Raw genomic sequence first — 66,387 nt, 5'->3', positions numbered from 1 at the left:
CTCGTGCATGTGAACTAATATCCCCTTAAGGACATATCTTCGGTGGTGTGTATCTCCTTCGTTGGATTCTTCCGGAGTCCGACCGTTGCTTCTAGATGGGATGATATTACTGTATAAGTTAGGCTTATCTAATACCAGCGCTACTTGTCACATGTGTGGATATCATGTGATATGTCATGTGACTAGACCTGGACCTTCGAGGCGTCTAGGACTGTTAGTACTTCGCGTACCAGTTCGTTCCTTTCTGAACAGCCTAGCGCTGATGTCAAATGATGTCTTGGTCACGTGCAGAGGTGAAAACGTGAAAATCTGTGACATGAGCCCTACACTAATCTTCTGATCTTAGCACTAGGTCAGCACTGGCTTAGTACTAACATTAGAATCTTAGTAGTAGCTCAGAAGTAGCATGCTGCTAACATTAGGAGCTTAACATTATTCTCCTGGCCATAGTACTGACATAGTGCCAACATATAAACCTGAGCATTAGCCTTCATGCCTTAGTCCTAGCTTCACATATGATGACAAGAGTGTGTCATAAGATATATTCAGGTCATCTTCAACTAACCTCATTACAGCATGACTGTCACAAACTGTAATACTCCACGTTTTTAAAGCGCTCACTTTATGATCACATGATCATACACGTGCATATCTTAAGCGCTCATATCACGAGCACATGTCACATGATTACATCATGTGCAGAGATCTTGTGCACATGTCACAAGACAGGTACTAACTATTCTGTCTAATAGATAAGGCACCATATCTGAAGACTCAAGATTCGGTTGCTTATCCTCTAATAGGATAAGCTGCTATGACATCATGAGAGATGGAGCTTCACTACCTGAGAAGGTAGTCCTATAGTTAGAGTAGTTATAGTTAGGAGGCATGGCCGCCTGACCCTGTAGTCACATGGCAAGGTCTCATGATAGCATCGTACGACTTCATAGATTAATGCTATTGGCTTATCTCAAGATAGCTCACAGGGAACACTGAGCTTCACCTATCTTCAGAATGCATGCTGAGTCACCGTTCACATGGACCTACTATAGATGTGTCCATAGACCCAGTAGACAGTGTATCAGGGGGTCTGACCCTGCTTATATATATACTGAGGCTGTCTGGGTCTACATTCCCAGACTTACATACAAGTCCAGTATGCCTCTTATAGTCTGCAACATCTGTCACTTTGACTGATTTCACAAAAGCAAGTAAGACTTCAGACTTCACCTTGTATTAGGGTCTTCGTGACAATGACCATCATGTGAATGGTGCACTTGAGAAAGTTATCTGATGTTAACCATCCATGATAAGTTTCAGCAAAACAGATAGGTCATCATTTCATCAGGAATAGAATTTGGATGATGACAGTTTCAGCTGCAGTGCATAAGGGAATTTTGCTAACATTTTCTTTGTCTGCACCATCACATTCTAAAAATTTCTGAGCTTTCTTCCTAGCATGTATTTATGCAGATGCTTGAGACACTGGTCCCCTCAGCAAAATCATTTTGACATGAAAAACTATGTGCAGCGTGCATGCTAAAGATAATGATATGAAGGGCAGGTCACATAGATAAGTTTGACTTAAATTATAGTGCTAAATAGCCACCCAACAAGGTGCATTCATTAAAATGTATGTATCGACTTTCATACAATGCATTTTTTTTTTGATAAAATCAGTTTCTAAAAAAATCAAAAGACATCAAATACAGAATTCTGTGAAAACTGATTTGAGCAATTGTGATATAGAAAAAGTAGATAGATTTACAATGTTCCTCCACTTGCCAAATCAGGCCACTAGGTGAAACAATCAATAATTTGAGGTGAAAGGTGATAAAGGTATTGAAGAAAAAGTTCAAATCTTTTCAGCATCTTTACTGTCAATTTGTGATAAAATGATTCAAAAATTGTCAACATCTTTTCTTGTTAGGATGATGAAAAGATTGAAAAAGATTGAATGTTATATAAGCTATCATTTTTTCAATCATTTTATAATTTTTCAGATAAAGTTATGATAAAAAGTTTCAAATCTTTTTTCATTCTTTTTTACATCAAAGATAATGAACATATTGTGATCATGTCACATTATTATCATTCTACACTAAGCCAATATTAGAATATAAAGGTTAATACTTAGATTCAACTGTTAGTACTATCTCTCAAAGCCTTAGTAACTATCACAGTATTGATCTTTCATCTTAGCACTAGCATAATACAGCATAGTACTAGCATTTGAACCTTAGTACTAGCTTAGTGCTAGCATAATACTAACCTCTAGATCTCAGTACTAGCATTCAGATCTTAGTACTAACTTTGTACTAGCATTTATATCTTAGTATTAGCATACTGCTAACATCAAAATCTTAACATTACTTTACTGATCATAGTACTAGTATAGTGCTAACATATAAATCTGAGTATTAACCTTCATATCTCAGTACTAGCTGAGTATATAAAACAAGAGTATAACATAATCGCAACATTCTTATGATCTTTGATCAAAAAAGAGTGAAAAAAGATTTTAAAACTTTTCATTGTAATTTGTAGAAAAAATTATCGAATGATTGAAGAAATAATTTCCAATATTTCATCGAATCTTCTTTCAATCTTTTCATCATCTTTCACAACAACAAATGTTAAAATGTTTGAATACTTTTATCATAAATTGACAGTGAAGATGCTTAAAAGATTTGAACTTTTTCTTTAATGTTTTTACCATTTTTGACCTTAAATTATTGATTGCTTCACCCAATGTGCATGTCATCTTTGCATCATTCACCCAGAGTGATGTTCTCCTTACTTGTTCTTAGGGGACCTCTTTACATCATTTTCAAAGCATGTCTCCATGTCATGTATCCATCTCCACTGCTCTCATCATGGCATGCTGTATTCTTATTCATCAGTGCATAATTCAGTGTGCATTCCATCTGACCAGCTTCTACAGTGTTTCTCATAATTATTATGCATGTGCTGTATGTTCAGCTCATGCTAATGTCATCCTCATGTCTTGTAGATCATCACTGCACCTGATGGTGCCCAAACTGTGACCTTAGACATTACAGCTGCATTTTATGCATCTCTTATATGGCCTCCACATAAACATTTTATTGTTGTGAATCATAATGATGCTTTCTGCATTACCCATTGCCTCCCATTTGATATTGCTTTCACCATCAATATGCAGGATAAGCTCACAAATGCTGTCATAGGCATTCTGGCTAGCAGGGAGTTCAGCTTACTAGAAAGTGGGATGATGACTTCATCTCATTTCATTTTCCATCTAGCAGTGAATGAGTCAATGGAGTTTTGCTATGCTATTCTTACCTATATGACTTGAACACCATCCTGCATATTACTGCTCCTCTTGATGTCCCATGGCAAACTGAGGGCAAGCTGTGTGATTATGCATTCATTTGCATCTACTTTAGCTTTTCATGAAATTTGCCTGAGCATTCTGTCTCTCTTTCTAATACTGCATGAAGCAATCAATAATTTAAGGTGAAAAATACTGAAGAAAAAGTTTAAATCTTTTAAGCATCTTCACTGTTGATTTGTGATAAAAGTATTTATAATATTTTTAACATTTTTTGTTGTGAAAGATGATGAAAAAAAAAGGAGATTGAATGAAATATTAACCATCATTTCTTCAATCATTTTATGAGATCAAAGATGATGAAGATATTGTGACTATGTCACATCCTTGTTTTCATATACTAAGCTAGTACTAACATATGGAGGTTAATACTTAGATCTGGATATTAGTACTATCTCTCGAAGCCTTAGTACTAGCATAGTATTGATCTCTATGTCTTACCACTAGCTTAGTACTGGCATTTTAGACATTAGTCCTAGCATAGTACTACTCTTTGAAGCCTTGATACTAGCATAGTACTAATGTTTAGACCTTAGTACTAACCTTTCAACTTGGTACTAACATTGAAACTTGAGTACCAGCATAGTGCTAGCATAGTACTAGCACAGTACTAGCACAGTACTAGCATACACTGAATGAAACAATCAATAAATTGAGATGAAATATGATAAAGATAAAGAAGAAAAAGTTCAAATCTTTCTAGCATCTTCACTGCCAATTTGTGATAAAAGTATTTATAATTTTTATAACATCTTTTGTTATGAAAGATGATGAAAGAATTGAAAGGAGATTGGATGAAATATTAATGATCATTTCTTCAATCATTTTATACCCTTTCATATAAAACTATGATGAAAACTTTTATAATCCTTTTTTACTCTTTTTTGATCAAAGATGATTAAAATATGTCCATTTTCATATATTAAGCTAGTACTATGATATAGAGGTTAATACTTAGATCCAAATGTTAGTACTATCTCTTGAAGTCTTCATACTAGCATAGTATTGATCTCTACATCTTAGCATTAGCTTAAGACTGGCATTACTAGCTTAGCACTATGCTAGTACTAAGCTGGTGCAAACCTTCAGACTGTAGTACTAGCTTGATACTAGCATAGTACTAGCATTTGGACCTTAATACTAGCACAGTACTACTCTTTGAAGCCTTAGTACTAATATAGTACTAACCTCTAAATCTTGGTACTAATCTCCAGACCTTAGTACTAGCATTGTACTAGCATTCAGACTTTAGTACTAGCTTGGCACTAGCATAGTACTAGCGTTCAGACCTTAGTACTAACTTAGTACTAGCATAATACTAACATCTGAACTTTAGTACTAGGTTAGTGCTAGCATAGTACTAGCATTCAAATCTTAGTATCAGCATACTACTAACATTAGAATTTTGGTGTTACTCTTCTGACTATAGTACTAGTATAGTGCTAACTATATAAATCTGAGTATTAACCTTCATATCTTATTACTAGCTTAGTATATGAAAATAAGGGTGACATGGTCACAGTATTTTTATCATCTTTAATAAAAAAAAAAGAGTGAAAAAAGATTTTGAAAACTTTTTATCATAGTTTTGTATGAAACATCATAAAATGATCGAAGAAATGATTATTAATATTTAATTCAATCTTCTTTCAATCTTTTCATCATTTTTTACAATAAAAAATGTTAAAAGTATTATAAATACTGTTATCACAAATCAACAGTGAAGATGCTTAAAAGATTTGAACTTTTTCTTCAATATTTTTTACCATCTTTCACCTCAAATTATTTATTGTTTCATTCAGTGTAAGATAAAGCATATCAAGTATCTCATGAAGTTGCAGTTCTTCATTGCAGATGCTGAATGTGGTTGCATTATACAGCATGACACCATAAGCATTCATAAAATCTTGTCACACATTACGTTCATTTTTCACATGATCATGCCTACGTGCTGAACTTTTCTATTGCTTTTGAGAAGCTTATATCTCTATTGCAACACTGATAGTACAGACAGATTTTAACGTTGAGAGATTATCATTTAAGCATAGCAGAACAGGAACTATAAATATCTGTACCAAAGTTTTGCAGTAATAGAAAATGTAACAGAATCTGCACTATGCATCACAGTATAAACAACATTTTTCCATCTTTCATAGAGCATACACTTGGCTTTGCCTTGTTAGTGAGATTATTGAAAAGAACAGTTTGACCTGAATAATCGTTTCATTGCTCTGAATGATCTGTGAACATCTTTAACTATGGAGGAAAGGCTATCATGTGTTCATTAATAAGTAACTTTATTTTGTTTAAACTCAACTGGAGCTGAGTATATGATAAGCAATAAAAACATTTGTTTTTTTGTCCACTCTAGCCTTTCACATGATTAACACAATTGCCATTAGTAGAGATTTTTCACCATTGTCACTGCTCATAGCAAAACTGCCTTTATTCTTCTAACAGATATACACTTATACATGCTTGCTATTCTTTGATTTTTATCTGTGTCTATGAGGTTCTCAATGAAAAAAAGAATTCAGACTTCTCAATAATGTTAACTACCATCTGTCAGCAACTGTGATGCTCTGGTTCCTTCAGCAAAATAGTACCATTGATTATTAGTCTACTTTAACAATTTATGCATTGTCTTAGAAATATATATAGTGCCCTTTCATGATATGTGAAAGACATTGAATGCATTTCTAGTGACTTTCTTTGACACCTCTTTGCGTCATTTAGTATATTGACTGTATATATAGAGATATCCATAGAACTATGAATCTTCATACACTATGAGACAAACTGTTCAATGGCCCATGTATGTAGCACTGAAAAGGTGCTTTATACATAAGTAATGAGCACAAAATGCAGATACAATATGATGAGCATTGCTGTGCAAGATGAGTTTGAGATAATCATGCATTTGTTAAGGGCATGAATGCTCAAGAAGGTCATGTCAGAGATGGTTTATGTGAGTTGCATCTTATTATGTTGATTTCTTCAGATAGATTGTCTGATTCCAATTAAACATTATGTGGTATACAGCAGCTGATTAGATGAGATAGATGAGACTATCCATTGATTGTAAGTTGAGTGGTCCAAATGTGCACAGCAAAAATTTCTCGATCACTGAAAAGTCATCTTACATCTGACTTTATATTATAGCCATGTCAAATAACAAAGAAATGGAATATCACTCAATGTCAGAGTGGTTCACTGCTCATGGCATAATTAATTTGAGGATGTCATTTAGCAATACTCTACATGAAATATGTTAGAAAGGTCATGAGATAGATGTATTCATCCTCTTTGCAATGATGATCACCCATCCAATCATAATAAATGGCAAGGATGAATGAGTGAGCAAGTTGCGAGTGGATGACACAAATATACAGGTGTAAAAGAGACATTCAGATTTGATATCAAAAACTGATGTGTAAACTGAAGTATTTGAAGCACATGTATCAGAGCACCCTCTTGATGAAACATCCTGTGAATGAAGGAATTGCAACAACAAACATTTACTGATATCTATTCTCCATCAGATCATTGACCTTCTGATGTTTCTTAAATAACCAGGTCAACCTGCACTGTCTAAGAGCCTCAAAAAAACAAGCCATTTCAGATGAGTGATAGGCAGCACAAAGTCACTTCACTGAAAGGCCCACATATCAAGGGAGAGAATTCAACTAATTTGCATTGAGTCGAAGGTGATGAGAGTGCCACTTTTCAACTGTTGCAGAAGCTCTTGATGATGGGACAGGGGTTTTGACAATGAAGCAAGGAAGTCATGGAGAGATTGTTTATCTTTTCTCAGTTTGATGGCCACATAATAGATGATGTTGGAGTATGCCTGGTGGTCATGCATAGCATAGTCATTTCTGAACACATTGTGGATGTGCTCACATATTGTGCTATTAAAGTGACCACGAGACAACTTCTGTATGAGCATCTACAAGATAAACTCAAGCTTGTTCTCTAAGGCCATACAGAATGTTGAGATCATTTTATCTGTGGCAAATCCAGTTCTTTGCCAAAGTTGACATTAATAATGAGTTTGACAAATGGAGTGTCTGACAAGCATTATATCAGTAAAGGTGAGACTAACTCATGTGTGATTAAATATACCATCTATGAGTGGATTGATGTCATCCTGTTCACAGGCAAACCAATCATCATCTTCAGCCAAGCTATCTCAGTTATCAGCATCTGGTGAGCAGAATTGTTAAATCATATATTGCTCCAAATTTGGACAGACACACCTGCTGAGACATTATGGCCAGCTTTGGCAATATCTGTGAAATTGTTCATGGCTGTGCAGGTAGTGTCATCAGTGATATCTAATTTGTGATAAGATAGGTGAATACAATCATCAATAATTTATCTACATCAAACTAGTGAGCATTTAACCTTATAAGCATCACACCTGCAGTCATGTGTCTGAGTGGAGTTGACGTGGTCAGATTGGTGCACATAGACATAGCATATTTTGTACTGTCAGCAAGTGTTTAAAGGTGAACATTCTCAGACAATCAGTGCATCAGAATGACACTTGATGCCCATTTTTGGTTATTTGCATGATAAGCCTAAGATGTACTCCAATATTCTTGAACTGATTAAGGTTGATCTTGAAACCATGATACTGATTGGTGTGTAGTACCATAAAGTAGGCATTTCATTGGCTTTCTCAAGGTAGAATTCCTGAAGAGGTGTTCAATGCTGGAGTTCTTCCATCCACTGATGAAAGTTTGCTTCTTAAATGTAATGGTGAATTACAATGCATTATGGTTATTGATTCACTTAGCTAGTTTATAGACTTTTTAGGTATAAAAACTGATTATGTACATATTTAGCTAATTCTGTAGACAGTAAAATTGTCTTCACTCTCTACTCAGGCTCTTCTTCATTGAGCCAACACCAGTACATGAGCTTTACAGCCTCTCACTTTCCTGCTACATCTTTGAATCTCTATCTCATGCTCTAGCATCCTCATCTCTTATCCTTTGCCTGAACCATCTATTACACTGAAGTCTTTACCAGTGAAAAAATGCATAGCCTAACAGCTGAAAAACATGTTGATGTGATGTGATAAATGAGCAGACAGTGCAATATGGTGACATGAGAAAAGAAAGGTGCTAGATGAGCAGACAGTGAGACAGCCAATCAGATATCAAAAATCTGAAGTTAGTGTGCATGCACACACATATTATTCAATTTTTTTTGGCTCATTCCATGCACAGTGACTTGGGTAAGAGGGTCATTTCTGGCAGAAATGATTTCTGAGATCCTGATATTCTTCATAATTAATTGTATAAGTTTATTATAATATTGTCACAGATTTTCATGTTTTTTCATCTGCACATGACTAGGACATTACATAACATCAGCGCTAGGCTGTCCAGAAAGGAACGAACCAGTATGTGAAGTACTGACAGTCCTAGGTGCCCTGAAGGTCCAAGTCTAGTCACGTGACATATCACGTGAGATCCACACATGTGACAAGTAGCGCTGGTATTAGGTAAGCCTAACTTATACAGTAATATCATCCCACCTAGAAGCAATGGTCGGACTCCAGAAGAATCCAAGGACGGAGACACACGCCATCAGAGATATGTCCTTAAGGGGATATTAGTTCACATACACGAGGTAGATAGATACCACACCACCGCAGATGTAGCCATTACAGGCAATACCATTCCCATGATCTTACTAAGTAGTTCAGAGGTTCAGCATGCATGACACACATAGTCTGACAGGTAGTGGTAACCAATCAGACAATGTCTATTAGCTAGTGGTTCTGGGGTATCAGGGTACCAAGGGTCCCTCCGCTCATGTATATAAGCCAGAGCTCTGAGATGCATAAGTCCCCCAGACTTATTCTCATCTCTGCTACGCCTATCCATAAAGTGTCACCAGTGCCCACTTGCAAGACACTGCTTTACCTTGATCATCTTTTGTGTCCATCCTTACATCGACAACAGTCAGTAAGTGTTTGATCATAAGGTCATAGGCTTAGTCAGCACTCTGCGTCCTAAGTTTGTGATAGAAGAATAAGTCTGCTTATCTTACCTGCCTCGAGTGCCCACCCAGCGTACTCGCACGTCCACCTGCATGTTAGCGGTGTCATATCTTCACCTGATGCTCCATCAGTTGCCGACTCTACCAGCGTAAGCCACACCAAGGCATTGCGTAGCATTGACGGTGTCATCCATCATTCTCGAGCAAGAACTCTAGAAGAGTTCTACGAGCAGCGGCCCATATGACCCCTGCCAAGGCCAGGACACATTTCTACTGAAGGTCGGCCCCCTCGTGGCACAAGTTCAGTTTCTATTATTCAGACTCCCTCAGTCAGGCGACTGAGTCTACCTGCAGGACCATCTGGTCCAGATCTCAATCAAGGGACATACATTGAGACCACTACTGGATCTCATTTCATCTATCCTCTCGCCATCTCCATCATCTCGACTCAGCGCGTCGAAGGCACCCTTCGACAGATTTGTATCCTACTCACCAAACGGTACCATCATCAGCTTGACGATCACGACATCTTCGACCTCGAGCATCTCATACTCAAGCTCGAATCCATCTGCACTGACATCGCAGAATTCAAGCTTTCCTTCGTTCACCAACACGTGGTTCGCGACTTCTGCAACTACCTTTAGGAGAGGAAGCATCAGGGTGGAGAAGCTCACTGGATAATCAGAGATATTATCCAGAAATATCGTCTAGGAATACAGGTCACAGGGTGACCTTTGCTGTAGATACAAATAGTTACTTTGTATATGTCTTCATCTGGTGAATCGAACAATCTTGATAACTTCGAGCACCTCAATCCAATCGGTCACACTTTTGACTATCCTTGGGATTCAATTCCACGAGTTCTCCAGGACAGAGCAGGTGAAGCGTTTGCTACATACGAGGATACGTTTCACATCGAATGACGTATATCATATATACGCCCTTCAAATCTATCCAGAATTTGATTGGAGGAATGTCACAGTTCATATCTGCTATATCCCTATTGGAACTGAAGAACCTGAAGATCATCTCACTGAAGCTTACAATAGCTTCGTCGATTGGCTCGAAGAAGTCGAGCATATTTGCGAAATTTATCATAATCACCAGTGGCCCGCAGTCAGGGACAAAACTAGGTTTTTGTGGCAACCCTTCGTCAAGGTCATATACCAAGACCTTTATTTGCTGCAAAACCAGCGCTCAGGACGAGTAATTGCCCGATCAGCCACGATCACAAATAGACATATCATCGAGTTTGAAGAACATCTTCACGAAGTAGAGGAGGAATTGTAATATGGTGACCCCCACCCCAAATGATCCAAGCTTCTCTCGTGCTCCATCTCCGGAGCTTTCCGCATGACTCAATATCATTTTACAACCACCTAATCCTATTGTTCAGCAAGCTCTCGCCAACACCGCATCCCCCACTGCCCAAATACCCAACGATGTCAAAAATTGGGTAGTCGATCTCGTCACCAATGTGGTGGAGCAAATGCGACAACAAACTGTTGTGCATTATGAACTGCTAATTAATCAACAAGCAGAACGCACTCAACAAAGCACCACCGAATTCCACAATTGCACGGTCTTCTTAGATCAACATCGCCAACAATCTGAGTCTCAAATCTCAGACTTGAAGAAAACCTCATCAGCTTTAACTGAGGATAACAAGGCCATTAATGAATCATTGGTGGCATTTGACGATGAAGTCAAGGATCTCCAAACAAGGACCGAAAATTTAAAGAAATCACATGATTGACTTCACGCATGGGCATCTATGCAGGGAAGGAAGGCAGGGCAAGGTGGTAACAATGTCGACGACATGGACGATGGTGATGAGCCATCGTTTGGTTGCAAGGCTAAAGGCGTAAAAATTGACCAGCCAAAAAAATATGGCGACAATAAGGACGGAGTCAATCTCGATGATTGGCTCGAACAAGTAATGCTTTGGTTGAAATATACTGGACATACCAAAGACGAGTCCAAAATTATGTCTACCCTCTTGCTCCTGAAAGGAGGAGCACGCGAATACATGCGACATTGGATTACAGAGATAAACGAACACAATAAGGCACCAGGAACTTGGGCAGAGTTCGTAGCTGAACTTCGCATGGCATATGAATCATTGGACAAGGACGATAAGAAGCGAACGGAGTTAGAAGCCTTCGTCAAGAAGGATCATCGAGACTTCCGAAAGTTCGCAGAAGACTTTTGTCCAAAGGCAACCGGTACAGGCTTCTTAGATCAAGACTTGATCGAAAAGATCAAGAAACATATTCCAGAGAAAACGTGGCTGCTCATGCTGGCAGACACGACCAAGGACAACTGGCTCAAGAAATGGACCGAGTTCCTTACATTCGCACTTCGGATATTCACATCACTACAACGAGAAGGCCACCATGCCAAGGCCAAAACCAAGGACCCAAATGCTATGGAGGTTGATGCAGTCAGGAAGAAGGAGAAGAGTAAATCGGGCAAAGCACGAAGCGTACAAGATGATAAGTTGGTTTGTGCCAACTGCAAGAAGAACAAACCCACATTCTTCAAATCATCAAAACGTTTCAGCAAGTATTGCACCGATTGTTTCAAATTGGACCATGTCAAGAGGCAGATCGAGAAGGAGAAAGAGACAGCTGCAAAGAAGAAGGACGGGAAGAAAAAGAACGATGACAAGAAGAAGTCAAAGTCATCCAAGACGTGACAGGTGGTATCTGATTCCGCTTCATCAGATGCAGAGAGCGAAAGCTCTGACACCAAAGAAGAAGAAAAGAAGTCAAAGAAGAAGAGCTCTTCCTCTAAGACTAAGGAGAAGAGTAAGGAGACAGCTGCGCATATCAGCGACTGCAGCATCCACTCAGAAAGTGAGCCTGATGCATCTGAGTTGGACGAAGATTTTGCCATGATCCTCTCAAGGCTCAGGTGTCTGAGGGCAAATGGATCCATTCCATCAAGGAAGGCAGGAGAAGGCTCTTCACAAAGAGATCAGAAGGGTTTTCAAAGGGGATCTGTAGGCAGCTCGTCAGAGTCTCCAGAACATTATATAAGACCTGTACATTTAGCACCCAGATCAGACATCTCTGTAGATCATCGCAACGCAGAGGATGATAATGTAACAATAAAGAATTCTTCTCCAAATTTATCATCATTCTATTTACCAGTTACATTATGGGTGTATGGCAAAAAATCGAGTGCCGAAGCTTTAGTCGACTCAGGAGCATATTTCATGTATATCAGCAAGCGATTCGTAAAAAAACAATCGAATCGCGACCTCCAAGCTTAATATGACGTACAAAGTGTACAATGCTGATGGATCTCAAAACAAATATGGCAAAATAACTGACTATGTAAAAGCATATTTCAAAGTCAGAGATCATGGTTCCACCCGCCGTCTGCTAGTCACGGACATCGGAAAACTAGACATGATCATTGGAATGTTATATTTATGTCAGCATAATCCAGAAATCAACTGGCAAGCTGGAGAATGGAAATACTCACGATGCTCGAGTACGTGTCACCACCAGAGGCTTCATAAAAAAATAACAAGCCATTGCGAGAGAGGAAGCTGAAGAAATCTCGCAACGAGCACAACAAGTGGCAGAAGAGGAGCCAACTGCATTCAGAATGTTTAATGGACACAACATTGATGCAGTAAATCCTATAATCTCGTGGGTCAAGATGGACGATCCCGAAGCTGAACAAATAGCCCGCATGATACTTTCTATAGCAGATTGCAGCTATGCTGAACCAGAAGAAGATCTGAAAGGAGCGGTACCCCAGTCAGACACTGGCAGCCCAGGAGATCAGGTTATTAATGAAGTAGAATCTTGGGAAAAATTAGTACCAGATTATCTACATTTATTCGGTGATGTCTTCTTCAAGAAAGCATCTGAAAGAATGCTAACTCGAAAGCCTTATGATCATGCAATCGAGTTTGAAGAAGAACATGAATTACCATGACCAAGCAAACTCTATCCTATGAATCCTGAGGAAAGAAATTCCCTAGATTCATGGATCGATGAAAATCTAGCAAAAGGCTACATTCGAAAGTCAAAATCACCTATTGCTGCCCCGGTATTCTTTGTCAAAAAGAAAGATGGCACTCTAAGACTGGTCCAAGACTACCAAAAACTTAATGCTATAACCAAGAAGAATCGCTTCCCTATTTCACGAATAAGCGAGCTTATCGATCAGCTCAGTAACGCGTCAATATTCACCAAGCTGGATCTCAGATGGGGATATAATAATGTTTGCATCCGCAAGGGTGACGAATGGAAAACAGCTTTTGTGATGCATCACGGTTTATATGAGGCCACGGTTATGTTTTTCAGTTTCTGTAACGCACCAGCCACCTTCCAACACATGATGAATGAGATTTTAGATGATCTTATTCATGAAGGCCATGTGATCATCTACCTCGATGATATTCTAATCTTCACCAATAATCTGAAACAACATCAGAAGATTACCAAAGAGGTAATTAAAAGATTACGGGACAACGACCTTTTTGCCAAACCAGAAAAGTGCTTTTTTGAACAACCTTCGATTGAGTACTTAGGGATGATCATCTCTAAAGGCAAGGTTCGTATGAATCCTCAAAAGGTCACCGGTGTACTCGACTGGCCTGAACCCAAAAAGGTTAAGCAAGTACAAGCTTTTCTTGGGTTCGCTAACTTCTATCGTCGATTCATTGAAGGATTTGCCAAAAAGTCTCGACCACTCAATATCCTTACACAAAAGGATCAGAAATGGATATGGGGCAAAGAAACAACAACAGGCATTTAACGCTCTCAAAAATGCCTTTACTTCAGCTCCAATTCTGGCATTATTGGATGATACTCATCCATTCTGGTTAGAAACGGATTCCAGTAATTTTGCCACTGGTGCATGCCTGGAACAACTCAAAGACGATGGGTTGTGACATCCAATCGCATTCTATTCAAAAAGCCTCAATGAGGCTGAGCGGAACTATGAAATCTATGACAAAGAGATGCTCGCAATTATTCGAGCATTAGAAGAATACCGACAATATCTCGAAGGTCATCTGCTCCCGGTAAAAATTTGGTCCGATCATCAGAATTTAACCTATTTCAAATCAGCACAAAAGTTGACGAGATGGCAAGCTCGATGGTCACTATATCTTACACAGTTCAACAAACAACTACATCACAAATCAGGGAAATCAATGCATCATGCTGATCCTCTGTCCAGGAGGCCAGATCATGAAGAGGGGGTAAATCTCGATAATTCTGACAAGACTCTGCTCAAACTGGAATATTTCACGATTAAAGCTATTCAACATACCCATCTCGCAGTCATCACAGATCATGATTTGGTGGACAAGATCAAGGAATCACTACAAGACGACAATGTGAACAGATTATATCAAGACCTACTCAAGAAAGGACAACGAGAGTTCTCGAAAGGACTCGAAGACTGGAACTTCGAAAGTGGGATATTACTATACCGAGGCAAAGTCTATGTGCCAAAAGCAGATAATAAGGAATCACTTAGATGAGAAATTGTCCAGCGTCATTATGAAGCTGCCAGTGCAGGTCATCCTGGAAGATGGAAGACATATGAGATGTTATCTCGTAATTACTGGTGGCCGGGAATGTCCACTTACGTCAAAAAGTATGTTGGTTCTTGTGACCTTTGTCAACGCAACAAGAACATCAATCAGCCAAAATATGGAGAATTACAGCCAAATGAGGTTCCAACAGAACCTTGAGAAATTGTCTCTGTCGATTAAATTACTCAATTACCAGAATCTCATGGATTCAATGCAATTATGGTAGTTGTCGATCGTTTGACCAAATGAGCACATTTCTTTGCAATCACTAATGAGTTCTCAGCATCAGACCTTGCTCATACTTTCTATGAGAGGGTGTGGACACAGCATGGTCTTCCGAGACAGATTATCTCAGATAGAGGTACTCAGTTTGCAAGTGCATTGTTCCAGAAAGTATGCAAACTCCCTGGGATACAATCAACAATGTCTTCGGCAAGAACAAATCAGTCGCTAGAGCAATATCTTCGTATTTATACTGATAAATGCGTGGAAGACTGGAGTACATTACTTCCAACTGCCGAATTTGTCTATAACAATCAGGCTTCTGAAGCCACTAAGAATTCACCATTCTTTGTCAAATACAGTAGACATCCACGTGCAGAACCAACGATAATGGACTCCATAAAGCATAATACGCTAGATTCCATAATGCAGGCATGAGTAGAAGTGCAAGAGCAAGCGAAGGCAGCCATTCTATTAGCAGCTGAGCGCATGAAGTGGTATTACGATCAATCCGTACGACCCACACCTTTCAAAGTTGGAGATCAAGTATTACTCTCCACTAAAGATTGGCAAACATCGGGAGCCAAACTGACACAATGGAGAGATGGACCCTTCGAAATCGTAGAAAAACTAGGACCAGTCACATACAGACTCAAAATGCCGTGACAATACAGCGTTCATCCAGTTTTTCATGCATCCAAGCTCGTGCTCTACCATGAAGATGAAATATCAGGCCGCACCTTCAGACCTCATTTTTCTATCAAAAAGAAGACTGGCGAAGAATGGAAAGTCGAGTATATAGTCGACTCTCGTGTCATTTGTGGCAAACTTCAATATTTGGTGCATTGGAAGGGTTATTCCAAAGCTGAAGAAACTTGGAAACCCGCTGCCAATTCGAAGAAATCTCCGTGTCTCATTAAGAAATTTCACAAAAAAATCCTGACGCACCGCAACCAATATCTCTCATTGATACAACTCCGGTCGATGGCATTTTTCCATCCAGAAGAACAGGTCAAGTCTATGACCCCGCCACTGATACCATTCAGATATATGATCAGGATAGAGATGATTGGGATCATTCTAGAGATTTTCAAATTACATTAGACAAGCCAAATGCACGAGCACCAAAATATGTCCATGAAGATGATGCTGGAATGGATTTAGCCACATCTGAACCCACAACCATCCGAGCACATTCAAGAGGATTGGTAACCACAGGACTTCACTTTACAACACCTCGAGGGACCTATGGTCGAATTGCGCCACGAAGTGGGTTAGCTGTCAAAGGCATCGACATAGGCGCTGATGTAATCGACAGAGGATACACAGGTGAAATCAAGATTTTGCTAATCAATAATACAAACGATGACTTCACAGTTAATTTGGGCGATCGAGTCGCTCAACTTATCATTGAACGTATTATCACCCCTGTCATTTCACTGGTTGACTACCTCAAACCCTCAGCTCGAGGACCGTGGATTTGGTTTAACAGGCGATAATTATTTTCAGAAATCATGCAAAAAGCCAGATTCGGGACGAACTGTCTAGAAGGGGGGGTACTGTCACAGATTTTCACGTTTTTTCATCTGCATGTGACTAGGACATTACATAACACCAGCGCTAGACTGTCCAGAAAGGAACGAACTGGTACACGAAGTACTGACAGTCCTAGGTGCCTCGAAGGTCCAAGTCTAGTCACGTGACATATCACATGAGATCCACACATGTGACAAGTAGTGCTGGTATTAGGTAAGCCTAACTTATACAGTAATATCATCCCACCTAGAAGCAACGGTCAGACTCTGGAAGAATCCTAGGATGGAGACACACGCCATCAGAGATATGTCCTTAAGGGGATATTAGTTCACATACACGAGATAGATAGATACCACGCCACCAGAGATGTAGCCATTACAGGCAATACCATTCCCATGATCTTACTAAGTAGTTCAGAGGTTCAGCATGCATGACACACATAGTCTGACAGGTAGTGGTAACCAATCAGACAATGTCCATTAGCTAGTGGTTCTGGGGTATCAGGGTACCAAGGGTCCCTCCGGTCATGTATATAAGCCAGAGCTCTGAGACGCATAAGTCCCCCAGACTTATTCTCATCTCTGCTACACCTATCCATAAAGTGTCACCAGCGTCCACTTGCAAGACACTGCTTTACCTTGATCATCTTTTGTGTCCATCCTTACATCGACAACAGTCAGCAAGTGTTTGATCATAAGGTCATAGGCTTAGTCAGCGCTCTGCGTCCTAAGTTTGTGATAAATATTCACCACATTGATTGAGAGGTATATATTGTTATTCACATTAAAATATCAGTCTCTTTGACAAAGATCAAGAATGGTGTGATTGTTCAAGATGCAGCTGTTTTTAGAGTAACATAATATGATGACAAAGAAGACAGTTGAAAGGTGATAGTGTGTGACAGACTGTGTTTTCATTACTGATGGTGAGGTTCAGCAGAGTTTAATGTAGATTGCCATAGAGCTTAATCTATCATGTGCTTTATTGAGGTGAGTAGGTTGTGCCATCTTCAAAGGGTCTTCTAATGTTAAAGTATTACCTGTAACAATTCTGTCATTGTACCGCATTTGACCATTCATGTCAACAATCCTTGCAGTGAAGTGAAACCCATCAAAATAGATAATATCACACAAGCCATATTTTGTGCCTTGTTCTTCAATGTACACAGCAGAATCTAGCTGAATTTGCTTCTGATTTGTTATAAATGCTAAGAAGTTAGGATTATTGGCAAATACATACATATTTTCTGATCAGTTTTTCATGGCAGCTTTGGCATGTGAAGTAAGTCTTTTTAGAAAAAAGGGGTTGCAGCCACTCTGAAAATTTTTTAAACGACCTAACTTGTTAGAGGACTCTTTAGAGTAATAAACTGCAGTTCCATAAATAAATGAAAGCATCTTCTGCATTCATGACCACATTGTAGTGGTGATAATGAAGGTGAATGATAACATTAGAAGATGAAGACTGAAAGACAGCAGAACACAAGCTTTAGATATCTGTGTCATCTTTTTCAGTGATATATAATGCTGCAGGGTCTGCAATATTTAAAATGTAGAAGAGCTTTTCATTATCTGAAACTTGGTTGAGGCCACCATTCAGAGCCCTCAAGCCCTCTGATGCCCTTTCTGGACATTCAATTCCCCTCTCACAATGTCATGAACCTTTGTAGTACTGCATAATTTGAGCTGTGTCAAAATATCAAAGTGACCTCAGAAGAGCTTTTCATTATCTTAAACTTGGTTTGCAAATCCTGGGTGGATGGCATATTTATAGATCCTGTAGCCCTCACAATTATTCACTCTTTTAAGCTGAAAGTCTGCTATAGATAGATATAATCACACTCACCATGTTCATTGAGTATATTGCATAGTATGTATGCTTTTGATCAAACACTGATGCACTATACAAATCATAATCTGAAACATCAAACATAGCACAGGTAGAACTTGTCTGGCTCAACATATTCAGATATGCTATATCGTCAAAATAATGAAAGATCACTCATAATGTGGAGCTGTATAGTTTGGACAGAAATGAGATATACTTGTAAGACTGATGGCAAGATGGATCTGACCTTTATGCTAGTATTTTTGAGAAATGAGCTTCACAGTGGCTTGGAGCATGACAGCAAAAGTAAAGGAGATGGTGTTTCAGCAAGATAATAATCTCAAGCATGACTTAGCTGACTTAAAGAAAGAATACTACTAAGACTATAATATGACATAATCAATTATGAAAGCTTAATTTCATATATCATCTTTGAAGTTATTTTACAAATGATTGGCAAGGCATGAGGAGCCACTCAAACAGATTACAGAATTGTGAAAGCAATTGAAAAAGAAATGAAAGAGTATTGACAGGTTTGTGAATCAGAGCTTGATCAAAAGTTTATCTAAATGGGTTAAGGCAGTGCTTATGGCACAGGGTTGATTAATTGAGAACTAGAGTTTTCACATTTGGAGGCTTTGAATCATTAGTGATACAAGTGTGTAAATGAATAGGTCTGATAGAATTGCATATATCTTTAGAACATAGCATAAATATTTTCTCAACAGATACTCATTCAAAAGCTGAGAAGAATGGCTTTTTAATGTAATTATTTTCAATTATTTAATGGCCTTTTAAATTAAATTTTTTTCATTTTTCTTTTATCAAAAATGATAAACATATTGTGACCATGTCACATCATTATCATTTGACACTAAGCCAATATTAGAATATTAGGATCTAAAGGTTAATACTCAGATTCAGATGTTAGTACTATCTTTTAAAGCTAGTATTGATCTTCAGATCTTAGCACTAGCATAGTAATAGCACAATACTTGCATATAGACCTTAGTACTAGTATAGTAATAGCACAATACTAGCATATAGACCTTAGTACTAACTGTCAGATCTTAGTTTTAGCTTAGTGCTAGCACAATACTAACGTTGACATCTTAGTGCTAACCTTCACATCTGAGTACTAGCTTAGTACTAGCATTTACTAGCATAGTATTAACATTCATCTGCAACTTTAATATACTATGAGTGGCTATAATGCACTATAGAGCACTACTAGCCTACATATTGTCTCATAATATATTGATGATTGCATATGCTCAATCTTTAGTACTGACCTTCAAACCTTAGTACTAACATTTGAACCTTAGTACTGATTTTTGAATCTAAATATTAGCATGCTGCTAAGATTAATGTCTTAGTATAGTACTAGTATAGTGCTAATATAATAACTTGAGTTTAACCTTCATATCTTAGTGCTAAATGATGACAAGAATGTGATACTAACATTTAAACCTGAGTACCAGCATAGTGCTAGCATAGTACTAGCACAGTACTAGCATTCACTGAATGAAACAATTAATAAATTGAGATGAAATATGATAAAGATAAAGAAGAAAAAGTTTAAATCTTTCTAGCATCTTCACTGTCAATTTGTGATAAAAGTATTTAAACACCTTTTACTGTGAAAGATGATAAAAAGACTGAAAGGAGATTGGATGAAATATTAATAATCATTTCTTCAATTATTTGACAACCTTTCATACAAAACTAGGATAAAATGTTTTAAAATCTTTTTTTCGCTCTTTTTTGATTAAAGATGATGAAGATATTGTGACTATATCACATCCTTATTTATATAGTAAGCTAGTACTAAGATATAGAGGTTAATACTCAGGTTTATATGTTAGCGCTATACTAGTATTAAGGTCTGAAGGTTGGTACTATGCTAGCACTAAGCTAGTACTAAAGTTCAAATGTTAGTACTTATTATGAAGCATTTCCCGTAAACCTTCCTGATCACGTGTGCTTTCTCACATGCACTAGTCCACTCTGCAGTGGACAAAGACCTAAGTATAAGATGTATACTGAGTCTTCAATAGTCAACCTGACTATAATGATGTTTATAGTAGTGTCTGTGACTCTAGTCATGAGGTAGCAGTGTGGTTCTTCACTCTACCCTTGCTAGGTCTCACTGAGCAGCTACTCACAGGAGACATGGTGCCATTTTCAAGCATATAATATGCTTAGCAAATAATAATTAGATAGTCAGATTCTAGTTCATTATTTGTATTGATTTAATTTGTCTAGTAAAATTAACATTTGAGGCCATACATGGGATTGTGCAAAATTCTACAGGCCAAATTCAAACTTTACAGAATGCACATAGTCACAAATATGGAAATATAAATGTCAACCCCCGCCAATCCATTATGTTGAATTTCTTATGAGAAGTATAATACTCTCAAACTATGGTTTGTAATATACCACAGTTTCATATTGGCTATCATATTCTAGATTTGCAGTGGCACATGTAATGTCCACTTTTTATTGTTAAAGGTTGACTATCTAATTAACATTTGTCACAGCATATAGCATGCTCGAAAATACCTCCATGTCTCTAGTGACTGCACATTCACTCACAGGTTACTAGATTTGCTGATTAGACTCTAGACAAGTGCATGAGCTTAAACACCCCTTGAGAGAGAGTGCAAATTTCAACTGATCTCGATGATCAGAAGTATCAAGTGACTCCTTAGGAATGAGGTTCTAGTGCAGAGAACGGGGTTCTTAGAAATAAGGAGGAAGAGATTAGTCTTCTTCTGCTGTTCTGTGCCTCTTATATAGTCACAGACCTATAGTCTGGGGTACTAGTACAAGGGGCCTCTGTATAGCTAAATATAGAGAAATCACAATCACATTACTAACTGCTGCGAGCCAGATAATTGGTGAGCTAATGTTAGTACAAGGTGAAACACATACTGAGATCTGGATCGCAGATGCTAGAGTGAGTCTAATCATGAAAACGAAAAACTGCTAACTCTAGAATATGTCCTCAAGACCTATGAATCATAAATATCACATAACTGTAAAAGAGATGCTGAAACTGTAACACAAGCTCTCCTCTTTAACTGGCAAGACCCTTGACAATTCACTCACCAACCAGATCCCCTTGAATGACCCTCTCACACATACAGTCTGCTGTAGACCAGAATGATAGTGTGGTCAGGCATGACCTCCCTTTCATCATCTTCCTCACCTCAGACTTGTTAGAAACTGATAGATTGCCAGTGCAAGATGGAGCTATCTTGATGATAGACAGGCTCGAGTTAATCTATACCATCAGTCAGCCATTCTGGATGCTCAATCATCATGACAAGGGGCTGATAGGTGACTGACGTGAACTCATAAGATGTCTTGGTGTCACTGTAGGTGACCTGGTCGAAGAACATCCTAAACCACTCAACCTCATATTGCTTCACACCCTCCTCCTTTTTGACAAAATGGACACTGATGATGCATGTGCAATCAAAAATAGAATGCCAGTCATGCATGCCAGGGAGTGGAGGTGGATACTGAAGAGTGACCCATTGGCTGAAGACTCGATGAGGTGAGTCTTCTGCATAGAGATGTCAAGCGACCTTCAGGTTATCCCAGATGAAGATGAAGGTGTGAAAGGTGGTGAAGTCACTAGTGCCAGTCTGATGCATATAGAGCCAGTGGCCATCACACTCCATCATGAAGGTAAGCAGCATGGTGATGTAGATATTGTAGGGTGTCACAATGTCAGGAGCGATGAGTGAGACCTGTCTAGCCTCAGGGTGGATCGAGAGCTTAGCTTCTTGAGTATATTTTATTTGCTCATGGATAATGTCAGCTGATGCTGGTGAGAATCCATCCTCAGGTACGTGGTTGTAGGGGCAGGTCAGCTGTTCATCATCAGCATGACCTGCCTATTTTTCATCCACAGAGCTCCCTCAGCCACTTCTCATTTTCCAGTCACCTTCTGTCATCCATCATCCTACTGGTTTAGCTTCTTCATCCTCCCATCATCGATACTCCCTCCATGAAGCTACAACTGCTTCATCACTGATGTCATTCAGGGAAAGATGCTTTTCTCTGTCACTGTTGAGATCTTCAAGTCAGGCTGGCTCTAACGTGCTGTAAATGGTGGTGGTGACATGAATGTTGAGAGACATTGATGGAGGAGGTAGAGTGATGTGATTCTCTTTGTCTCAAGAATAGATCTCTTCGTAGAGTAGGAGGAGGTGATGGTCCAGTAGAGGGAAGAGAGGACCATGGCTTATATCTAAAATCAGATGCTCCTCTCCTCTTGTTCATACCAGTCCATAGATCACATGTTGGCCATTCTAGGGCAGTCTTCTGGTAGGATTGCCATAACCCTGGATATGGTAGAGTGGACCATGCTGAATGCATCTAGAGCAAATGAAAGGAATGTCAGCAGAATATCAAAATGAAGCAGATGCTCTATATCATATGAAGGTGGGGGTGTTTTCACACTGAGTCAGTCATAGACTGCTGTCAGAATGGTTCTGCACTGATCTGGGTCGAGCTTGGGAAGGTCAAGTTCTTTTGTGAGGTACATTGGGTAATTTATTTGCATGAACATTTCCCATGTTTCATCTAGGTTGATATCGATGTCATCCTTGAGTGTTACCTTGGGTCTATTCACTTGGAATGGGAATGGGTAAGGAATGCTGATCATTCCATTGGCTCAAGGTGTTAGATACAGTTGCTGTCATGTTGTCTTGTATCTGTTGATCAGGCAGAGGTGGTGAACTTCATCTGCAGCTTAGAGGAGCAGCACCATGCAGTCTCAGATGGATTGTGTTACTGTATATTCAATGTTGGCATGGTCAAAGTTGGCAAGATCCTGGAGGGTGTACTCAATTTCTCTAATGGTGAGGTAGATGCAGAATTGCTGAATGACCTGGTACTGATGATCATGGGAGGAGTAGGCATGGACTTCATTGAGAAGCTCAGTGATTCTAGTGAAAAAGTCGATAGCAGTCTTGAGATACTCGGGGTGCTGCATGGGCATTAAGAACTGAGGGTTCAGGCCAAGTCATGCTCCTTTTTATACTCTTACAGAAGCTCACTAGCATTGCCCATTTCAGTTTTCTTTATCCATGATTTTAGCTCAGTGAATATCCTGCCCACTTAACCAGATATTCATTCTTGCTGCATCAGGCTCAGTGTCACATTATGGACTTGATTTCAAATTCTTCTTCTCCTTCGATAAGATCTGGAGGTGGTGTTGAATAACTATCCCATGTGTGCTAGTCTGCTGATAAGGCATGAGAAGCACAGCATGAAACACTGAATGGATCTTCCATGATGTGGAAAGGTCTAATTTAAATGGGAGAGATTCCAGAGCTTCCTTGATTCAGAAAGATCCTTCTCATTTCAGTGCTAGCTTGTTCAATTTATAAGGTCTTTTCAAATTAGCAGCTTCTAGCCGGACCTTGTCTTCTTTCTTGAATGTCAGAGATTCTGTTGTGGTTCTTGCTGATACGTGGGCTTTTGCCTTGATGATTCCTTCTGTGACCTCCTTGCAAATAGTGCTGAGAAGCTTGAGTTGCATATCAATGTCAGAAGTCTCATTCTGTGAGAATAGCTCTGGCATTCTCCGTGGTTCATATCCATACCAGATTTCAAAAGGTGACTTCTTTGTCACTGATGGGTATGGAGATTATGTGCAAATTCTGCTTCAGATAGGAATTGATTCACTGTTATGGTTGTTCAGCACAATACATTCAGAGAGATGTCTCCAGTTCTTGATTCATTCGCTCCATTTCACTGTCCATCTGTGGATGGTAGGCTGTGCTCATAGCTGACTTGATTTTAAGGGCTTTGCATAGTGCTTGGAAAACCTTGGATGCAAATTGTGTTCTAGTGAAAGAACGGGTCTTAGAAACAAGGAGGAAGAGGTTGGTCTTCTCTCCGTGATCTGTGCCCCTTATATAGTTGCAGACCTATAGTCTGGGGTACTAGTACAGGGGGTTCCACTATCCTAAAGATAGATAAAACACCAGAGCTTAGCTGCTGCAAGCCAGGTAATTGGTGAGCTAAGAAAAGCATAGGTGAAATAGAAAACCTAGAACGAAGTCTGGATTGCAAATGCCAGAGTGAGTCTAATCATGAAAACGAAAAACTGCTAACCCTAGAATATGTCCATCAGACTTATGAACCATAAATTGTAAGTGTCACGTGACCATGAAGTGCTGAAACTGTAACACTATGTCGCATAAAGTAGATCATCAAGAGAACAAGTATGTGCTCTGCTCCTGGATCACCACTGCATGTCATGTCCCAAACTCTTTTCAGTATTTACATCTAAGATCACATTAACAAGCACAGAATGATCTCAAAAAACTCAACTCAAGATGAAGAAGACAAAGATGGTCAGATTTCCTCCATCTCCTCTGATGGAAGATCTGTCCGCTCAAATGATCAATGACTTTTGTGAAGACATCAACAAGGACAAATTCTTGAAATCTGCTTGTGCTGTGTGTGGTCAATTGCATCTCACTTCAACTCTCTTCAAACTGTCAGATTGTGACGTAGACCTCCGAATACTAATGCCCACTACATAAGCAATGACCAGAAAGGAGCGAGAAAGTATCCAAGATCCAATAGCGGAGCTGAAAGGACCAGTTGTGCTACCGACTTGCGATCACGTTTATGCAGAATGTCTACGTGATCTTGAAAAAGGTTCACTCTCGACGGATGCTCTAGCTAATGGTCTTTGGATTGGAGAGATGTCTTTTCAATTGCGAGACCTAACCTGGTGTGAAAAAATGCTTACATCAAGGGTCAAGCACAACTACTGCATAATTCAGGTCAAGGTATCAGGTATGTGGAAAATGTGTGCCAATGCCATATGCCATTCTGTGCCAATGCTCAAGATTTACTGAGGCTTGCCTCCTAGCCAGGAATAGCTTGACGAAGTCCTCGCATTCATATATATCGGATCTTGCAAACCTATAGGTAAAGAATTTGCCAGGACACCATTTTTAGTAAGGCGTAACAAGGTTACTAAAGCATTGGAGTGGTTAAAGCTAAACCACGAAGATTACATGAACTTAAACATCTCATATGAGAATCTCAATGCCTACTCAGAGAATGTTCCTCCTGTGATCATAGACTATCATGATGGATATATGAACAAGGCTCCAGAAGCTACTGCGGTTAACAATGTGAATCTGGATAAAGGTATCGTGAAAGGTTCCTGTCCATTCACCGTTCACAGGCTCACTGGAGATGCCTACGTCAACCTCTTGGCAGATGATTATCAATCAATAAGGGCAAAGGCTATTCATCAGTTCAAAAAGAGCAAGATTCTGGGTGTTGGTCAAGAACAAAATCCTCAAAGCTTATATCATAACTCTCAACTGTATCCTCAAATGTTTCCCTGGCTATTTCTATATGGCTTGAGAGGCCTAAACAATGATTGTGGATCAAAATGGGTGTCCGAGTCCAAAAGAAAGCAACAGTTGCTTATGTATCATGATAAGTGTTTTCAACTGGAACCTTATTTTCCTCTCATCACCTACAACTACGAACAGATTAAAAATGCGACCATCACCGGGTTTTTGCTCATCAAAAAACAAAATTTTCATGAGATTGCGAACAAAATCGTCAACTTGCCTTTGTCCACTCTGGAAAGTCTGATAACCTGACTCGCAAATGGTCCCATAAAGCCTGAGAGTGATGAAGAGAAGGAGTGTTTCAAAATTATCAATGACTTGAACCATATCGCAGCCAAAGTGCAAGGATCTTTGACGAACCAAAAGTGAATGTGAAATAAAATATGGGCACTGACATCTTATCTGGGTGCACCTTCTTGGTTCATCACCTTTGCCCCAGCAGATATCAATCACCCCATTGCACTTTATTTTGCTGACACAAAACAAGAGATCATACTGGAGTTTCATACCAACAATGAACACTGGCAGCTTATTGCGTCTAATTCAATTGCAGGTGCTCACTTTTTCAAATTCATGGTTGAGCTGTTCATAAAACATGTCCTAGATGTGAATCAGACCCACTGAGATATATATGGAGAGACCACTGCCTACTATGAAACGGTTGAATAGCAAGAATGCCTAATGTTGCACATGCATATGATGATATAGATTAAGAACTGTTTAAGTTCTCAGCAGATCCAACAAAGAATTCTTAATCACAACTCCAGTTTTCAGAGAGAGATAGTAGAATGCCTTGAGAGTGTACATGTAGGAGAATTTCAGAACAGAACAATGGAGAACATTTACCAGCACATCAATAAGTTGAATGCAAAGGAAGGACACGTTCCCCCTACACTTACCCTGCCCAGACCTGTGCCTGTTCGATGTACAGAAAAAAAACTGCCACGACTGTCAAAAGTGCACCACCTGGAAAAAAATGATGGAATGAACAGTCTCTTGAGGTGGATGAGCTCATTTATCTCTCAAATCATCATCGATGTCTTCAAGGATGCAAGGATAACAAGTATGAGACCTGCAAGGTCCATTTCCCTTGAACAACTTATACAGAAACCATGATCAATCCTGAAACAGGAGCTCTCAATATGAAGAAGGGTGAAGCGTAGATTAACACACTCACACCAGTAGTTATGTATCTTCTTTAATGCAACACGGACATCACAAGTCTTATGTCAGGAACTGCGATCAAATCAGTTATCGCTTATATAACTGACTACATCATGAAAATCCCTCTGAAAATACACGTAATGTTTGAGACAGTCCGCAAGATATTCGATAGAAGTAAGACCCTTATCACCGGAACACGGACAGAATACAGAAAGGCCACATGTTGTTGACAAAAATTGTTAATGCTTTGACAGCTGGTGTGGAGATCAGTGGACCATTGGCCTGTTTGTATCTCTTGAAGCATAAAAATTACTACACAAACTACTCTTTTAATGTATGCATGTGGAAAAGTTTTATGAGAGAAGTATGTACAGCCTGGGAGGATGAGAATTCAACCACCGAAGCAAAGGTATTCACCAATCCAGAGGCTCCAGAAAAAGTCATATTGAGTCAAACTCAAGGCAAGTTTGTACTGCTCTCTGTCGTAGATGATTACATATATAGACCTTCTATCTTTAATGGAATGTGCCTGTACGATTGGATATGGTGAGCAAAGAAAGAGTCACAGAAGTTTGCAAATGATGCTTCTGATTGTGACTTGTCCTCAAAGTCTATATGACCATTCATCGATGATAAACAATCACTGGGTAAAGCAATCAATAATTTGAGGTGAAAGATGGTAAAAATATTGAGAAAAAAGTTCAAATCTTTTAAGCATCTTCACTGTCAATTTGTGATAAAAGTATTTAAAATATTTTTAACATCATTTGTTGTAAAAGATAATGAAAAGATTGAAAGGAGATTGCATGAAATATTAATAATCATTTCTTGAATCATTTTACAATCTTTCATATAAAACTATGATAAAAAGTTTTAAAATCTTTTTTCACTCTTTTTTAATCAAAGATAATGGAAATATTGTGACTATGTCACACCCTTGTTTTCATACACTAAGCTAGTACTAAGCTATACTAGTACTATAGTCAGAAGAGTAATATTAAGATTCTAATGTTGGCAGTATGCTAATACTAAGATTTAAATGCTAGTACTATGCTAGTACTATGCTAGTATTAAGGTCTAAAGATTAGTACTAGGCTAGTACTAAGGTCTGCAGATTAGTACTAAGGTTTGAAGGTTAGTACTATGCTAGCACTAAGCTAGTGCTAAAGTCCACTATGCTAGTACTATGCTAGTACTCAGGTCTGGAGGTTTGTACTAAGGTCTGAAGGCTAGTACTAAGATCTGAAGGTTAGTACTATGCTAGTACTAAAACCTGAAGGTTAGTACTATGCCAGTACTATGCTAGTACTAAGCTAGTGCTAACATTTAGAGGTCAATACTATGCTAGTACTAGCATTAGAGGTCAATACTATGCTAGTACTAGCATAGTACTAACATTTTGACTTTAGCACTAGCTTAGTGCTAGCATAGTACTAACCTTTGAACCTTGACAGTAATCTGCAGACCTTAGTACTAGCTTAGCGCTAACCTTCAAATCTTAATACTAGCATAGTACTAGCATTTAAATCTTAGTATTAGCACACTGCTAATATTAGAATCTTAATATTACTCTTCGAACTATAGTACTAGTATAGTGCTAATATATAAACCTGAGCATTAACCTCCATAACTTAGTACTAGCTTAGTATATGAAAACAAGGATGTGACATAGTCACAATATTTTCATCATCTTTGATCAAAAAAGAGTGAAAAAAGATTTTAAAACTTTTCATCATAGCTTTGTATGAAAGATTGTAAAATGATTGAAGAAATGATTATTAATATTTTATGCAATCTGCTTTCAACGTTTTCATCATCTTTCATAACAAAAGATGGTAAAAATATTTTAAATACTTTGATCACAAATTGACAGTGAAGATGCTTAAAAGATTTGAACTTTTTCTTTAATATTTTTACTGTCTTGCAACTCAAATTATTGATTGTTTCATCCAGTGAATGATGCCTAAAGCTTCAAGATGAAGAGGATGAACTTCTTCTCAGATCATTTTTACACAGAACGTCAGTTTGCAGCACGAGGGATGAAGAAAGCAAAGATGAGCTTGTGCTTGAAAAGGAAGAGAATGAAGAAAGCTCTTCTGAGGTGATCTACTCCGATGAAAAAGAAGGTTGTAAAGAACAGAGTGGTGGTGATGACGAGCTGCTGCTCATCTCTTATAATGCAAAGACATTTCAGGCAGATGAGAAGGCACATATTGCTGACTGTCAACTCGAACTTGCACACTTTTTACATGCTCACCTTCAATATCCATCCAAGGAAGTAAGGTTGCTGCCTGAGGATGAGAGCATGATTCCCAATTTCATTGGTGGTGCACTGCCTTGTAGAGACAGCAGCAACTGAGAGGAGTACTGCATGACTATGCTAACCTTATTCAAGCCCTGGAGGTCAGGACAAGACCTTAAACCTGATCATATGATGTCATGAAATGAGACGTTTGAGCAGCATCATTTTATCAACAGACAGAGACAAGTCATGGACTATATGCACATCAGATATGAGTGTAATGATGACAGAGACAATTTTGCAAAGTTATAAAAAGCAGACACAAAAATTGAGGGTATGCCATTTAGCATGAACAACAATGATATGGAGGCACTCGATGATGGTTATTGAAGACAAGATAATGCTGACGAAGTTACGGCAGACTATGATGTTCTAGACAATGTTTCTGAGTGGGATAACTTGGGAACTAAGGCTCAATTGCACTTGGCACACATGATGCACGCGAAAAATATCATGCACACTTCTGGATGGATGGACAATCTTCCAGAAGGCTGTGATGCTGTGGAAATGCATTTACCATCTACTGCATTTTGTGACAGAAAGGGACACACAGCTTTGGGGTGGTGATCACTTCTTGCTGATCGAAAGCAAGAAATCATACAGTCTCGGACTGATCAAGCAGTTGCAAACAATGTTGTTAACAAGGCAACTGGAGCTGCAGTAGAGAAATATGTAGATGTGGTCAAAGTGATTGACATGCTTTATCTGAAGAAGGGTTTCAAGGTGAAAGAGTAAAAAGACCAAAAGCTCATCGACGATACTAGCAGCCTCTTCAATCTAAATAAAGAACAGGAATGTGCATTCAGAATTGTTGCCAATCATGCCATGAATCTCAGTGGAGAACAGTTAAAGATGTACCTCAGTGGGATGGCAGAAACAGGTAAATCTCAGGTCATAAAGACATTGATTCACTTCTTCAATGAATGAAAAGAGGGTTATCGATTGCTCTGTATGGCTCTGACTGAATCTGCTGTCACTTTGATTGCCAGCTCAACATACCACTCTATACTAGGAATGAGCAAGTATACTTCAGAATCAGCTGTCAGCTTCCTTCAAGTGAGAGCGTGTCTTCAGTGTGTCGAGTATATTTTTTTAGATGAGGTGTCAATGGTAGACTGTCACAACTTGTACAAAATATGCTCGAGAATGTGCTCAGTGGTAAAAAATGAGGGAAAATCATTCAGAGGAATAAACATGATTTTTTCAGGAGACTTTGCACAGCTTTCCCCTGTGGGGTCAGGACATTCATTGTACTCTCATAAAGTAAGATCAGTACTGCACACCACCAGCAGTCATTTTGAATAAGAATCATTCACAGGCAAGGCACTTTGGCCCAGTTCACCACCATGGTGATTTTGAGAGAGAATATGAGGCAAAAGCAGCAAACCCCTGATGATGCAAAGATGCGAAAGGCTTTAGAAAATCTAAGATATAAGTCCTGTACCCAGGCAGACATACAGCATCTAAAAAGACATATAGCAGGTCATGCTGCAGACAAGCCAAAGTTGAATCAACTGAGATTCAGAAATGTCTCGATCATCATGGCCTGGAACGCTTACAGAGACAAAATAAATGAGCTTGGCTGTGCCCGCTTTGCCAGAGACAGGACGACAACTTATTACATTTTATTCTCAGGATGAGTGGAGATCAGATGCAGAGGAAAAGAGGAGAAAAACAAAACACGCTGCTGTAAATTCACAGAGGTCAACTAACGTGATAGATCCTGAGACACAACAGGTTTTGTAAAATCTCCTTCATGATTGCACTGATAACCATCTTGGTAAATTAACCCTATGCCTCAGCATGCCAGTCATGATTAGGACCAATGAGGCTACAGAGTGTTGTGTGACCAATGGTGCAGAGAGTGTAGTGGCTGGGTAGAAGGCAAGACCTCTGGAGGATAATAAGCTGGCCCTAGACACACTCTTTGTTCAGCTAACCTCTCCTCCTACACCTATCAAATTGGACGGGCTACTAGAAAATGTGATCTCCATAAGTCATCAGCCCATGAAAATCACTTGCATCATGCCAAATGATCAGATGATCACTATTGTAAGAGATCAGGTGACAGTCATACCCAATTTTGCAATGACCGACTTCACCTCTCAGGACCAGGCCCGACAATGTGTGTGATCTCCAAAACTGCAGGTCTCATCAGTCCATATACATGTGCCTTTCTAGGGGGATCAATATACAAAGGGACCATAATTGTTCAAGGCTTTGATGACCATAAACTGATGAAGGGCATCTCTGATTCACTCAGGCAAGAATTTAGAGACCTTGAACTTCTGGATGAGATCACAACCCTTCGATATAATAAGAAGTTGCCAGACATAGTTCAAGGCATAACCAGAAATCCTCTCATAGTATCCTATAGATCATGGAAAGGAACCCAGTACATCTTCAAAACAATGCACAGATCTCTTAAGTGGTCTAATGAAGACCCATACCCACTGAATGATCCAGAGCCTGACAGTCCCTGGCAAATTGTCAGTAAACCAACTAGACGTAGTGATGATGCAAAAAAAAACCTCACTAGCACAGGATAAACTGAAGGAACTTAAACCCGTGTATAAGCATCTGCCTGCTAAAAGAATAAAAGCTTTGCTCACTGTTAGCAATGACCAGGGTGAAAAAAAGAAAAAGCGCATGCGTGTCAGTGATGAAACAGGCCTCGATGACAAAAAGATGAGGACCGCTTCACCCCTTTCATTATACTCAAGCCCTGTCAGTTTTATATGGGATGAGAACAACTACAGTTGCGCATATGATAGCCTTTTCTCCATACTGCTCAAGGTGTTCACAGATTGTTCACAGCAATGGAATGATACTGTCAAGAACCAGAATGACTTTCTCCATAAGTTCACTAATGTCTTCACAAAGATACTCACTGGTAAACATTCTATGGAACATGCAAGAGATGCTATCCATGCAAAATTGCAAATCGCACATCCTGCGACATTTCCTGCCATGGAAAAAGAAGGCACGGACATCTACAGTTTGTGTTCTGCTATGTTTGAGCCTTCATCCTCCAACGTTACCGTCCATCTTCACTGCCTCCACTGCAATGTCAATGTAAATACAGAAAACACTTCCATTTATCTATGGAACTGCAGTTTGCCCATCTGGAGAGAATCCTCTGCTAAGTTAGGTTCCTCAAAAAAAACAGAAAGCTATCAGAGGGGCTGCAAGCTCTTTTTCTCAGAAAGACTCAGTTGTCATGCCAAACCTGCTGCACAAGACTAGTGAGAAGATATGTCTTTGTCAATACCTCAAACTTCATGGCATTCATAACGAATGGTAAGCAACTTCAGCTAGATCCTACGGTGTACATCGGTGAAGAAGGCACAAGATTTTGCTTGTGTGGTATTATTTATTTTGGTGGCTTTCATTTCACTGCAAGGATTATTGATATGAATGGTCAGACATGGTACAATGATGGAATTGTCACCAGTAATACTTCAACATTAGAAGATCCTCTCAAGATGGCACATCCTACTCTCCTCAGTAAAGCGCATCGTAGAGTTAGCTCTGTGGCAATCTACACTAAACTTTTCTGAATGTCTCACCTTCATTGTGCTGGTCTGAAGTTTACTACTAAGACCTTCTCAACTAGTAATATAATTTCCATTTGCTCATCTTCTTCGCCTGATCTCAATACCCATTTGACCTCATATCACTTTCTTGCACACATTTATGCACCATGAGTCAATCACTCCAGCAATGTGTATACTGCTCAAACTGTAGTTGTAAGTATCTTTGACAAACATTATTAAAAAAGCCCTTATAACTTTTTATGATCACTGATGTGACTGTTACAATCACCTTTGACAACATATAATTTTTAAAACACCTTACAACTTTTATCGTTACTGTCATGTAACTATGATTGTAATCATCTCCGATAAAAAAACATGCAAGTATGATTACAGTTCAACAAAAGCTAAAAGACAAGCTTAAACCATTTTATTTTCACTTCATTTGACAATCTATATAATTACGCATCTATGATTGTATTATCTTTACAAAATACTTGCACCTTTTAAAACTTTTTATCTTAACTTTTTCAAAAGCAATTATTTACCATCACTCTCACACAACCATGACTATAATCATCATTGACAATATAAAACTTTTATTATCACTGCATTCAAAATTTTCTACAATCATGCATCCATCTTATATTATCATTGAATGAATAATCACAATGTTTCATGTTTTCAACAGCAAGTTACACCATCACTCTCATATGACCATGACAAAAACTTCAACACTTTTATCATCACTCTCATGCAACCTTTACTATAATCATCTTCAACAACAGTTTTTCTAGCAACTTTAACCATTTGTATCATCACTCTGTTTAAATTATTCTTACAATATCAATTCTAATCATTACTTAATTCAAATTATTTTTACAATATTAAAGTTTTTTATATTCACTTTTTTAATAGCAAGTTTTTACCATCACTTTTATACAATCATCATCACATCATCATCTTTAACAACAGTTGTTTTTACATTTTCAAAACAATTTTGATCATCACTATTCATTTTTACAATTCTCAAAACTATCTACATTCACTTTTCAATAGCAAGTATTTACTCTCACCCTTATACAATCATGAGTATAATTACCTTTGATCACAGAAAAGTTTTAAAAAACTAAAACAATTTTGATTATCACTTTATTTGAATTGTCTTTATAATATCAATTTTTATCATTGCTCTATTGAAGTTATTTTGATAATCTTTAACATTTTTTACCTTCTTCTCAACAGCAAGTTTGTACCATCACTTATATACAATTATTATTATACAATAATCTTTAACAACAATTGTTTTAACAACTTTAACAATTTTTAGATTACTAACTCATGAACAACCATTTAATGATTCAATGGCATGTGTGAGGTTTTCAATGTCAGCAGCAGTGAAACTAGTGTTAAGCATAGCCAAAAGTTGGGCAAAGTATCACAGAAGCAGTAACATAGTGTCACATATGTTATGTTTACCTTCTCTCACCTTGTATCCATACAGACCATACAACGACCATCCCATCAAAATAGGGACATGGAACATAGCATCTTTGAGGCTGTGGCAGGTCAATGGTGAGTTCTGTCCTAGCAATAATTACACCATCAAACTTGACGACCTGTCTCTTCTTTGGAGGTGACTCCTTCAATGTAGCAACAGTTTGAGATCTGGATAGACCAGTGACTGGCTGATCAGGTGCTTCCTCGTTGAGCCTGAATCTAACTGTGTGACTCACCAGTGCCACTGCATGAGAGATGCATTGGCATGGATGGGTCATCGAGGGACTGGTCCATTGGATCGACCATAAGACCTAGTTCAAAATCATCTATAGAATCTCCTGCATTCTGAGTTTGTGATAGGAATCTAGAAAGTCAGTGTCACTGCATGAGGGATGCATTGGCATGCATGAGTCATGGAGGAATTGGTCCATTGAGGCATCTAGACTATACAATGGCCACCTCATCAAGATAGGGACCTGAGATAAGCATCTTTTGAGGCTGTAGCGGATTAATGTCACTGTACGAGAAATGCATTGACATGCAAGCAACCATGAGGATGGGAATACTTATAGTGAGGAGAGTGAAAGTCATTATAGAAGTTCAATAAGTATACCTCCATTGAGAATGATGCTTCTTTTTCCTCCTCAGCAAGAGGCTAAACTGTGGCTCATTTAAATGTGTTCTGCATGTGAACAGGGGGAGGCAGTGGGGTTATCAGCTTTCACTCATTGGCTGATCACCTTGAAATATGAATAGTCAGTGATCTTGAAGACCCAGGTGTAGCATTTCTATCACTCATCACTTTTAAGGGAGTGATTGATGCATGCTGCATCGACAATGAAGGGGTCAATTGAATCAAAGCCAGATGAGAAAAATCAGTGCCAATTATAGATGATGGTGCTGGAGTTGGGTCATCGAGGAACTGGTCCATTAGATTGACAATACGATCTAGGCCAAAATTATCTATAAAATCTTCTGCATCCTGAGTTTATAATCAACATGATCATGTTATGGGCCTAGAGGTAACAAGCATAATCAGTTGAGGCATCCAGACCATACAACAGCCACCCCATCAAGGTAGGGATCTGAGACTTTTTTTTTTTTTTGAACATTTATTCATACCCCACGCTATGTGCGTCCTGGTGACCCGAAGATACACGGAACATTGTAACTAAGAGCAAATCGCCAACAAGTGTGAAGGCGATATAGGGGAGGCAGTAAATGCAAAAATAAACCGGTCGCTCGGATAAACAACTACATGACAATGTCCACATCACTATCATGCACCTTCAAAGATGGGCCAGCGGTGGGAGAGCTGATCGCGCCTGCACCGAGTAGGTCAGTGTTGAGGGCAGTGGGAGGTCAGTACTCGGCCTGCTTTGGGCACTGGATCGAGTCTGCGTGGTGGAGACCACGACAGTTGATGCACCGCGAGTGCGGGCAAAGTTCGGAGGCAGCACGATTCTCCTTCGTACAAGAGGTGCATCAAGAACGATGCGAATCTTCATGATGACGGTCGGCACACATATGGCAGCAGAGCCGTCTGGTACACCCTTGGGAAAGGTGGCCATATGCCCAACACCTCGTACACTGTCGGAGATGCAGCTTCTCACGCCATCACGACGTAGTGACGGGTGCACCGAAAGCGAAGAGGGAGGTGTGGAGGATGGTGGCCAGAGCGGTGCCTTCCAGGTCCTCAAAGCCGAGTACGACGGACGAGCGGGCACCGTCGATGAGCTCAGGTCGACGTGCCCAGCGTGGAGGTTGGGTGATGGAGAGGCACTTGATGGCCAGATTCCTGAGGAGCTCCTCTGACAAGGCAGAGGAAGAGTGGACCTCGGCACTGGGGGAGGTCCTAGTGTACACGTTGTCGAGGAGGACGCACGACCACTTACTATCCCTGGAGATATTTTGGTCGGCGCTGATCCCCAAAGTGAGGCGAATGGTCGGGAGGTGAGCGTCGATGCAGGTGTGCGAGGTGGCAGGTGGGAAGACGAGAACGAGGTTGCCGGCGGTGCTGGGGTAGGCAGCTAGGGCGATGAGGCCCTCCACAGTCGGGATCAGTGCCAGGGCCCGGTTAACGTCGTTCAGCGTGACAGCAGGAGGGGTCGAGACGAGGCGTTCAGGCATCTTGCCCGAACATCGAACCACATACCTCACGGGCGCAGGAGCACGCTTAGGTGGCGGTGCGTGCTTGGGCTCAGGAGCCTTGGGGCGGGATGGAGGGTTCGGCGTACGCGCGGAATCAGCCGGGTGCGAGGAGGTGACTGCCGTCACATAAGACCGGGTACGGCTGACCTTTGTCTGAGGTGGGACTGGGGTGCGACTGACAGAAGCCAGCGCAGCAATGTCCTGACTCACGCGTACTTCGAGAGCGGTGAGCCGGGTTCCCAGGTCATTGCGAAGGGCAAGTATAGCAGCGGCGACTTCATCGACTGCAGGCGAAGGGGCTGGTGCAGTGGAGGGGGTCCGAAGTCGAGATGCCAGCATGTCGTAGAGGGCCGCATTAGCCAGTACGGATGCCAAGAGAGGGTCGGTGGGGTTGAGGCTGGCGAACCAGCCTGACACGTCGTCGAGGACCTTCAGGGCAAGTTCCAACTGGCTCACCATATTACCAGCGGGTGATTTGGAGGGTCTGCACAAGGTGACGAAAAGTTTGAGTGCATGATAGAAGGCGAGAACAGGAACATAAGGTGGAGGCACGATGGGCGCCGCAGGCGCCCGCATAGATGGTGGTGGTTGCGGTTCAAGAGGCATGTCTGAGACATAGCATCTTTGAGGCTGTGCATACTTATGACAAGGAGAGTGAAAGTCATGACAGAAGTTGAGTGTGCAATTTCTCTGTAGCACATACCATCACTTACAGCTATGGATGTGTGAAGATGTGGTGAGTTCAGGCATCCAGACCATACAAAGGCCACCCCATTAAAATAAGAATCTGAGACATTTGTAAAAATAATTCAAATAAAGTGATCTTAAAAATTGTTAAAGTTGTAAAAACAACTGTTGTTAAAAATGAGATAAAACTGTTGTTAAAGATGATTGTAGTCATGATAGTATGAGAGTGATGATAAAAATTTTAAAAGTTGTAAAAACAACTGTTGTTAAAGATAACTATAGTCATTGTGGATAAGAGTGATGGTTCAAACTTGCTGTTAAAATTAATTCAAATGAAGTAATGGGAAAAATGAATATTGTACAATTTTAATAGTAAAAATGAATTTTATAAAAATAATTCAAATAAATCAATGATAAATATTGTTAAAGGTGTGAAATAAACTGTCATTGAAGATGATTGTAGTCATGGAAGTATGAGAGTGATTATAAAAATTATTAAAGTTGTAAAAAAAAACTGTTGTTAAAGATGATTATATAATGATAATTGTATAAAAGTGATGGTTATCTGCATTCGGAGTTTGTCATCAACATGAACATGTTATTGGCCTAGAGGTAACAAGCATCTCCATCTGGACATTATCATTCTTCTCTTCAAGAGCAGTTACATGTGGCTTCAATAACTATCACAACAAACTCATAAAAGTACAAGTAAATTTCAGGACCTCAGAAATCGTTCCTGTCAGAAATGGCCCTCTTATCCAAGTCTTGACGATATAGCATATCTGAATATATTGAGCCAGACAAGTTCTACCTGTGCTATGTTTAATGTTTCAGATAATGATTTGTATAGTGCATCAGTGTTTGATCAAAAGCATACATACTATGCAATATACTCAATGAACATGGTGAGTGTGATTATATCTATCTATAGCAGACTTTCAGCTTAAAAGAGTGAATAATTGTGAGGGCTACAGGATCTATAAATATGCCATCCACCCAGGATTTGCAAACCAAGTTTAAGATAATGAAAAGCTCTTCTGAGGTCACTTTGATATTTTGACACAGCTCAAATTATGCAGTACTACAAAGGTTCATGACATTGTGAGAGGGGAATTGAATGTCCAGAAAGGGCATCAGAGGGCTTGAGGGCTCTGAATGGTGGCCTCAACCAAGTTTCAGATAATGAAAAGCTCTTCTACATTTTAAATATTGCAGACCCTGCAGCATTATATATCACTGAAAAGATGACACAGATATCTAAAGCTTGTGTTCTGCTGTCTTTCAGTCTTCATCTTTTAATGTTATCATTCACCTTCATTATCACCACTACAATGTGGTCATGAATGCAGAAGATGCTTTCATTTATTTATGGAACTGCAGTTTATTACTCTGAAGAGTCCTCTAACAAGTTAGGTTGTTCAAAAAAATTTTAGATTGGCTGCAACCCCTTTTTTCTAAAAAGACTTACTTCACATGCCAAAGCTGCCATGAAAGACTGATCAGAAAATATGTATGTATTTGCCAATAATCCTAACTTCTTAGCATTTATAACAAATCAGAAGCAAATTCAGCTAGATTCTGCTGTGTACATTGAAGAACAAGGCACAAAATATGGCTTGTGTGATATTATCTATTTTGATGGGTTTCACTTCACTGCAAGGATTGTTAACATGACTGATCGAATGCGATACAATAACATAATTGTAAATACTTTAACATTAGAAAACAGTGCATGTGTTTATAAATGTCTACTAATGCAACAAATTCATGTTAACAGAAGCTTGCCCTGGATACACTTTTGTTAGCCAACCATATTGGTGTCTCCATCAGTTGTTGCCAGCTCCATGAAGATTATATCTCACCAAATGTGCTAATTGTGTCCTGTAAATCATAGAAGGAGATAAACTAGAGCATCGATAGCAGCCAACATAACAATGAAATACAGAGTTTCACTGAACTAGAGCATTGATAGCAGCCAACATAACAATAAAATAAAGAGTTTCACTAAAATTGTGTCAGTGATGTGAAAAACATCAATGACAAAAAGAAAGATGGACTGTTCCTCATCGCTTACCATATACCTGAGTGTATTTCAACTGACTTCAATTGAAATAAATATAAATAACCTTTTTACTGAATACCATATATTTCAGGACATCTATTAGCAATAAATTGAATGAATTTGTGACAAGTCAGATTTTTGAAATGTTCTCCTTGCCAATTTTTTTACATGTTTGATAAGGCAAACACAAGTATATTTGCTCTCTATTAATCACATTGCCGGATGCTGATGCACTTCCTATTACTTCAAAGAATGGTATACGGGTGTGTATCTACAGTTTCTATTTTGTAACTCGACCCAGCAAAATTTAAAACATTGTGTGAGCAGAGTCTGGATGTGGTTTTTGATAGCTCATCCTTAGAGATCCCTGGGCAACATGCCATTACCCCATATGAAATAGTGCAAGCTACGATTTGCCCATAACGACTGCGGTTATAGTAGATGATAAGAAGAGTATGATGCAGGCCTGATCTAGGAGCTAATGGCAAGACTTAAGTCATATATTAGCTTGCATGAGAGTGCGACCTTTAGTCTGTCTGCAGATCGAGTTTTTAGCTAGGTGCAGACTGTGCTATGTGGGAAACTTGTCATTCTATACAATCTCATGCATCTCTTCATTATGTTTGACGTGAAAAATGATGTATACTTCACTGGAATATATGTCTCGAAATGATAAGATGAATCTGGTTAGATCAAGAGCTCTAAATGTGAGTTGAATTTATATAGATTATCCTCTTTTGTCTTATGAATCGTACATTCAATTTCGATGCAAGGATGAGATCAATCCTGCTATTGTATTTTCGTCCATTCGTGACAAGACCCACCTTAGATGCTGATCAACATTAGCTCACTAATTGTCATGGACAGTGGATTCCAGCAAATATTTTTTAATCTCACAGTTGTAGAGCACATGACCTTATAAAAGTCATCTCTTATCTCATAGCCGCACATTTTCTGACCAAAAAGGCTGTAATATTGATTAATAAATTTGGTCAGAAACTTTGATCAGACTGCAGATTGTCTGGCATATTGAGCTGTAATCCTATATAGCATCTAACTTGAGGAACCTGAGTTAAGAGGACACTCTTTTCCTATTGGTGAGTCATGAGACATCACAGTGTAAATGTGAGTAAACTTGTCAAGAAAGCTCTATTCTGTCAGTTTAAACAATTCATGAGCACTCTCAAGAGCATGAATAGACATCGTGGTTGTTCTTACCCCATTTGATATGAACTGGGCTTGAGCACAAGGAACCAGACCATCAGTGATGTGTTTATCACTGTTGTCCTTAACATCAATACAAATGCGAAATGTGCTGACCAGGTGTAACATTCTTCAGGTTTTTCAGTGCCAATGAGATTATTTTGCATGATTACACTGTTTGATCGATTTCTATTATTGCCAAGACACTCAACTCTGCTCTCCAGACATACAATCAAAACTTTATTTTTAATTACCATATCACACATCCATCATCATAAACATATTCACTGGATGGCTTTTCAGATGAGCACATAAGTGAACACTCACTCCTTATCCGAAATGTCAATCATAAAGGTTACCACCAGCCAGAGGTCTTGGAGATGGCAGAACAGAGGTGGTGCATAGAGGATGAAAAAAGGCCATTGTAGTGAAGTGGGCCTTCAGTCTCTGCAGGAGAGATGGACTCATGTCCTGTGAAGGACTGGAGCAAAATGGTAGGATGGTGTGAGAGACAAAGATTATCAGAATGGTTCAGATAGGACAAAATGGGGTGTGGAAGAAAGCCAGGAGAGATCCTCAATGATAGGGTGGTAGAGTGAACTCCGAAGTTTGGAGGTGGATCCTTAATGTGGGGCTGTATGGGCCGGATAGTCTGGGGTATCCTGAAAGATTGATGGCAGCATTCTGAGCTGAGGAGGATTGAAGCAGAACGATGAATGAAGTGGTGTTCCAGCAAGACAATGACCCCAGCACACAAGCAAGAAGGATGGCATGACTCTTCGAATTCTCAGGTCTCAAATCCATAGAGCATGCAGAGTATCATGAGCAATTTAAAAGGAATATAAAAAAGAGTGGAGAAGAAGGAATGGGAAGCAAATGTGTCAGAATCTAATTCAAAGCATGTCAAGAAGTGGTGAAGGAATGGGAGGCTGTACTAAGTACTGAAAAGTGTGAATTATAAATGCAGATGTGCGCCACAAAAGTGTTGATCATAGGATCGAATGTGCTAAAAATATAATCAGAGCTGCAAAGGATTTGGTAGGCGCAAAAATAGGGATTCAACGAGCTCTTGTATAATTCATTTGATCCATTGATTGAGGAGATATTTTTACTATTGAGAGTGAGCAATCCTATAAATAGTTTTGTGGGTCACTGTATATTGCATCAGGAATTCTCAGAATAAAGGAATTTCATCTACTATAATCAAAAGGGTAGAAAATCTCTCATTAAGTTAACTTAAAGCCGATAATTTTCTTGTAACATTTCTGACAGGAACGATTAATGAGGTCATGATACTCTTCATTACGATTTCTGAGGTATGAAGAAAAAGTTTGTAGAAAACTGAGGACTTAGGGCGTCTATGCAGCTTTTTTGGTCCCCATGCAAAGTGGTTTCATTTTCCGCCCCCTATCCTGAGGTTAGGAAGAGTCATTCCTTCAAAATGTTCTTACTGCATTTTGTTGTTACTGCTTGGTAAAGAGACATATGATGTAAAAAAAGCATAGTATTGACATAACTGAAATACACGGTGCACAAAACTGTTGATAAGATTGCTCACCTCAACCTGTATAGTAAACATGCCCAACCAATGGACTCGTTTGAAACAATAGTATCTTCGAGGGTCACTTATCAACAGTTATGTGGCACATATCCGGGTTCTATAAAACTTGTACTCTCAGTACTTGAGGCATACCTTCAATCAGATTCTGACACACTTAGCCTCCCATCCCTCCTCTATCCCACAACTCTTTGATGGCTCCCGATACATCATAGTGTTGAAATCATGGTTTTTGAACCAATCCTTGATGGTCTGCCTGGTGTGCTTGGGGTCATTGTCTTACTGAAACACCACATCCTCCACAGCTTTGCCGCAATCCTCCAGGCTATTCTGCAGCTCACAATGCTGATAAAGGTCTGCATCCATCCTGCATACCCCACGCCATCCCAGCCCATGCAGCCCCACACCATCAAGGACCCACCTTCAAACTTCTGGGTCCCTTCCACCAATCTATCACTGAGACTCTCCCCTGGCTTCTTCCACACCCACCTGGGTAAGAGGGCCATTGAAATGCTGCAGGTTTGCAATGTGTAATATGTGTAGAAGAGCTTTTCATTATCTGAAACGTGATTGAGACCACAAATCAGGGCCTCAAGCACTTTGATGTTCTTTCTAGGCATTCAATATCCCCCACAATGTTATGAACTTCATGATTTGAGCTGTGTTGAAATATTCAGAGTGGCCTCAGAACGGCTTTTGATTATTCAAAACTTGGTTGAGGCCATCACTGAGGGCCTCAAACCCTTCAATGCCCTTCCTGAGCATTCAATTCCCTCCTACCATGTCATGAATCTTGGCGATCCTGTAACCTTTCGATCATAGGTTCATCGAGTGTGATGCATGAACTCTGAACTGGGCCAGACGTAGTTCAAGACCCCTGTGACCTGGAACCAAAAGTTCAGTTTCAGGCGCTCAATTATGTGGGAGATGTATGTTGCCAAATTTGTAGATTTTTGGCACCCAGATTGCCGCATGTACTGTATAGTTGTGTTTACGAGGTTTTTCTTGTGCTTGTTGCAGCTGCCAGACGGACAGCCATGCCCTGCATGTCACAAGCGGTTGAGGACCAGGCTATCGAGATTGACGCGGCGGCTGACATCTCGTCTCCTTCCCCACGACGCCTCAATCAAAGATCTAATTTAAGTCACCGCTCTCCGATCTTTTGACCACCAATGCTCGATAAAGCGGGGTGGATGCTCAAGCAAGTTTGGACCTTTAGAACACCTTCCCAAGAGTCTCGCGAAGATGAGCTATCAACGTTTGACGTGTTGCGGTGGAAAGGAAGCTTTCATGTGTATCTATGTGTTGTAGACAGTGGGTCTGCTCTATTGTGTCTGACAAGGCACATCCGGTATGTAATACTAGCAATCATTGCTTCGAGACCAAACCACAGAGTGATTGATTAGCTAGTAATGGATGATAGTTCACAAGACTACGGCTTGCCAGTCAGGATTGGGATATGCATCCCACCGAGAAGCACTTCACGACTGCGAAAACTGGGTGAAAGGATCCAAATTTCCGCCACGTTGAAGCTATTGTGGCTGCCGTGGCATGATAAGGGGCGTACCCACTAGGTCGTCTTTCTCCTTGACATCCAACGCAGGGAAATTCGGTTCGATGACCCTATAGGCAATGCTCCGCGCTCGCAGGATATCGCAATTATCCAACGGTGGCTAGCATGTTCTCGGATGGGCGCGTTCAACCTGGGTGATGATCTCCCACATGGGCTGCAGAATGATAGCTTCTCGTGCCCTATCATCGTTGTCATCATCAAGCATATGACATAGTCGAACTTTGTGGTCTAGCTTACACAAAGATGTGTTCCGTATGCGGGAGTATCCACGTATTGTAAACAGTCACATGAACTAAGTATGGTGGCCGTATGGGCGTCACATGCTAATGACTTGTCTGTCAGAGCACGGAGCGGACCAACACATCAGCCACACAGCTTCCTCTCTGGAATATCACCAAAGAAACTAGCAGCGCCCTCTCATAATCAGTTAAAGGAAGTGGCCCACTTCTTGCTTACTTCCATCGCATCAGTCGCGAGGAATTTCTCAGAGAAGTCCAGAGCAATTCGAGTTAGATCGTATGTATACGAGGACAAATGCCGAAAGAAGGCTGGTGAAGCCACCGAGGCCAAGCAACAATGCCAGCGTGAGGCTGCATGTCATTGGAAACAAGCACAGCGTAACAGACAGAGATTCTTACAGGACGGAGGGACAGCAATGGCAGGGTTAAGAAGGTCAGACAATATGTAATTTTCGATCACTATATTTAGACTCATGCACATCGGAAGCAAAGCGATAAGGCAATGCAGGTGTGTGCTTGGCGGCAAAGTAAGCATTGTTGAGCTGTCCCGACCACATGAGCATTCCAAACCTGGGACAGAACATTGACGGAACTGGGTGACCCCGCAAGCATGTGCATCAATCAAGCGAGCGTAGTGATTTGTTTCAACCCTTTCTCAAATTGTGTCAACAGCCAATTCATGCGGCATTAAAAATGTTCCCTCAGACATTGCGCGTACTCTCAAGACACGCAATCTCCATGATTTTGCTAGCATCACCTCACAAGTAATTGGAAGAATGATCGATCGCTCTGGACAGCATTCAGAATGGTCTAAGCAGGCGGAAACCATCATCGAGCCAATCATGTCGGAATTCTGGTTCGTTCTCTTAACCTGAAATGGATTGCGCAGATCGTCAAACTAGCTAAACCTGAACTCATAGCCGCAATCACCCGGTGAACTGATTGCGTTGCGGGTTGGCATATCTCTAGCTGCTGCTCGTGCCATCATGATAGGCCATATTGAAAATGCGGGCCCAGAGTGTTACGCACCAAAGCCAAAGATGGTAGTGTATTCAAATGCAGCCATACATTCATGCGAAAATATTGGCACATGGAGCTCGGTTGGTCCCTCCGTGCCCCAATAAGGAAAATTTCAGGTAATGCTGATGACCAATGCCGAGATTCATTCATGCGACAAGGCCAGGACATATGGAACCATGGCATACCGTTCTGTCATATACAAGAGCGAGCAGACACTCGCAAACGCCAGGAGGCAGATGACCTATTCAAAGACTGATACACATTCCCGTTCATGTGCAGCTACGTTGACAAAATCCTTGTTCAATCGTCAAAAGGAAATCTATAAGCTGCCTGACAACCAGGCATGTATCCTTCGTCTCGACGTCTGGAGTGTCCATCGTGGGCAAGAGTTCTATAACTGGCTTCCCGCAACCTGTCCGTGGATTCTCCGCGAATATGTCCCTGGAGGCTGCACAGGATTATTCCAACCATGTGATGTAGGGATCAATCGGCCTCTTAAACATGCGATACGACAAGTTGTAAACGAGGATCAACAAGAACGTCACTCGGAGGAGCAAAAGTTAATCCACTTCGATACTGATGTGGGGACATGCGAGATAGAAGCGTAGTTCGCTGGTGGATGCTTGGCACGCTGTGAATAAGCCCGAAATTGTCTGAAGGTGCGCTTGCCTTCTACATGACAGCCATCACTAGAACTGGCATTGTAGCGTAGGAGGAGGCGTTCTGAGGGAGAAAATACATAAGCGCCCGTGAAAAAGCTTCGGGACGGTGTGACCTTTGAACTGCCTTTACTTCAGGGCCCGTGATGCATGACCTCTGAACTCAACGCCAGTTCAAGGAGGGTGTGACGTATGACTGAACCAATGGTCGAAAGGTTACAGTACTGCAAGATGTCTGCCATTTTGAGCTATGTTTAAAATATTTCGAGTGACCTCCGAAGAGCTTTTCACTTTCAGGATGTCAATCTTGGCAGTGTTCATGATGGCTGTATGTCGCGGCTGGCAGGATGCAATTGAAGGCATTGAACATCGCTATGGTGATCATATAGGATGGTTTGTGTGAGGATGCAGCTTATCTGCTGCTACCATGATTCTGCTGCTACCATGATCATCATATCATGACACAGTGCCACTTCACGGTCATGCATTCACATTTGAGGTAGTGACATTTGTTCATTCATTTCTGCACTAATCATTGTTCTCAGTTGACTATTTTTGAATGCTTGGTCGTCTTCACCCCTTTAAATCCACAGTATGTACTTCCTATTAGAGGTGCCCCGTTGGCCATGTTCTCTACCTCAAATGTTCTTGTGCTTCTCTTGTTGAACATCTCACATCTATGTGATCGACCATGGCCTGTAACTTGAATGACAAGCACATACAGATGAATAGGATACTGGGCAATGCAGACAAATGCTTAGTTATAGATTCTTCAAGCAGACTTGCCAGCAGTGGCCACCATTTTATGCAGCATCTCACTATCTGGTGATTTGCTTATCTCTCTCACAGGATGCCCAGCTTGTCTCTAGAGTAAAAAAGTTATTTGACATATCGTCAGTTCCTGATCACAAATTTGCTAAGCTAAAATCGCACCATGTTAGAAATGACAATGCTTCACCTGTAGAACACCACGATGCACATGCCGAAGCAAACTGCTCACTGCCAGCTTCTCAGAAGTTCCCCTCTATACTATCCAGATCACATATCTGGAGCCACTATTGTGATAAATGATGCAATGGAGCTGGAGGAGCATATGCCCACTGTGAACAAGAAAGCACTAGTTGAGGATGACAAGAAGCATCCTACTAGTGGCCTGCCAGGTCATATTATTTCAAATGCAAAGTTCACCATCATGACAAATGTCTCATCTTCTGTGATTGTGACTTCATGGATGGGATGACACAGCATGCCTCAGGGTCTCAACATTAGTGGCAGGTAGGCTGTTGATGCTATATAGTGGTCAGTCAGTTAGACCTCACTGATGTTTTCACTATCTTCTCCTAGCAAAAATGTGACAGCAAGCTATCAGCAGTTGCTAGGAGTGAGGATGCTGTCACCATCTGCACTTGTTGTCACTGGGAAATGAAATGCGTCAGCAAACTTTAAGTCTGACAGCATAGTCAGCGATGCACTCACTATCATCGCTTCTGACATTTCTGGTGACATCGCCTATGGCAGATCATGAGAGCAGTGCTTCAGGAAAAACTTAGACTGCATCATGCTGAAAGGAAAGAGATGATGCACAGAATGCAAATTCTGTCATAAGGGCTGCAGCAAGGTTTCGATGGTGTCCTCTCATGAGCAGGTCAAAATGCATGTCAAAAGTGGTGAGAAACTCATGATCTTTCGCTCAGCTCATATCTAACAGGTCTGCAAGCAACTCTGAAAGTAGGAGCTGCCAGTCTCATTGTCAGTCCATGTCCAGATCTTAATTCTGATCAGTATTACATTGCTATTCATCAACTGAAAGAGGACAAAAAGAATTATGAGGTAAAGATAGCAGTTTTAAAAGATATTGTTGCTTCCATTAAACTTCACAAGAAAAATTACAAGCTTATGGGTAGTAATCATGCTGCAAATATGGCAGTGCAGATGATCGTAGCAAAATACTTCAAGATATCTGCCATTTGAAGCTGTATCAAAATATTCAGAGTGGCCTCAAAAAAGATTTTCATTATCTTAGACTTGTTTTCAAATCCTAAGTGGCTGACATACTTATAGGTTCTGTAGCCCTCATAACTATCCATTAAGCTAAAAGTCTGCTATAGATAAACATAATCACACTCAACATGTTCATTGAGTATATTGTATAGTATGTATGCTTTTGATCAAACTCTGATGCACTACATATACAAATAATACTTTGAAATATTGAATATAGCATGGCTAAAACTTGTTTGGCTGAATACAGATTCAGATTTGCTGTAGTATGAAAATGATGACAGATCACTCATGATGTGAGGCTGTATATCTGTAAGATTGATAACAAGATGACTCTGACCTTTTTTATGTTACCATTCTGAAAACTGAGCTTCAGAATGGCTTGAAGCATTACAGCAAAGGTGTGAAGATAATAATTTCAAGTGTACCTTTCAACAGACATGAAGATGGATTAAAGAGAATACTCTTCTGTTTCGTAAGGGGATTTTGGGCAACATGGCCTGATCAATATTCAAAACTTAATTTCATATATCATCTTTGAACTCATCCCAAAAACACATTAGCAAGGTATGAGAGGTCATTCAAACAAATTGCAGAATTGTAAAGGCAGTTGAAAAAGAAATGAAAGGGTATTGACAGGTTTGTGTATCAAAGTTTGATCAAAAGTTTACATTAATGCCTTAAGGCAGTGCTTAGGACAAAGGGTTGATTAACTAAGTACTGTGGTTTTTAAGTTTGGAGGCTTTGGATTGTTAGTGACAAAAAGGCATAAATGAATGAGCCTGATAGAATTGCACACACCTTCAAAACAAAGCATAAATATCTAATCAAGAGGTACTCAATTGAAAGCTGAAAAGGATAACTTTCTAGTGCTATATTATTCGTGAGTATAGCAGCAGCCAATCTGAAGATAGCAGGGCAACAGTGAAAATCAAGGTGACTGAAAACTTAATTGCAACAACTATTAGTTAAACTGTCATGGATCGCCATAGAGAAAGATAGACAAACTAAAACCCCAGTCTCTCAAAGGGTGATCTGGAGTAAAAAACTGGTTGGTCTGTACGAGAAGCCCATCGATGAGCAAGCCTCTTCAGTCGACACTGATACTCACTGGTTTATGTGGCGGAGCTGGGTGGTGAGTGAGGCTATAAGATGTGAATAGATGTATTAGGCTTGTTAGATCTGTAGCAGCTGTCACGCTGAACAAAGAAGAATACGACTAAGGTCCATCTCCCATTTCACTCTAGTCTTATATACATGTGAGGAATGCTACTGTATCGTACTTACATAAGTATCTTCCACAGTGCCCATTGGCTAGCATTACCATCATACGATGTGTCCCTAATAATATGATTGATGCCTATGAATAGATGGAGCTCTAGGTGGCGCTATCTGAGTCATTCGCTGTAGATGACCAAAGCTGAGGTAAGTTGACTGAGCAATTTAGTCAGGGCTGGTGCTGAGGCCAATGAGTCACGTGATGTTGCAATATATATGGTAAGGCCGATGACCGATCTGTCATGTGACATATAAGATAAAACAAAATAATAAGTGTGAGTTAAGTGTATCTATGTTCTATATATAGGTCGTCTGGTGAAACTGTGACAGTACCCCCTTCTTATAATTCATTGTCCTGATGAACCAAATCTTTTTGTCTCTCGTATTCTCTTGTTTGAGTCATTCTTTTGAATAGTAGCTTCCATTGAGATCACTGATTTGAAGAATTCGCAGATGAGTTGCACGACTCTGTCTCCTTCCTTGACTTCAAATGGCTCTGAAGTGTCATTACATAGTATGATTTTCACTTCGCCTTCATAGTCTGGGTCAATTACCCCATCAGCTACATCAATGCCTTTTAGTGCTAAGCTGCTATGGCTGGCAATGCGTCCGTAGGTTCTCACTGGTGATGGCATTGCAAGCTCTGTCATTATGAGCATGCATTTACCAGGTTGGATGATCATGGTTATTGTAGAATGTAAATCCCAATCAGCTGACTCGTCGAAGCCCTTTGTTGGCCACCTGGTTCTCTTGGCTAGGTGTTCAAAAAAATAGGAAGGTATTTGGGTGGCCACTTAGGCAGATGTTATGCTCTTTTCATGTGTGTGTTGCTTTGCGAGGAGCTTCAGGATGTGTCTTGTAGAATTCTTCAATCATGTCTTTGACTTTGTCAAGATTTTCTGCTGGTTCCCAAGTATTGTCTTCCGGGCCATAGTCTAGCCACTTGACTAAATACTGAAGTTTGCCATATTTGATTCTAGAGTCCAGGATTGTCTCGATGTCTCATTCCATTTCTCCATTTATGATGACTGGTGGGTTAATAGGTGGGATCCTTCCTGGTACTGAATCTTCATGGAACATGATTAACTTAGAGGCATGAAAGACCGGTTGAATATTCATAGTTGCCAGTAATTGTAGTTTGAATGAAGTGAAACCTATGAAGTTAAGAATCTTATACGGCCCATAGTTCTGTGCTGCCAGCTTCTTGCTCTTGGTTCTGACTCGTAAGTCAGTTCCCTTCAGCATTATGAGATCACCTTTTTTGAAGAGAATTTTTTGCTTTTTGAGATCGAAGTACCACTTTATACGTTCTGCTGCCATTACTAGTGAAGATTAGCCTGGTCTTGTGCTTCTTCACAATCTCTGAACAACTCTTCTAGTGATGGGTGTTGTATGTCCCTTAGTACATCGTTAGATGTTCAAAAATATCTTCCATATTTGATAAAGAATGGTGACAGTGTTATTGCTTCAGATGACTGGTTGTTGTATGCAAACTCAGCAGTGGATAACAGATGTGCCCAATCATTCTGTCTGTGGTTGCAATACATTCATAGATATTGTTCCAGTATCTGGTTTATTCGTTCTGTCTGTCCATCCATTTCTGAATGATATGCCATGGATATTGTAGAGTGTATGTGTAACAGTTTGCAAAACTCTTAAAAGAGCTTGGCTGAGAACTGTTTCTCTGTCAGATATAATTTGGTCTGACATTTCATGTTGTTTAAATATTTCATTCTGGAAGATTGATGCTACTTGTGTTGCAGTTACTGTATTATCAACTGAGTAAAAGTGTGCTCGCTTTATGAAGCAGTCCACTACTACAAGTATCACTGTCTTCTTTTCTCCTCGCTCGTCGGGGGATGGTGGTCATTGGGTAATAAGGTCGCATGTTATGATCTGCTATGGTCCCCCTGATCCTGGATTGAATTGTAGAAGTCTATACAGCTTTTATCGAGATTTCTTATTTTTATGGCAGGTTATGCAGCCTTGTATGTATTTCTTGACTTCTATGTTCATTTTCAGTCATCAATAGTTCCTTCTTAAGAGCTCCAATATCTTCGATCTGCCTGGATGTCTGGTGAGCAAAATATTGTGATGGAGCTTGATGAGTTCCATTTGCAGTGTGAGGAGTTTGGGTACATAAATCTTTCCTCTTCAAAGTAGTAGTCCTTGTTCGAAGTTCCACTCTTAAAGGTCCTTCCTGAACTCTCTCTTCTTCAATTTGAGTAAGGATCGATATTCCTTGATCATTTCATCATTTTCTAGTGCGCATTTGATCTTGTCTATGAGTTTTGCATCATCAAACTCTGAGATGTGAGTGGCTGAAATGGCGTGTATAGCGAAAAACTCAGGTTGCAACATAATTTGCCTGAAATTGTCTTCACTCATCCCCTTCTCATGATCTGGCCTCCTAAACAGAGGATTTGCACGTAACATCATCTTGTCTGATCGATGACATAGTATGAAATTGAATCGTGTTAGATAAAGGGACCAACGTGCTTGTCATCTGATCAATCATTGTGCTTGTCTGAAATAGGTAAGATTTAGATGATCTGACCATATCTTAACAGGTTTCGGGTGTCCTTCAAGATAATGTCTGTATTCTTCTAATGTGCGAATGATTGCAAGCATTTCCTTGTCATATATCTCATAATTTCTCTCATGTTCGTTGAGGAATTTAGAGTAGTATGCGACAGGATGCCATAGTTCATCTTCTCTGAGTTGTTCGAGGACTGCTCCTGTAGTGAAGTCAGATGAATTTGTTTCTAACCTGTAAGGACGGACATCATTCAGCATGACCAGTATCAGAGCACTAGTGAATGCTTTCTTGAGGACTTCAAAGGCTGTTTGTTGAGGTTCTTTCCATTCCCAAGCTTGGTCTCTGCAAGTTAGAAGGGTTAAAGGTCTGACTAGTTTGTTAAAGTCCTTTATGAACCTTCTGTAGAAATTCACTAATCCTAGGAAAGTCTGTACTTGTTTGACTTTCGTTGGAGTTGGCCAATTTAGAATGCCTTCCATCTTCTTTAGATCTATTTGTATGGAGTTCTTCGAGATTATGAGTCCTAGAAATTTCATAGACTCTTCAGCAAAAACACATTTCTCTGGTTTAACAAACAAGTCATTGTCTCGAAGTCTCTTTAGGACCTCTCGGGTGATTTGTTCATATTCTTCTTTGTTATCCATATATATGAGGATGTCGTCGATGTATACTGCCACTTTTCCAGTTCGAATTAAATCATCCATAATGTCATTCATCATGGCCTGGAATGTGCTTGGTGCGTTGCAAAAATCAAAGTACATTACTGTTAGTTTAAACAATCCTCAGTGCATAATAAATGCAGCCTTTTTCTCATCTCCTTTCCTGAGGCAGATATTGTTATACTCCCATCTGAGATCAAGCTTCATAAAGAGTGAAGCTTTGGATAGTCCATCAATTAAGTCAGCTATTTTTGGAAGTGAGAATTTGTCTTTTTTGGTAATTGCATTGAGGCCTCGGTAGTCTTGTACCAGCCTTAATGATCTGTTCTTTTTCTTAACAAAGAATACAGGGGCCACAAAGGGTGATTTGGAAGGGTGAATATATCCTTTTGTCATTTTCACATCTACCCATTCATCGAGGAAGTTTTGTTCTTGCAGAGATATTGGGTACACCTTGGATGGTCTCGATGGTGTCGCATCTGGGGTAAGATTTATTGCATGGTCATAGGTCTTGCGAAGCAGTATCCTTTCTGAGGTTTTCTTGGAGAACACATCACCAAATTCATGGTAAATCTCCGGGACAAGTTTAGACCAATAACCCTTGTCAATGTGTTCTTTCCCTAAGGTAGTGTCCAAATATTCCTTTGCCTTGTCTCCTAATCTGAGGATTTCATGGACCATGAATTGCATTTCATTGTCCTGTTTGGAGACTCATTGAATGAAGTCATTAAATTCGTCCTGTATGGAGATCCATTGAATGAAGTCATTAAATTCATCACTCTGGTTGTCATCTTCTGAGGTGTCTATTCTAGAGCCAGAGAAAATGGCTTCGTTCTCAAGTCGCAGCTGTTTGAGTAGGTTGACTTTCTCTTTACAGACCATGATCTTGTGTCATCATAAATGGTTGCATCGGGTGAACGATACGTCCTGTCGTTCTCAATCAATTTCAGGGTTGCGTTGGTTTAGGAAGCTCATTCCTAAAATTAGCCTCTATTTTCCTAGGTTGATAACCAGTAAGCTTTCTGTGGATCTGTGATCCCTGATCAACATGTCAACCTTTACGTGGTGCTTAATAGTGCCACCCTTGTTGGGTGTGGCATCCACATTGTATACTCTTATCTTATGGTGTAGTGAGAGGAGTTTCAATCCTTTGTCCCTTGCAAACTTCTCATGGATGTAACATGAGAATGCTCCTGAGTCGAGTAGGGCTTTTGTCTGGATTTCATGTGAGAGTATCCTTATGGGTAACTCCATTGAATGTTTGTTTAAACCAGTTGATGCAATGTATAAATAACTCACTGATACATTCGATCAAACTGCACTGTTGTACATATATATGTCCTGAGGCACTGTGACACTAGACACATCTACAGTGCTGCCATAAAATGCTCGAGTTCATTTCACTCGATGATACGTGCATCCTGTTCTGATTTTTCTGAGAAGGCTGATGCCTTAATTTTCTCTTTGCCCCCCTGATGACCCTTTCGCATCTGTCACTTTTTTTGCCATTAGCGCACGTATTGCTTCTTTCAGTGCTCTAATTTCTGGTGATGAATCGTTCCTGGGGGGCGATGTCGCTGTGTCTTCCTCAATTTCTCGAACTGCTTGCTTTCCTTTAGATATGGTGGGCATCTGAAACTTCTTGCCTTTATACTTGGGATCAGGTGTCTTGCAAAACACCCCCTTCTTAAAGGCATGCTTTCTGCAGTATATGCACTTCTTTGTTTTGAGCCAACCCATCTGTTCTGGGATGAGATCATGTGTGACTCTTGTCATGGTGTCTATTGCACTGGAGTCTTTGGACTTGGATGAACTTTCTGTCTGTGTGCTGATTTTTTTATGACTCAACTGTTGCTTGTACTCAGATTCGATTCTGAGTGCCATGTCGAGGTAGTCCATCCATTTATCGAGGATCATTTGAGGCATCATGATGTAGACATTGGACATGATTTCTTGTACGTAGGTGGGACGGTGTTCCCTGATCTTGACGATCAAGTCCTCGTTGCTGTAACCAGATTGAGGGGAGTACAACCTGAATCTCTCTGCGAAGTTTATCATTGAGGAGAATTTTTTTTCGCAGTGTTCATTCAGTTTAGCCTGTGCCATGTGCTTGGGGTCAAGCATCTTGTATCCCATTTTCAGCTTTCTAATGAAGTCGGCCCATGTGCTGAGGTCCTGATCTGCTGAAAGAATGTCATTGTATTCTTCCATATAGTTTGAAGTGCCTCCTTCAAGCAGGGCATTTGTCTGCAAGATGCATTGTTTACCAGTGCTGACCTGATTGTAGTTCAGCCAGATCTAAACCTTTTTGATTCATTGCTCTAGTGTGAGGCTGTACCCTTTGCCTGAAAACTTGGGTGGTTCTGGCATTTTGAGCAGCTTCTGCTATGATAATGTGGCTGAGGGGTTATACCCGTTGTTGATGTAACTTGGTCCGACGTGAGCTCCAACTGTTGAATGTACGTCGTGGTGGTGTTTTGTGCATTCTTCAATGTGACAAGATAAGAATGCAATATGCATAGATTGTGATCTGCCTGCATGAGCTTGGCATTGGTGTCTGCCTTTTCTTGTGCAGTGAGGGCTCGATTGCCATCAAGCTGCACTTTGAGACTGGTGACGGTGGTTTGTAGTTCATTGTTTTCCTTCAACATTCTTTTGAGCTGCTTGACCATGCATGCGCTCATGCCGTCCCTTCATCTTTCCTCTAAGGGTTTCATAGATGGTGGTAACATCTCATACTATGAAGGTACAGACTACATTGTTCACCCAATTTCTGACATGTTGTGGAATCTTAGCAGGTGCTGCTGCATTGGTGGCTTCTTTTGTGGTTGCTTATAGAGTGCTGTCGATGTCCCATGTGATCAGCATTGTGAATTGTGGTAAGGACAGAGTCAGCGAGGTGATCCATATAGGAGATGCAGCCCAGCTGTTGTGTACCGAAGCTCATGGAGTTAAGTTAAATGACCCAGCTGTGGGAGCTGGTGCTGAGATGACAATTCTGGGAGTATTTACTTCTCCTAGATCAAATTCTGACATGACTTGAATGTTGTCTCTGAATTGATCGAGGTGTGCATGTCTATCTGAATTCAGGGTTATAAATAATTTTCTGCTCCTGGCAGAAGTGATAGCTTGATCAGATGATTTCTCCTTATCGCTGATGCTGCGAGTCTTGCTGGGTGAAGGTGTCTTTGTTCAGGGTATGCATTGTATCAAGTGACATAGAAGGCTTCCTTGTCCTCCTGATATAAGTGGGCAAAGAATTTTCAGTATAGATTTTTGGCCCAATTACGAACTGGATCAAAGGTTTTGATGTCAAGTTCAATAAGATGAAAAGGTGCATATAGGATGACTCGACATTTGATGTCAACCAGGTAGTGATAAAGTGGGATAGATCTCTGAGATAGCAAAGGTTGATAGATGAAGTATGTCACGCACACTAGGTGGTGGTAGTGATCAGTGATGTGGTGCTGAACAGTGTAGTTCCTGAACACAAAATTGATCTGGTACTGGGACATACAAATGTATCTAATACAGGAAGTAGGTATTGCTTCTTCTGTACAAAGATTACTGCTTTAACGATTTCTTGCAGTCTTTCCTCCTTTTCTATCTACCTGAAGTTAATGTGTCCTATTTTCAGACACTCTGTGTTGATGACCTGCTTTTCGATAAAGTTGAAGGTGCGCATTCCACTGTGAAGGTGCGCACTAATGGTGTTGAGGTCTCTAGTCAAATGGTGGAGCCAGTCAAACTGATAGTTGTAGAGGTGGGCTGCAAAAGCCTTTAGTAAAGGCTGGAGTTTGAATCGTGTTGCATCTACTTGTTTGAGTAGCATCTTCATGTAGAGAGTTGGCCTGACTTTGACGAGGAGAGGGCATATGGGTCTTGCAATCATGTTGTTCTTTATGAAGTTCAGTAAAGGCTGAACTGCGATGGGAGCGATGATAGTGGGAGGAACTGTGTTCGATGTAATGAGCTCGGGGAGTGGCGCTGGCTTGCGACCACCAGTAGTGAGATGACCTGCTCTAGGTTGGTAGTGTTCGAGTGGTGGGGTGCAACTGTGAGGCTGTCTGATAATACAGTACCTCATTGTATGATGTGGGTAGTGTCTATGACCTGAGCTGCTGCACGCTGGTGATCTGTAGAAGATGTGTATAGCATGCGATGGTGAGGAGTCTTCCTCACTCCTTGTTGGTCCTCTGATGCCTGTTTTGAGTGTCAAGGTCAATCCTCGGAGTGGCCTTGTGCTTGAGTGCCTTGGACTGCTCAGAGTTTTGCTAAGGCTCATGCCTGGTAGAGATCGATGTGGATAATGTGTCAAAAAAGCTGCACACTATGGCTAAAACTGCTTGCGCTAAAAAGAAGTGACCACTAGTGTTAGACACTAGCGGGGGCAACAAAAGTTTAGTCTTATTCTAATGTCACAAATCGTCGTAGATAAAGATAGACAAACTAAAACTCCAGTCCCTCAAAGGGTACTCTGGAGTAAAAGACCAGTTGGTCTGTACGAGGAGCTCATCGACGAGCAAGCCCCTTCAGTCGACACTGATACTCACTGATTTATGTGGCAGAGCTGGGTGGTGAGTGAGGCTATAAGGTGTGAATAGATGTATTAGGCTTGTTAGACCTGTAGCAGCTGTCACACTGGATGAAGGAAAATAAGACTAAGGTCCATCTCCCATTCCACTCTGGCCTTATATACATGTGAAGAATGCTACTGTATCGTACTTACATAAGTATCTTCCACAGTGCCCATTGGCTAGCATTACCATCATACGATGTGTCTCTAATAATATGATTGGTGCCTATGAATAGTGCGGCATGACAGAGCTCCAGGTGATGCTATTTGAGTCATTTAGTGTGGATGACTGAAGCTGAGGTTAGCTGACTGAGTGATTTAGTCAGGGCCAATGGCCGATGACCGAGTCACGTGATGTTGTAATATATATGGTAAGGTCGATGGCTGATCTATCATGTGACATGTAAGATGAAACGAAATGATAAGTGTGAGTTAAGTGTGTCTATATTTAGTATATAGGTTGTTTGACGAAACTGTAACATAAAGAAGGAATATAAATTGTCATAACTTCAGAAAATGCTAAATAATACATTATTCAGATGATAGTATATTGTTGGCCAGATTAGATACAGTGGAACATGATGAAACACAAATGTTTGAAGTGTTATGAAAGAATTCAATTGATTTGATGAATATTGACCACAGATACAGCACTCTGATTGGCTATGAATATTTGCACTTATTTGGATCAGCTGTCTTTCAGATTCAAACTCTGACTGAAACCCAGCACTCTATGTGCATTAGCAAAAATAACATTTTCTGCACTAAAAGCATAACGCTCTGAGGCCCCAGAGCCTTAGGAAGAAGATCTTTCAATTTTGGAGGAATGGAATTGAGATTAGCTCAAAGTATTATGTGCACAATGTCAAGCTATGACGTCTATCGTTTGGACAACTAGCTAGTTGCACTAACAACAAATGTCATAATCTGGTCTTATTTGTGCAATTGTGGCAACTTAACGTGTGAGAATTTAGATGGCTGACATCCTGTAGCCTCAAATCTTCACTTTTTTGAGCCAGAAAATAATCTGCATGTTGTTCTCATTGCAGAACATGAAGATGTAGTGTACTATATATTATCCATGTGGTTAAACATTATGAAAAGTCGAAATATGGATCTGAATTTTCAACATTTTATCATGGTGGCTGAAGATACAGATTGTCTCACCTATTCTGCTTATATAGATAAAATGAGGAAATAGCATTACAACGTTAAGCATGAGCATGCAGAATACTCTATGATGCATGTTTAGGTATTAAAGTGTCAACAATGTCTAAGCCTGCTCAGGTTTTACAGTTCAGCCACAGCAGCACTGAATGTTATTGTAGAAATACATTGTTGAAGCTGTGCATAAATTATTTATATACTTCAGTATGTTCTATAAAGCCTTTAATCATCTTTTCCTTCTGCTATGCATTTCTCAGGCAATAGAAACATATGTAACACCCTCAAGAAACCATCAGCCACACTTGAAGCTGTGGCTCAGCCACCAAAGAAGCAATCAATTTGACCATAGTGGCTGAAAACTCAGATTGCATTAAATATTCCACTTGTATAGATGAAATGAAGAAACAGCATATGAAATGAGATATTAGGATACAGTATACTCCATTGTGCATTTCAAGGTTGCAAGTTATCAATGATATCTAAGCATGAAGAGGATTTTCACTTCAGCCACTGCAGCTTTAAATCTTACTGTAAAAATGCATTGTTGAAGCTGTGCACAAACTATTTATATGCTCTACTAAGCCTTTAGTCATAATCTCTTTGCTTCTGCACATTTTCTGAGCAACAAAAGCATATGTAGCCAGCTTAGAAAGTCATTAGCCACACCAAGAGCTGTAACTTAGCCACCAAAGCCAAATAAGATCAATCAATCTACTCTGGTGCGAAAAACTTCAATTGTACCAATAGGACTTGTTTTTGTATGCTCAGAATGAAGAAGTCGAAGTGTAGAGCAATACAATGTAGAGATCTATTCTTATTACTCAAGTAGAGACTATAATAAGTCAGAAAAATGTTGAACCATTCATTGTAGATCACAAAATGGTGAATGCTGTGATTTGAACCACTTTGAAGCCATTGAATGCCATGGTTTGGTTTGCTTCAAGCCATTGCATACAATGGTTTGAATGGCTTTGAAGCTATCAGCTCTTAAGGCATTAACCCTAGCAAATTCAGTGCTGTGATTAGCTCAGAATATTTGCACCTGTTTAGATCAGCCACATCATGCAGGTTCAAACTCCAGCTTGTATGCTCATTAGAAAGCATAACAAATCTGAGTAAGAAGAAAATGTTACCCAGTAAAAAACTTTTGAAGGAAAGGCCCTCTCCTAACCTTAGGACAGAGGTGAAAAATGAAACCACTTTGTAATGGTCCACTGTTCCATGGAGATCAACAAAATTGCATGAATGCCCTAAGTGCTCGGTCCTGTACAAATTCTTTCTTCATACCTTAGAAATCATAATCATAATTACTGCTAGTAATAGTTTAATATAAGAGAACTGAAAGTGGCTGATCATAAACTCCTCAGTAAAGCATATATTGTATTTAGATTTGTGACAAGCTATATCTCTTGAAAATTATAAATATTATAATTAAGAAATAAAACTCAGAACTTCAGAACCTCAGAAATTGTTTCTGTCAGTAACAATCCTTTGACTCAAGTTTTACAAGTTTATTATAATATTCATCACATTGATTGATAGGTATATATTGTTACTTCCATTAAAATATCAGTCACTTTAACAAAGATTAAGGATGATGTGATTGTTTGAGATGCAGCTGTATTTAGAGTAACATCATATTATGACAAAGAAGACAGTTAAATGGTGATGGTGTGTATTAGACTGTGTTTTCATTATTGAAGGTGAGGTTCAGCAGAGGTTAGCGTGAATTGTCACAGAGCCAAATCCACTATGTGCTTTATTGACAAGAGTAAGGTGTGCCATCTTCACAGAAGCTTATTAATGTGTTTCTATAAGAATTTGAGGTTGTAAAGACAAACATATTCCTTGTTCTTGGATGTTCAACTTCAACCAACTTATTAATTAAAATCTACCTCACACTTGTTTCTTAAATATTTTCATGTGCCATCACATAATATTTGCAAGGTCTCATGAATTAGAATATTTTTGCCCTTTGTCACTTATGTTAATGATATTCCTTCATTTTGAATACACAAAGAATAGAGGTTTAGTGTGACAGAAGATTTTCTGAAGCTGCTATGTAACCACAATCATTTTTATTATGTAGATCACATATAATAGAGCTCAATAATGGTAAAATGCATGAAAAAAGAGCACATCAGAGAATGTCATTAATTGGTGCGAAACCTCTGAGAAGTTCTTAAATATTGCCAAAAGAATACTGATGCATATTTGGACTATATTAAGGATATCATATAAATTACATCACTACATTAATCAGAATCACACACAGGTATTTTCTGGTGAAAAAAGCAAAGGTTTTAGATCACAGAATCTCTGTCACACATTCAAATTCTCATAATTCATTATGGCATAAAGGTTTCCCAATGCAGAAATAATATCAACTTACATTTACTGCTCATGCAACTGGCTCATTTCATAATTCTCATGATTTATTATGGTATAAAGGTTTCACAATGCAGAAATAATATCAACTTACATTTATTGCTCATGCAACTGGCTCATTCCATAAATCACAAAGGTTATAGTTTAGTGCTATTTGTACAACAATGCAAGCTGTAATTTGCACTCAAATGTTTAGGTCAAAAATTACATTCTAAACTTTTATCACAGAGTGATGCTAAGCATCCAATGCATAACATCATCTGCTAATTGTGTTTCACAGGACTCAAGTTTTACATAAATTAATATTTATACAATTTATTTTAATTCTTTCATTTTTCTTTATAAAAATATGTTAAAATATTTTAAATCTGTTTATGATAAATCAATGGTAAAGATGCTCAAAATATTGAGAAAAAAAGTTTAAATCTTTTAAGCATCTTTTCTTTCTAAAGGATATAAAAAGATTGAAAGAGATTGAGTCAAATTTTAACAATAATTTGTTAATTATTTACAATATTTTGAATAAAGTTATGATAAAAATATGTTAAAACATTTATACTTTTTGAATCGAAGACAATAAATATTGTGACTATCTCACACCCTTCTTATCATATACTGAGCTTGTAATAAGGTATAAAGCTTAATATTCAGATTTATTGTTAGCATCATTCTAGTATTACGACCAGAAATGTAATACTACAATCTTACTATTAGTAGCATGTTAGTATTAAATCTTAAGTGACTATTATCATGCTAGTACTAACATTTCAACCTAAGTATCAACCTTTATATGCTAATTTGAACTTAGTGTAGAATAATTACAAGCAAAGCATGAAAATAATATGATATATTTTATTATAACTCTATGTAAAAGATTGTAAAATAATTAAAACAAATTGCTAGTATTTTATTTAATCTTTTTAATCTTTTTATCATATTTGATCAGAAAAGATGTTCATAATGTTTGAACTTCAAATTACACTTAGCAAGTAAAACAATCAATAATTGAAGGCAAAAAATAATAAAAATATGAGAAAAAAGTTTAAATCTTTATAATATCTTTATTGTTAATTTGTGGTAAAAGGTTTCAACATATTTTAACATTATTTCTTATCAAGGATCATAAAAAGATCAGCAAGGATTGTATAAAATATTAGCAGTCATTCTTCCAGCTATTTCATAATTTTTTAAACAAAGTCACAATTATCTCTTTTAATGATGAATATATTGTAATCATGTAACATTATTATCATTCCACACTAAGCCAGTACTATAACATAAAGATTGATATTTGAACCTTAGCACTAATATACTACCAGCATAAGACTAATCTTTAGATCTTAGTACTAGCATGCACTAGTTTAATATTACTTAGCATAAAGTGTAGCATCAATCTTTAGACCATCATACTAATCTTCAAACATTAGTACTAACCTCCAGACCTTATACTAGATGATACAATTAATAATTTAAGGTAAAACATGATAAAGATATTGAAGAGAAATTTTTAATCTTTTAAGCATCTTTGTTATGAAAAAAAGAAATTTAAAAAGGTCTAACATCATTTTGTGTAAGAAATGATAAAGAAAATCAAATGAAAGTATTATTATTATTTCTTCAATTATTTATAATCTTTCAGATAAAGTTACAGTAACAAAAATGATAAATATATGATAAATGTGTCATAACCTTGTCATCATATACATACTGAGCTGTAACCAAGATATAAATATTAGTACTTAGCTTTATATTTTAGCATTCTACTAGTACTATGATTAGAAGAGTAACACTAAGATTCTAATATTAGCAATATGCTAGTACTAAGCTAGTGCTAAGATCTGAAGATTAGTATTAAGGTTCAAATTATGCTAAGACTAAGGCCTTAAAAATAGTATCAAGATCTGAAAACTAGTACTGTGCTAGTATCAAGGCGATAGAGAACATTGCTACACTAGTGCTATGCTAGTAATAAGCTAGTACTAAGGCCTTAGAGGGCATTATTACATAAGTGAGACTGTCAGAAGTTGAGCCTGAGCTGTTGCACAGTGATTTAATAAATATATCAATGACAAGTTATGTGCACTATTGTTATTCTTTTATGAGCCACATTCAATCTCATTTATCAGCCACTCATGTCACACAACCATTTATGATAGTAATAGGGCTAAAGTGGCATAAAAGTGTAAACCTCCACTTGTATCATGTACTCTAACATCATATTCTATAACTCCAGTATCATACAAAATCTATCTAGTAATTACACTGCAATTACTTGTGACAAATGATCTCTATTATCATCTTTTTTATATATTCAAGTTTTTGCTAATGATATCAAGGAATGCTTGAACCATGATGTAAAAGAAAAGGTACAATATAAACAGAATATTCACATCGTGTACATATGCATAAAGGCTGCATAAGCAATATACAGCTGTATTAGACTGGTCAACCACCTATGTGAATGTACTAGTATTAGTTAAAGTAGTCTACTACAGAAATTTGAATGTGAAAAATGCTTTACCCCAATATTCAAATTTGTAGACATTTCTTATAACGGAGTTAGCAGAAAGATGTTTGAGTAATAAATCAAGACTTACTTTATTCTTGTGTGGACTGTCTGATAAAAGCATAATGGGATAATAAATCTGAAGACAGAAGTGAGATGACCTTGCATAACTAATGCTATGTCAGCGCTAAGGTTTAAGTATTAGTACTAACATTTAGAGCTGATTGTTAACTTTTATATTCTAATACTGGCTTAGTATAGAATAATCATGATAAGACACAGTTATAATATGTTTCTCATCTTTGATAAAAAATGATTCTAAAACTTTTATCATCACTTTGTTTAAAAGATTTTAAAATGATTGAAAACTCTTTATCAATATTTCTTTCAATCTTCTTTCAATTTTTTCATCATTTACCACAAGAAAATATAGTACAAATATTGTGAACCCCTTTATCACAAATTGTCAGCAAAGATGCTAAAAGAATTTGAAGTTTTCTTTAATATCTTTATCATCTTTTACCTCAAATTATTTATTGCTTCACTCAGTATCAGTACTATTTAGTACTATTATGACATTAACATACTAGCATATTGCTAATGTTAGGATTCTAGTATTACTCCCCTGACCATAATACCAGTTATGTATATTTTAAGATGTATGAACCACACCTGGTTCATTAAGGATGAAGGGTCATGTTCAAGTTTAAAGTGTTCATTTATTCTTCTATTACAATGCAGCAGTGATGCCAGTTATCTTTATGCTTCAACAGTTGCTGGCCTGCCCTCATACATCTAGGACATATACATGAGGTGCTCATTGATTGTACAGTGAAGGATCAGGATTTACATGCCTCCAAAGTGTTTTGTCCATATATATCTTAATTTTTAACTAGAGTGCCTTTGTAGCATCTATGATGTAATGCTGACCTTTGCATGCTTCAAAAATGATCTATGGCTGAGGTTGCAAGGAAATAAGGTGCAGCACACTGAACTTATAAATCAGTCACATGCTGTGAACACTGTCCTTATAATGAATGTGAAAAATGCTCAAATGAAATAAACATGTGAGTTACTCATACATGCAGCACATATGATGTGCATGGAGAAAGCTTTATCTGGAGCCAAAACATGTTTCAGATGTTATTTAGATAAGCCATATTGCCTTTTTTAAGCACATCGCCTACTTAAAAATATTGATCATGGTGAGAGCAGCAAGATAAGATGTCTCATCACATGATGTGAAAATGTCTGTGGCATATAAAACTGTGACAGGTATCAGCAAGCTCTCACACATGCCTGCAATTTACATCTAATTGATGAACCAGATCTACCTTACCATTGTATCATATGGATGACAACATCCGGTCCTATCTTCTCCAAAAATTATAAATGTGATGCCCTAGAAGGGACTATTGAATGAGCCAAACCATTCTAGCTATAGCTTATTTGCAACCTCATTTTAAATAAGAAATACTAGATCACAACCAGGCCAATCAAGGTCTACCTGAGCTCACAGCCTATTTTCTTTTACATAGTTCCTGTTGTTCATGAGTCAGCCTAATATGTAATTACCTTAGTTATATGACATGGTAAGTCCAGCCTGATCAGAATTCCTACTACATATATAAGATTAGCCATGTAGGAAGAAATGTCAGACTGTTTTCCCTCATCTAATTCTGAGTATCACTTGTATCACCTTACTTGCTGTGCCCTAACAAGGCCTCCTTATATATTGACTGCCCCTTTGCCATCTGTATGCACTAGTGAGTATCCCTCACCTGCCGGCAGCCTTGTCTCTGAGTGGTACGCCCTTTATGCCTTCACAGGCTTTTGCAGACTTTTGTCCTTTTGATGCTTAGGTGCTAGTGCTGAGATCACTTATTCCTTTTGTTATTCTATCTTTGATATTGTGGCCTAGCACTGTGATAACACCCTTCTAAATAAGTGTCACAGCTTTTCACATCACAAGTCCTCACATGACCTTTGTATCATGTGCACTTTCACATCACATAAACTTTTTCATCACATGATGTCAGATTATCTTATAGTTCAGATCTATGGATGACAAGATCAGACTAGTCTATCTCAAAAAAAAACAAGCACAGCATCTGAAAGGGAACAAGAGAATGACTTAGAAGAGTTTAGCCCAGAATTATGATGATCAGGTTGCATTTGGACCACTTTTGTACTAGTTCATGTATGATATTTCTTTTATCTCTGAAGCCAGCCAATCATAGATTTTAGAGTAGTGGTATGATACGATTAGGTACATATATATAAGATTAGCCTGTAGAGTGAGAAATCTCAGATCATTTCTCCTCATCCATTCATCTTGTGTAGCACCTACTACATCCCAAACTACTGGCCTAATAAGCTCTAAGCAACATGTTATCTTTTATAACCATCTCTATTGCCAGTGAGTCTTTTGAAAATCAGCCCCTTTTTGGCTCATTATATTTTTTGCTGTACAGCACTAGCACTTAACAGGTGATTAGCCTAATCCCTGAGGCATTGCTTGATTGTCTTTTAGTGTTAGTGGCTAGTGCCGTAACAATATGTTACCTCACATTGATGTCCAGTAAAGCAATATCAGTATTAATTTTCATCTAGAATATGGCTAGGCTGGCTGTTGAATAGATCATATTTATCAAGAATAAACTGATGCTGCTCTATTACTATAACTGTGAGACAATATATATCTGGACCCTTGCACATAGACCATTTAAATAGCTCTGCTATTTTGTTCAGCTCACCAGTCAGTGCCTTCTCTGTGATGTGGCATAGCAACAGTTATCTCATATATTGTCAGCCATTATCTCATGATCAGCTTTTCACAAACTGTTGCCAGTTGCATATATTACCTACAACTAGTCTAGTCCTGGACAGATCATTTCCAGTCTAAGAGTTATCATGATTATAGATGTTATACACAGTTATTTCAGTTTTGCATAAATCATTGTCAGTCACAAATATTATCTTCAATTGTTTATGTCCTGCACAGATCATTCACTGGGTGAAACAATCAATAATTTGAGATGAAAAATGGTAAAAATATTGAACAAAAGTTCAAAACTTTTTAGATAAAGTTATGATAAAAAGTTTTAAAATCTTTTTTTCTTCTTTTCTTATCAAAGATGATATACATATTGTGACCATGTCACATCATTATCATTTTACATTAGGCCAATATCAGGATATAAAGATTAATACTTAGGTCCAAATGTTAATACTATTTCGTGAAGCCTTAGTACTAGCATAGTATTGATCTCCAGATCTTAGCACTAGCTTAGTACTAGCATAGTACTAGCATTTGGACCTCAGTACTAGCATAAGTACTACTTTTTGAGGCCTTAGTACTAGCATAGTGCTACTATAATACTAACCTTTAGATCTTAGCATTAGCTTAGTACTAGCATGTTACTCATATTTAGATGTTGATATCACAGAATTTCTAGCTCTATTTTTATTTAAGAATAAGCTATGATAAAATGTAGACAAAGACACCATTACTGAGCCTTCAAGAGTCTGGCTGAGCATCACAAGCTCAGCTCATGATCAAGCATAGACATGGATTATGAAACTCTGAGGCCATTGATGATAGGCAAGGTTATAGTCCTGAAAACCATTATCGATTCAGAACATTTATTCACATGTAGCATTGGTAGATGAAC

The 66,387-nt window shown here is 39.1% G+C and overlaps 8 protein-coding genes across 8 annotated transcripts; 6 read left to right on the top strand and 2 right to left on the bottom strand.

The window, feature by feature from the left end:
- Positions 1-8,807: 8,807 nt before the first annotated feature.
- On the bottom strand, positions 8,808-10,044 carry LAESUDRAFT_755939 (uncharacterized protein; the record flags this gene model as incomplete). Its single annotated transcript, XM_040912101.1, has 2 exons — positions 8,808-8,830; positions 9,882-10,044. The coding sequence occupies 2 exons, from the start codon at positions 10,042-10,044 to the stop codon at positions 8,808-8,810; spliced, it is 186 nt and encodes a 61-aa protein (XP_040768170.1).
- A 7,600-nt stretch (positions 10,045-17,644) lies between these two features.
- LAESUDRAFT_645198 (uncharacterized protein) lies at positions 17,645-17,953 on the bottom strand (the record flags this gene model as incomplete). The annotated part of the gene is made up of 1 exon (XM_040903905.1): positions 17,645-17,953. The coding sequence occupies one exon, from the start codon at positions 17,951-17,953 to the stop codon at positions 17,645-17,647; it is 309 nt and encodes a 102-aa protein (XP_040768169.1).
- A 6,963-nt stretch (positions 17,954-24,916) lies between these two features.
- LAESUDRAFT_644660 (uncharacterized protein) lies at positions 24,917-25,111 on the top strand (the record flags this gene model as incomplete). The annotated part of the gene is made up of 1 exon (XM_040903871.1): positions 24,917-25,111. One exon carries the CDS (start codon positions 24,917-24,919, stop codon positions 25,109-25,111), a length of 195 nt encoding a protein of 64 aa, XP_040768168.1.
- Positions 25,112-25,456: 345 nt separating this feature from the next.
- LAESUDRAFT_644583 (uncharacterized protein) lies at positions 25,457-26,197 on the top strand (the record flags this gene model as incomplete). Its single annotated transcript, XM_040903866.1, has 1 exon — positions 25,457-26,197. A coding segment is annotated over one exon (741 nt), but the record flags the coding sequence as incomplete, so codon positions are not given.
- A 1,132-nt stretch (positions 26,198-27,329) lies between these two features.
- LAESUDRAFT_644879 (uncharacterized protein) lies at positions 27,330-27,659 on the top strand (the record flags this gene model as incomplete). Its single annotated transcript, XM_040903883.1, has 1 exon — positions 27,330-27,659. One exon carries the CDS (start codon positions 27,330-27,332, stop codon positions 27,657-27,659), a length of 330 nt encoding a protein of 109 aa, XP_040768166.1.
- A 4,010-nt stretch (positions 27,660-31,669) lies between these two features.
- Positions 31,670-32,258, top strand: LAESUDRAFT_614928 (uncharacterized protein; the record flags this gene model as incomplete). The annotated part of the gene is made up of 2 exons (XM_040903199.1): positions 31,670-31,904; positions 31,951-32,258. Coding segments are annotated over 2 exons (543 nt in total), but the record flags the coding sequence as incomplete, so codon positions are not given.
- Positions 32,259-32,692: 434 nt separating this feature from the next.
- Positions 32,693-32,971, top strand: LAESUDRAFT_644954 (uncharacterized protein; the record flags this gene model as incomplete). Its single annotated transcript, XM_040903887.1, has 1 exon — positions 32,693-32,971. One exon carries the CDS (start codon positions 32,693-32,695, stop codon positions 32,969-32,971), a length of 279 nt encoding a protein of 92 aa, XP_040768164.1.
- A 12,268-nt stretch (positions 32,972-45,239) lies between these two features.
- LAESUDRAFT_627188 (uncharacterized protein) lies at positions 45,240-45,494 on the top strand (the record flags this gene model as incomplete). Its single annotated transcript, XM_040903349.1, has 1 exon — positions 45,240-45,494. A coding segment is annotated over one exon (255 nt), but the record flags the coding sequence as incomplete, so codon positions are not given.
- Positions 45,495-66,387: the final 20,893 nt, after the last annotated feature.

This window comes from Laetiporus sulphureus (genome assembly GCF_001632365.1).
Source record: "Laetiporus sulphureus 93-53 unplaced genomic scaffold LAESUscaffold_5, whole genome shotgun sequence".
In the NCBI taxonomy this organism is placed as follows: Eukaryota; Fungi; Basidiomycota; class Agaricomycetes; order Polyporales; family Laetiporaceae; genus Laetiporus; species Laetiporus sulphureus.
The sequence above is the reverse complement of the archived record's forward strand: the minus strand, read 5'-3'. Positions and strand labels throughout refer to the sequence as shown.